Genomic DNA, 72,089 nt, shown 5'->3' on the forward strand with positions numbered 1-72,089 from the left:
CACAGAAGACATTTGATGTTTTTTTCTTATACAAATCAATCATAGTTAGGATACCCTTCAGTGATGCTCATCCTTGACCCACAGCATTAGTGCCACATATCTAACTCGGGTGGAGTCTTTGGATGTTCTGCTGAAATCTCCAAACTCCGGCAGTCAAATTTATTTATTGTAACCTGATTGTTTGGGTTTCGTGATTCTGTTGCTCCCGCTGTAAAAAGGAAATAGCTGTCTTGCCCAATGGTTCGGAAACGGAACATGGGTTTAAAAAAATGTAATAAAACAAAAGCTAAACAGTTCTGTCTCTGTTTGATCTCAGTTCCCTCTGCCCTCTCAGGGCCGGCTGGCTGAGACGAGGGGCTGTCAACAAGCGGTAGAAAGAAAATGGCATTCTAACAGCCGACTAGCTGATAGAGTGATGAGCTTATCAGTCAAGCGCAGATCTCTGGGCGTCTTGTTTTTGCTGTTTGTGCGCAAGCATGTTGACAAAAAAGTTAGCGGGTAGGGAAATTGCCGTTTCAGAGTGTGTTTGTCTTTGGATGAACCTTTGAGATCAGTCAGTAAAAGACAATAGCCCGATGATCTGGTGGGCTGGCTTTAACTCAAAGGGCTGCTCCTTTTGGGGCATGCACGTATCCCATGACCCTAATGTGTGGTGGATGGTGGATGTGTACAACAGCTCAGTGAGAGTTTTTTGAGATATAGCAGCACTGTTGCACTCTGGAAACAATTACCAGGCAATAATCTTCACATTCTTTCATCTCACCACCAGCTCAGCTGATTAGGATATCCACTGGTTTGCGAGGCAAACCTCAAACATGCACGTACACACTTGCTGTTTTTTTTCCCTACCCTTCCTGCTCATACAGCACAATACAGTACAGTACAGTAAATGGGCTTGCTCTTCTTTGGTTACTGACCAACTCTCTTTCCTTTCTCCCGCACACACTCACACACCTGACATCTGATTCCTGACTGATGATTAATGACCCCAGAAGTCTTTCAGCGGGGACCACCCAGGGTCAAAATAACCTGCCATAAATACAGAAGCAGTAAAATACCATTCAGTCGCCACTCTTCTATTTGCACATGCTGCAGCATCGTGTGTGTGTGTTTGTGTGTGTATACGTGTGCATGTGCACATAGGTGTGCCAAAGCTAGAAATCTGGACTTGTGACTGTGGAAACACTTAAAAATGTGCGCACACCTCTCTACCTCCAAACACCCCCTGCCTCTCCTCTTTCTGTCTCCAGTCATTTTAGTGCATGTGTGGCGCGTGTGAAGAAAGGGAGGGGAATTACTTCAACAACACCTTCCAAAATGCAGAACAATTCCTGCTATTCTCTCCTGAAACTCTTCTTGAATTTTTTTGTTCACTCTCTTCTCTTCTTTTCCCCCGGTCTTCCCTTTCCCCAGTCCAACAGACGGAAGAATTACCCCAGCTGTCCTCTAATCTCCATAGAGAGCTTTTTCCCAGGGTGGAAACACTGTCATCCTTTTTCTCTCCACTCTCTCCCCTTCCCCCTTTTTATCAGTGTCAAATGATTACCCCAGGGGGAAACTGAGCTCGGCAACAATATGCGTCAGGTGAGCCAAGAGGAGTCTAGCCACAAAAAAAAAAAAAAAATTCTCCTCCTCTACCCGCTCTATCCATCCACCTATCCATTCTTCTCGCTTCTCTACTCTCTTGTGCCCTCCCATAACCCCACCCACACTCTCCACCCTCATGCCAACTAAGGGCAGAGCCCCAAGCCCTTCTCAGAGGAATTTCCTTGTTGAAATTCACATAAATTTCAGAGGCTTCAAGTTTTATCCACAGTGTGTGAAACTACTGAACCTCCAATAACTCTAGCATTCACTTTCCATTCCTCCCTTGCTTCTGTATGGCACCTTCTTTAAAAGTTTCTGTCTTTTCCTTTTTGGTTATCCTCTTCGCATTAGCTTTTTAATGTTTTTTGCATCTCTGTTGTGCTGCTTTATTATTCCCTTCTTGAAATTTCCTTTTCTTATGCCTTATCCCTTCCCTTCCTCCCTCACCAGCTTTTTTCACTCATCTTAAACTGCCTTGTGCAGGCACAGCCTGGTGAATGCCAGGCATTCCTTTGTAAGGTTAGAACAGACAAAGGTGGACCACATCACCTGAGAGAAAACAGCCCTTTTGAATTGTCGCACAAGGGAAAGAGAGGCTGATAGTGAATAAAAGAGGGACTATAGAAGCACAGGAGAAAAGAGCAGGATGGAAGAGAGGAACACCTGTCCTCTGTTGTCCTTGTGTGAACCTTCAACTCTGACCTTCGCTAATGGATATCAATGGCTTGTTTGAATAAAAGGGGCTTAGCTGAAGGAAAGTGCATTAGGTGTAGGTGCTCCTAATCCTGCTATGAAAAGTGAATGAACGCTGTGAATCAGAATAATGTCTCCAAACACTCTTAACCGTTACCCATGTTAGCTTATGCTATCAACGCAGTCACTGCCATACAATACTTCACTCAGAGAGTGACCACTGAATCGAATAAACAAGGTCATATTACAACCCCAAACTTAATTTCAATCAAGCTCAAAAGCAACTCCACCCTATAACACACTCCAGCCATTCACAGGACCCACACAAGGAACACACATGCTCAGTGCACCCCCAGACAAACTCCCTCCACCCTTAACACACCACCTTTGAGAACAGACCCCCATACGTTAGTACATAGGGAGTCTATGTTTGGGCACACTAGGCGTGGTGTAGGGTGTAGTTTATCTGTGACGCCAACCTGTCCCTGATGTCTTATTTTGGGGGTTTCTGACCAACATCAAGAGCAAAGCGGGTCCGTGTGATGCAATGCAACGATTTTCCAGCCACTGTTTGTTTTTGTTCTTACTAATGGAATGGAGCGGAGGGGAAAAAGTGGAGTGAAAAAAGGCAAACTTATGACGACCAGGTGTTTTTTCCCTCTCCTCGGGAATGTTTCACCTTGTAAAAGCAAAGCGAGTGGGAGGGGGCTTTCGTACCATGCTATAGTGGTGAGTGGTGTGGGGACTTTTCAGGGGGTGAGTGTAGGCTGACCAAATGAGTGAACATAAGCGTTTGTTTTGTGTCTGTGTGAGAGTATTAGAAGGTTAGCTGAGATTTGTTGATGAGCCCGAGGTGGAATTCTTCAGTGCAACTGTACCATAACTGGAAGAGGCGGAGGCTTTCTTGTGGTTGTATGCGAGCCTCCGCCGACTGATTTTTTTTGCCCCATTGAGGTACAAACAGCGATCACTTGTGCGGCGGGGTGTGATCAACAAGCGGCACGCATGCACGCAGAAACACATACACCTGGGGAGGGGAATGAATGACAGGCCTAACTACTACACAGGGTTCCTATTGATGACATCATTACTGGGCATATGGTTACTCCACCCTTTATATGTTCAGAGGACCATTCAACTTGCACCATGGCTCTTTCAAAATAATGACGCCTGTTGCTTTTTTTTTTTTTAATTATTCAATTTGGTCGGCTCCAGTCGTGAACAGGATACTTATTTTAGCTGATCACGATGGCACTTATGGCAATTATCAGCAGTCACATTTATGACCATCCATCACTGCAGATGTCTCCTTTTTAGCCCTCTCATGCACGTCTAATCACTTTGCTATCTTGATATTTGCTCAAAAGAGTGCAAATAAAATGCATAAAACCCCATTTGCACTATAAATTTTGCCATAATGGCACCCTTCAAAAAGCAGATCCCCATTAAATATTATAATAATGATCCAAATATGCCCTTTTGAGACGCTCTCATGCAAGGAAAAGCTGACTTCAGCCCGACTTTGCTTCTAAAAGTTGGTCGATTACACAGTCTGGGGACGTTTATTACTCCTCATGTGCAAAACATGAATGAGAGAAAGTGCCGTGGGGCTGCCAACTTTTGACAACTCTCTGTTACTTGCAGAGTGACTGAAGCAATGAATCAGTGGATGCTGCCGAAATGACAGAGCCTTAAATAAACCAATAACTGGCACAACGTCATAATGAGGGGAAGAACTCGGGCAACTCTAAAATCCTCTTTATTGTTTCTCCCTCTCTCTCTCTCTTTCCTCTTGGTGCGGATCTGTTTGGAATCCCAGTCTCTATCTGATCTTTAAATCAGCCAGTGGCTCTGTCCCAGTAGGTCTTTCAGGAAAAGGCTAGGCCAGCTTTCCTCCCAGTGTATCCAATCAGAAGCGTGGAACAGCATGCTCGTCAAGGTCCACTACCATAGCAAAGAGCCAGCTAGCACGCTGCCAGTTAAACACTGAATGCTAAGTCTGTTTTGATCCTACTAAGTTGCTGCTGTGTGGGAAGTAACCTGTACTAAATGATAAGGGATGGCTGTGGCTCATCCAGGTTGTTAGCAAACATCCAAAACATTACCAGTTTTCATGAGAATTTGCTTATTTTCCCGGCAATCGCCTGGCACGCTTCAAAGATGAGGAATAGTTGATACTTGTAATACGTGCCACGAATAGATGAGGCGGACTAAAGAAATGTAAAAAGATGTGATTAACCGCACTATGGTGATCAAAATGAAGAAAGTGGCACCATGTGACAACTGCACACGACCTACAGCAGGTTTTAGGTGATGGTGCAATGCCGCTTTGAGCCTTACCGTTGTCCACTGTCATGTCATCCACAGACTTTATCAATAAAGCTGCAAAAGAAATAAAGCATAAGCTGGATCTCATTTGAAAGACTGATTTGTGATCATGTTTCAAAACAGTAAAGAGGCTAAAAAGGCAGCGTGATTTCCTGGAGGTGAGTTTGGGAAGGCGAGGAGAACAGTGAGAAACAGAACATGAGACGCCTTCGAATTCCCCTCTTCTCGTGTTTTTTTGTTCCCCTTCCCTCCTCTTCACCCTACCCCACCCCTCTCTGCGCGGCTGCTACCCCACCCCATCCTGCTCACTCCCCTCCTTCTTCACTGCAGCCAGCCACAGACACTTGCTTTTTGTATCAAGGGGGCTAACCCAATGAACAATCCTGTCCGTCTTTCCCAAAATAAGCTGGTGGGAGAGGGATCGTGTAGTAAGCCAGAGAGATTGGAGCAGCGAGGTGCACAGCCCCCCCCGCCCCACCTCGGGTTATAAGTCCTTGGAGTGGGAGCACAACCTGCTTGGACCCAGATACACTGCCTCGCTGCCTGCCTGCCTGACTGACCTGAGTGACTAACTGACTGAGTTCCACTTCACTGCTACTCACTCTCTCTCCCTCTGTGTCCTGCTCCCTTGCTCCTTCCCTCCTACTTTCCACCCTGGAGAGCAAGAGCGCACAGATTGGGAAGGTGTTCCTCAGACCTGCGTCTGGACAGCTCGAAGACGACACAGAGAGGACGTTTCCCCATTCTCACCCTTTCATCACCTCTGTCACTTTTGCCACCTCTGCCCCCCCAAAAAGTACATGGATAGAACTTTTTTTCTTTCTCCCTTTCTCCCTTCCTTTTTGTTTGTTTTTGTTTTTGCTGGAAGCAGAAAATTAAAAGTTTTGCAGACAGTTATCTCAACCTGCAGTTGAAGATTTTCAGTTTTTAACTTTTGCATTTTTTTTTTCTTTTCCTTTTTATTGTTTGCTTGTTATTCTTGCACCTGCGAGCAGCGCTGGACCAATTCCGAGTGCCAGATCTTTGCCCAGGAGGACCCTACTTGTTCGCTGAAAACCTGATGCCATCACATCCCATGGGAGACACGAGTGGCTGAAGGAGGGAGGTAGAAGAGACCCTGAACCACCTGACGCAAACACCTAACGCTGCCCTTGCCCAGCGATCCTCCCCCCCACCCCTGCTCTCCTCCACCGAGTCTCTGAGGAAAGAAAGGTAAGCAGGTTTCCTCTGAATCCATTAGCATCCTCGTGGCCTGTCATCTCTTTTCTTTTTTGTGCCTGAGGTGGCTAAAAGCAATTAAGAGAGAGAGCGGGAAAGGAGGAAAAACAGATTCCATTTGTTAGTCATGGGACTTGCATAATTCTCCTCAGTCCTAAGCCAGCGCACAGCGTAACAACTTGCAGACTAAAAAGAACTGAGCACACCAAAAGCACACTCAAGTGTTCCACTCACACTGTGTGGACGCTGATTTTTATATAAAATTTGTAGCTGCGCACCGTCTGTTGATCTTTGAGTGTCCCGTGAGATCGATGATCTGGACTGTTGCTTTGTGTATGCGAGTTTGAGATCTGGGCTAAGACACTGTTGATGCATCCATGCCCATACATCTGGGACTTTAGTTGATGATGTTGAAGGGGGCGTGGTGTGCATTGCAAGTGTGTATCGGGGGCTCGGCTGTGCAGCAGGATATGTTCAAGGTTACAAATGTAACAAGGGTGTCCTCCATCTGGATGGATCTGTGTTTTCTGTGTAATGCAATAGCTGCTCTTAATCATATAATGATTGGTATGTGCAAGTGCAAAGGAAGATTGCAAACGCACACAAAACGCACACATGCTCTTCTCTTCTCTGCTCTGTCCATCCACTGTGATACCTCTGGCAGGCGACACTGCATTCCTTTGTAACGGCATCCTTCCATCGCAAACAGAGAGAGGACAGACAGTTGTGACTCCGAGCCCTTGGGTGTACTGCACGACAAACTAGCAGGGATAGATAGAGAAAAAATGCAAGCTCTGTTGAGGAGATACATTTTTGATCACATGTGTTTTAGTGCACCAGCAGCAGCAGCGGCGGCGGCAGTGGCTTGTGGTGGCAGCAGTAGAGTTTCTTTGCAAAGGAAGGAGGGGAGGTAGAAAAATATACAGAGTAAGAGAGGTGTAGAGAGAGAGTAAGAGACAAAAAAGTGGAGGGGGGGAGTCTGGAAAAGACAGCGGTCAGGAAATCTGAAATCCAAAAACATTTGGCAGCATCCCTCTACTTTGCTGGCCTACGGCAAGAAAAGTCTACTAAACGTGTACCTGTGTGTATGTGTGAGTGTGTGTGCTGGTATGTGTGCACACATGCTTGCCCTAATGTGACTGGATCTCCACTAGAGTGTGTAAACAGTCGTATGGGACACACACTGGAGTGTGAGCGCTCTTCTTTGTCGGTGAGCAACAACAGGAGTGTGCAGAGCTGCTGGTGTGCAGCAGTGAGCCAGCTTCCAGTCAGCTTTCCACACGTGCATGGCTTTGTTTCGATTAAAGAATTGATAGATTAAAAGATTTACATTCCTCTCAACTTCTTCAAGAATTAACGGTCTGTTTTGTGTTCAGCGCTTGACAAAACCTGGGCTAAATGGCTTTCACCGATTTGCACCCTCCAGTGGGCGGCGACTGGTCAGTTAGTGGCTGACTTGTGGTTACAAGCAGCTCAAGTGTGTGTTTTGTGTGTAGTGCATTATATAACCACAGTTACCAGACTCCAACCAGCTGCCCATGCAGGCCTTTGATACAGAGTGCCAAAAGTGTGACCAAGCATACACAAGCAACAGTCACGCTGGATACACAGCGGCACACACGGCACACTTTATGCCCCGTGTAAAGCAAACACCTCCATGTGGATTTACACCTCACACACACACACACACGTTTCCAACAGATGAACATACTCGACTGTCAGCGCTGCTGCCAGACTGCCTGCTCATATACTGCTGAGCTTCTCATCCCCCACTGCATTCAGTTTATAGAGTGTGACGTTTTTACACTCCAAACTCAACACCAGCTCTTGAATTTTTTCCCCCTCAGTAGTTTAAAGGGAATGTATTTATTTTCTTCCTTAAATGTTGCAGTAAAAGGATAAAGGACATCTTTGTGGATCTGTAAACTCTTGGGCGAGCTTTCATAGCCATTACAGTGGCACAGACCAGAGACAGCCAGCAGAAAACCTGTACTCGGATGTCTCCCTCGTTACAAATACCCATCTGTTTTGCTAATGTCCTGTATTTGTGTGATCGAAGAGCAAAACAGAAGGATAATAAAAATAGAAATGTTGCTGTGCTGATGAACTGTGTCACCCTCTTGTAAAACAGTCCAAAGAGTGTGACCTCAAGGGGGCAGAATAGCAGGCAGTTTCAAAGACACCTGGCACTGTGTAGTTAAAAGCATACCTATTGTTCTCTCTGCTAATTTTCAAATGAATCTTTATTGAAACATGTTTAAGTAATCTTAAAAATATTATTCTTTTTATAAATTGCCTCACAACTCTGATAACATTCAAAGAGGTGTCCTAATTCACTGTTACAGTACAGCTGATCATGATTCATTTTCATTTTCGCTGACTTAGAGGAGGGGATATCCGCAGTCCATCACATCACTTACCAACTGTACTCAGTTTTCAGCCTCCCCTCTTGTGCTGTTAAATGATGCCAAACCACTTTTAGCAGACTGTATCAGTTTCATGTGCTAGATTGTGCTTCCTCGCAGTCCCTTTGTAGCCGTGGCTGTGTAAGCTTTTGCATGTGTGTTTGTGTTTGAGAGCGGGCAAGCACTTGTGGCTCTATTACTTTCAGTGCTAGCAGGAAATGAAGGAGAATGCCACTCATTTTCCAGCAAACGTAAACGCCCACCTTATTCCTACACACACACACATACACAAAATCACATGAATGGACACACATACAAGTTCTCCCTGAGCCTTTTGAGTCGTGGTCTTTTTGTTTGTCTGTGGTTTTATTATATAATCCTTATTTTTACTTTGTTCTTATGTTACTGGGGATTTTTCTTCTTTCATATCTGTTCCTTCTGTGTTCCTAGCTTTTTTGTTTGTTTGTTTGTTTTTTACAAGTACTTCCTATTTTATTTTGAAACTTCTTCTACGATTTTAGTTTGCTCTAGTGGTGTGGAATACTGCAAATTCTGGTACTGCAGATACCAATACCGATGCCGATACTTTTATCTTATATAGGCAGCTGATGCAGGGTAGAGCAATGTGTAATAACTTAAGAGATAATCATCAAGAGACCTGGAATGTAAGGTCTCTAAAGCACTTCGCGTCAGCTTCTGTTGTTTAAACGTGCTATAGGCTATAAATAAAACAGACGTGACAGTCAACACAAAAAGGTTCAGACATTTTTCATAGTTTGAGATATATTTTTTTCATTTCCAAAAGAAAAATAAATTATTTAACACAAATCAGCAGGCGGCATACTGATCTCAGAGGATATTAGGCTACTATCGACTCTGATATCAATACTTAGATATTTGGATCCATCTGCCCACCTCTACTCTCCTCCTATCTTCCTGTTTCTGCCCTTGTTACTGTGTTGTTTGGGTTCACCTACGCCATATTATGCTTTTCTACCAGATGTGTGTATTTGTTAGGTTTTCTGCTTCCTTGCTCCCCTTCTGTTATTTTGTCGTCTCGTAAAGGTTAAAGATTTCCCTGCCCCCTTGTGAGCCTGGTTTAAAGTTCTTTTGTTCGGTATGCCAGCTGTTAGGTCAGCCTTAAGAACTTTCCTCCATGATTTTCCTAACATGACTCTGTGGTACACAAACAGACACAAATACTGTGCAGCACCCATTATGTGGAATGCTAACTGGTGCTGCTGATATACTGAATGAAGAATTCTAGTGAAGGATGGGGGAAACACTATACAGGTCCTGTTCTTGATCAGAGCCTGGCCCATAACATTAAAGATTAATTGGCTGGATTTCTTTTTCAGCTAATAGGGGAATTAGAAAAAGACACAGTGAAAGGCATGAACTTGTTTCCCCGTGCCGACGCATGGAGATTTGCATCCTGCCTCCTTTTGCTTCCTTTGACCTCGTGTGTTTATACTGTCTAAGCTTATTTGAACATCAACAGTAGCCATCTTGGCCCGCACATGCGAGCTGATATATGTGGAAGTCAGTTAGCTGAATGGCAGATAGTGAATCTGCGCAAACATGCGGCCCTCCAGAGTGGATGGAACAGCATGTTATTAATCAGGCCCTTGTTTTGAAGGACATTGTTTTGGCTCTCAGCTCAGAGCTAGAGGACAGAAAGACGAGGAGAGGGGGAAAAAATGCAGTTTTCTCTCATTTGAGCTCTGTTTCATGTGGATTAGAATTTTGACAGCTTTGCTTATTTAGTTTTCTATTTGAATTATTCTCTGATTCATTTACCTGTTTCCCTTTATCTGTGTTTACCGATCTCCCACTCCTATTCCCTCATAACTGTGTCTGGACCAGAGGAAGTTTTTCCACTGTGCTGGCAGCAACAAGGGGATGGAGAAAGAGAGACGGGGGGAGAGCAAGCAGTGGGGAGGCTTGGCAAATGTGTTATTTTCCCTCCGCCTCCCATTGACTCTGTCAGCAGTGGTTCAATCTTTTAAAAAAAGAAAGCGTGCAAGCTCAAAGTAGCTTGACAACATACCCTTTTCGGCTATCAGAAGAAACTTATCAGTCATACAGCAGCAGGAGGAAACTGGCGGTGGCATTACTACCCCACCCCCCAACAGCCCCCTTTCTCCTTGACTTTTATCCAGTTGTTTTAGCATCTCTCCGTTTTCCCCATTTCTTTCCATCTTATTTTACTGGTTTAGTCTACAAATCCTTTTGGACTGAACCCCAACTCTTTACTGGGCTCAAACTAAAACCCCTGTGGTAAAGCAGTGCTCTTCCCCAATGCCAAACATTGCTTTTAGTCAGTGAGGCCTGAACAAAGCGCAGTGAGGAAACAAGCCGCGGACGGAATACGTATTGAGCAACAGCTTCCCGGAGTCACATCTATGCTTTTCCCGCCTGCCTCTGAGTGTTGTGGGATGACAGCTTGTGTTTCCAAAGGGAACCCAACAGGAACAAACAGGAATGAGAGCGTTGGTGCTCATCCAGCAACAGAGATGTTTCTAGTTAATGAGATGTGACATCTGCTGTTCTGCTGATGAGGCTGAGTTTTCCTTGGTTTTAACTCTGGATGCAAGGATGTAAAAGATTCCCAGCATCTCCAGGGGAGGTGTGGAGCGATGTCACTGCTCAAAAGTCTCATAACACCGAGAGAAGCCAAAAGAAGACTGTTTGATGTGTGGGCGGCCGCGTAGCCCACGTGTTTGTACGTTCAGATAGTTAGTGCAAATGAACATGTGCGCGGAGTGCATGTGGGCAAGTCTATTTGTCTTACCTCTCATTCATTGCCCCCCTCTTGCCCCCACTTAACGTCTGGCGAGGGTTTTGTTTGGGGCTTCCAAAAGCAGGACTTTTGGCCAACTCTTAACAGGGGTCAGCTCCTCAGTATAAAACTTACATTATCCCTCTTTTCATCTTGTTGCAGACGTACTTCCCAGGCCAGCAGTTTATTTTTTATTATTTCACTTCAGATGCGGGATGGATATATCTCTCTCTGACGGGTCAATAGTGAGTAAGGGTTTGGAAACAGCTCTTCTGAGACTATTTGAAAAGCTCCAGACTTTGTTTTTGTTCAGTCTGTGCTTGATTTAGATTTGCGCGTAGGTGTTTGTAAAAAAAAAAAAAAGGAGAAAAGAGACTAGGGTTATTGTGGTGTTATGATCCCCTTGGAGCCGGATAATAAAAAGTATTTCAGAAAGCCAGATTCTCTGGTGTAGAAAGGGGGATGCTTACTAAGTGACAAATGTATCACATGCTAACACAGAGTAGAGTTTTCCCAGTGACCACTTGTAGACAACAACAACGTCTGCTATCAACAAACAACCACACTGCTAAATTTGGAGCTTCTAATTTCTTTATACCACAGAAATGTGTATTAACCACACCCCCGGAGCAACAAAAGTGTCATCTATTTGACCTACGCCATCTAGTGGTCACAGGTATAGTGGCCTCAAACACACCGCAACTTAAGAAAAATGGTGCAACAACAGGAAAAAAAGCTCACCAAAACCCCTCACAAAACACAACAGAAGTATTTTTGGGAAGGCAATAACGTGACGGAACAGCAGCGGAAGAGACAAGCTAACAGTAAATGGCTAGCAGCAAACATGTATGTGCAGTATTATACGAGTCATGTGATTAAAACACACATTACCTGCATCTTTTCCTCCCTCACAACACGAAGAATCCTCCATGTCTTTTGTCTCAGAGCGACCCTTCACGTTTTGGTTTCTGTCACTTCCAGAACTGGTCGGTCACAGTAATGTCTCCGCATAAACACGTCCATTATGTTTTCTGAGATTTTGCTTTTCTGTACTTTCATTGTGTTCCATTCAAGTTCCAATATATTTCCATACTTGCACTTGCTAGTGTTTTCTTAAGTTGCAGTGCATTTAAACTATCAGGACCAACATACATAGAACTTACAGGTAATAAGGAAGAAAAGGAAGAACTCAAAATTATATGTTTGTCACTCTTCGTGTAGGTTTTTGTATATAAAGAGCCTACCTGTGCATGAACATGGAGTTCACTGGGAGAAGTGTGAAAAAATGTTTAAAAGAATAAAAAAAAAAAAAAATACACAAAAGCACAAGCTGTGGCTGCAAGAAACATGTTTCATTGTTCTTAACTCTCAGTTTATTTTAGCTCTTTGTATTGCTACATTAGCTTTGCTTACTTTTCTGCAGCACGCTAAGGACCAACAACAGCACAAGAAAGAGTACTTCACAGACTGGTTGTTTGTGACACTGCCCCCTGGTGCCATTAAACAGCTACAATATGTAGATGACAGTCTGCAAAGCTGTATGTGAGCAAATGCAGACAAGAATGCAATATCAAAAAAGTCACCTTTGTGCTACTGAGAGTCACTGCTGGCATGATTAAGCTGCAGTTGTCCACTATGAGGGAAGGGTTGCCGCAAGCCGGTATAAAGTTGTTATCAGATTTTTATCCTCATGTGAACGGGATCCTCCAGGATGACAATGCCCCAGTCCATATGGTTTGAGATGTCACTGAGTGGTGTGATGAGTATAAAAACCATGGACTTTCACATGGACCAGTTTTAAACTCAATTGAACTCGTGTTTGAAAGTGTTCTTCACAAAAACGTCAATACGTCTTAGAGGAATGGTGCTTTGTCTCTCCAGAAGATCTCAACAACCTTGGAAAATTAAAATCAGGGCATATTGGAAACATATTGGAGTCTCTGGTGACAAAACACCTCACTAAGACATTTATGTTGGTTTTTCATTTCATTTCTCACCTGTCTGTTAGGACTCAAGAGCTAAAGCTGAAATATTGCTGCTTTATTACTCTGTTCATACAAAGAAAGAAATCTGAAGAACTTTAAGTCAGTGTCTAGATGGCAGTGGTTGTGATACCTATATCACATGGGCCAATCGTACATTGGGTTCACAAGGGAAAACTTCTTTCCCTATTTCTAAATAACAATGGCTCCTTCTTGTATCCATACCAGATTTCTAATCTATATTATTACTACACTTTATAGTAATTTTATTCCAAACCACAATGTTTACCTAACCATAATGAGGTACTTGTTTTAAAATAAACCAAGATTTCTCTGGAACTTTTGTGTATCCAGATTTTAGCATTAAGTTCGTCAGTACCTCTAAAGCCAATCATTTCATCTGCAGCACTTGTTGGTCTTAAACGCTTTCAAAATATTATATGTTTTATGCTCATAAGATGGGGGAGATTTATTAACTTAAGTAACTATATTGCAATGATGATCTGCTGCTCAGCATGATATAAAATGAAAACACATTAGACTGTCAGTGTTCCTTATGTCCTTTCACTTGCAGGTGACCGCAGGTACTCACCACATGGCCACAAACATATGTAACCCATCTTTTATCCAACCTTAAAAAAACTAGCAGGGTTTGCCAGTTTCTGCCCAGATAAACACCTGAAATTTAACTTGGCTTGCAGTGTTTCTCGAGGAAGTGGGTTTAAAACAACTTATCCCTGCAGCGGACCACCCCCTCGCTTTTGAGCTGTGTCTTTTGAAAATGCTCTTATACCATACTATATTGGCATCTCAGTAGCACAAATTACACCTCTGATGGTTCATACTGTCTTTGTGTACACTTATTTATATTTACCATGGCTCCATTCCCATATGAAGCGAAAAAAATAGAAGAAAAGGAAGAAAAACTAAGCTCTTACATTATTCCCTGATTGTTCAGTGCAGGGTGCTTTTTCTCTCAGACTTTATGTTTAAATGGCTTTGGCTTAGAGACCTAATCCTTTCTGTAAAGACTTTGAGGCCATTGAGCAACATGTGTTTCATAATGCAAATGCTCAAAGGCTTTAGGCAGCATACAACACAACCAGTCCTTCAAGGCTTTTGTCTTGATCATTTCCTGTAATCAGCAGCAAAGTAGTGAAACGACAAAATGGAAAAAAAAAAGCTTTGTGCTCATTCCAGCTTGTCTGAGGTGCATGCAGTGCAAGCTTTGCTCTACTGTTCTTGTGTGTGTGTGTGTGTGTGTGTGTGTGTGTGTGTGTGTGTGTGTGTGTGTGTGTGTGTGTGTGTGCATGGTCCTAACTGCAGTTCTTTTGTGTTTATCCCAAAAATATATGTAATGCTTTCTGGAGTCAGACAGCAAAGGCGATGCTGTTTGGCAGCGCTTCTAAGTCCCTAAAGAAGCTGTTGTGGGAGAATTATTGTGTTTCATGCTCACAGGAAAGGTTCTGCCTATAGAAAACAATTTAGGACGGATACATGTGGAGTTGCATTTCATGGAAAACATTTGCGATGCTCCGCAGTGAAAACCAAGATAAACACCAGACTGACTGCACGACAGCCTTATCGCCTGCCTTTCCACTTTGCATACATTTACAATATGGAACTGCTGTTGGCTGTAAAGCAACGCAGACATGAAGTATTTTATTAAAAACTGAGGAAGGTCAAAGATTTACATGATCTGATTAAAATCTGGATATTTTGCAGGTGATATATTACAGAATAAGCGAACGGAAATAAAACATGCCTAACCAGACATTAACCATGCAAGTCTGTGACTGTTTGGACAGTGAACGCTACAGAAGTACAACCACTTCTGGGAAGATGTTCTTTGGCCAACCAACATAATACTTAATTAGGGAGGGCATTGAATCAATTACCACTCACCTTCATGTGGTTTACAGATGGCTGTGCACTCTCTCTCTACACTTTTCCATCTATTTCATCTGCAGGCCCTTAGTTAAAAAAAAAAGCACCCAAAAAAAAGAAAGAAAAAGAAAAAAAAAGACGTTGCCTCATTGCTAATTTGAACCAGAGGAGTGGTCATTTCCTAACAGTGGGCCCCGGCCGAACCGACAACCAGCCCAATGAGCCTCAGCTGGATTGCTCCCAAAACTGGGCAGAAACCACACAAACCCTAGTCTTCCTGACATGTGGTGAAAGTGTGATAGGGATATGGGAAACATCAGCACGAGTTAGGAAAGAGAGATGGAAACACATCTATTTGGAAGACTGAAGTTGGACAGAGTAAAACTGGGGAAGGAGAAAAGTTGAAGGGCCTGCTTTTGGAAGGAGGAGGTAGGAAGAGATGAAAGCACATGGACAGATGAAGGTAAAGAACATAATACTGAGAAAATAAGCTCAGTACGAGGGCACGTCACTTTGTAGCAACCGTGTGCCGTCTTTGATCTGGTTGAGGTTTGAATGAGGGTCAGCAGAAACATGCAGGGTCTCCTGTTTACTCCCAGATGTACATTATTTGCTTTGAATTACTAAATATGAAGTTACCTTTTTTCTATTCCAATATGTGTTCACCCACTATGCCCATTCTTCAAATTTACAATCAACATGTCATCAGTCTGAGTATTTCTTTTAAGATTTAAAAGCCACAATTGATGAATCACAGTGCTGCCTTTATATTGTATTAGTATTTAATTTAGCAACATGGTCTCATTGTGTCCTGTCATACAGGATTAATTTGTTCTACTCCAATCACTGTAACTGGATATTCTGTATCTGTCATTGTCTGGAAGGAAGAGGCAGGGATAACAAGGAGGCGGAGGAGGAAGACGAGAGGATGCAGACATGTCTGCCAGATCAATATAGTGAGACAACGTGTCCTGAATGCTGCGTCCCTGCCATATGACAGCCCGCTGATTCAAACCTTATGCTGGAAGAAGAGAGACAATGAGCAGACTCCAGTGTTAGGGGCTTGTTCACGGTTAAATTGCAAAGAAAAATTTGAGGAGGGCTTTCGCTTGTACTGAAGCCTTGTTTTTCTGAACTTTTCGATGTTACAGTCTGGAATTTGCAAAGGGCCACTTACATATAGGGACGGTGTTACAGTGAATTATTGCAGATACCCCTAGCATTGTGGACTTTTCTTTTAAGCATTGTTGGTTTTAATAATAATAATAGATTGGATTTATATAGCGCTTTTCAAGGCACCCAAAGCGCTTTACAATGCCACTATTCATTCACTCTCACATTCACACACTGGTGGAGGCAAGCTACGGTTGTAGCCACAGCTGCCCTGGGGCAGACTGACAGAAGCGAGGCTGCCATTTCGCACCATCGGCCCCTCTGGCCAACACCAGTAGGCGGTAGGGTAAAGTGTCTTGCCCAAGGACACAACGACCAGGACAGAGAGCCCAGGGATCGAACCGGCGACCTTCCAGTTACAGATACGCTTCCCAACCCCCTGAGCCACGGTCGCCAACAATGCTAACACTCATCAGTGGTGTTATTAGGTGCTGCAGAAGATTCAAGCAAAAAATCAGCTAAACTAATCACGCATATTTAGTCCAGCACCTTACAGTTGGCTCATAGAGTCAGGAGAAGACAACTGGTTTGAAAGAGAAGTGAACGAGTGAAAGAGCCAGCTCTTATTCCTAATGCCATAACCCAGTGCGTCACGCAGTACTGCTAAAGAACACTTTGTGGGTAACTGACACACATTAGCAGTTTTGACAAGAACTGCATTATCTGACACACCAGAAATATAAGTATAAAGTAGCATAGAAACCACACAAATCTAGAAGTGCATGGTTAATTTAACCTGGCAGAAAGCACCTTCCCCCCATTTCCTTTTATTAAAACCAGTTTCTAATTGGCGTTGCCTCTTGCTGGGGTTACCGAGCTGCCACAATGATGTAGGTTTGACGCAATATTTTTTGGTTTCTTTTGGTCTAGAGACTGAACAGCAATACCACCTGGCAACCTCTGGTTGTGAGGGAGAAATCTTTATTCCCAGACTGGTTGCAGACGGGTGAAACTGGTCACAAGGAGAAAGCAGATGCTGCACAAAAATTCTTCTTGTGATTGCTTTGTTCACTAGTTCACTAGCAGATTGCTGCAGTTGCTCATAGTTTGCATGGTGGACACAAACTACAGAAGACTTGTCTGTAGCCACTCATTATTTACTCTTTGAGATGTTGTGACACTTGAAAAATGTGACTCAAACAGGAAACAGAGGATGTTTGCTTTCAAAGTAAAAGTTTGACTTTTCATAAACCACAGCTTTTAATTTTAAATGAATTCAAATGAATGTTTCGTGTTTCCAGTTTGTGTTGCATTTTTCACAGTTTCACTACAGCTTGGTGAGTATTGTTCATGGATAAGTCGGTGCAAACCACTGGTGACTACATCAACAGGTGACCAAAGGTATCGCAAGGAGGTTCTTGGGGCAGCATCGTATACTTTTCTGCGACCAGTTACACGTAGCGACAACAGACGACTCGCAAACCAGTTAGGGAATGCACATTTTCCTTAGCAGTGACTGCTGACAACATCGAGCAACCACTTGCCAACCAATCCCTGAATACACAGTTTTCACTACTCACTGCTAGTGACCACTGACTGGTCTCTATTCCTGCATGAATGGATTTTTAGCAATGGAGTTCACACCAACTGCCAGCAATCTTCAGCAGCCACACGCAGCCTGCGTATTCTTTGCGTGGTAGTCAAGTAGTCACAGACAAGTCTCTAGGCTAGTGTGACCAAGGCCTTAATGGTATGTTACACATTTCCTTGCTCTGATTGCTAATTCATTCTTGATTTTCATACCTCTGCAGGTGCGTCTGAGACATTCTAGACTAATAGATTTGCTCTTACTCGTTTATCTTTCAATTCCAGGCTTCTACATGAGTGACAAAACTCAAGACCTTTTAAAAAAGTCTTTTAGACATTGCCACAGGATAACAATTTCGTTAATTTTGAATATAATATAAGAATATGAAATAATAGGGGAATGTACAGTCCACTATATTGGTTGGTTCCTTTATCATTAGTTCTTCATGCTGAAACCATACCCAGGCTGCAAACATTTTCACTAAATATACATATTTCTGCCAGAATCTGTGTTTTAGCTTTGTCTTTTTTGTTTGCAGTCTGATGTCTTGTCTTGAGGTATGCTTAGGAAGCTTAGCTATGCCAGACCAGGCCATTACCTCTCACGTGGAGACAATGATAAATCCAGACCATGTCAACACTTGTTGGAAATATGCAGATGCCCGGACAGTACACTCTTATAGTGCCCTAATGAATTGTAGGGGTTTCCTTGGGGGGTCTTTATATGGGTGCATGTGATCCAAAAAACAGCTTCTCTGACATTTCTCTCTGTCTTGTGTCTCGTTTCGTTTCTGTGTATAATTCTGTTGATTGCAAATGTCTTGCTGTTTTCCCCAGAGTTTTGGTTGTTGAAAGGCGATCTCCCAGTGTGCACAAAGTGATGATGAGATTCAAATTATTCCAGACTTCTTTCCTAAGGCAAATAATGCTTCTGTTGCAGAACACATTCTTGCTGCTATCCTCTTGCTGCTGTTAGTCACACTAATTTCACAGGTTTTTTCCACGATTCAGATGGGTTTTTTTGCTGGCATTTAAAGCTTTTGACTTGTGAAATTCAAAATGTATGAGTACATTGTGATAAGAACATGTAAAAAATGCATAAGCTATGATTTGCGCCAATACTAGGGTGTTACATCATGTTTTGTTATTGAGTCTATCACTTTGGAGCAGCACTCAAACCAAATACAAAGCAAAATTTCATCTCACATTACTTGTGTGAATGCAGTGGCATGAGTAAGGATGTTATCAGTGTCTTATCATCAGGAGCATCAGGTGAGAAGAGCTGATGTGTCTTTGCAATCCAGTGTAAAGCAACTTTCTGCATAAGTTTAAACATTTTTAGTTGTGCAAATGCAGATTCCCGTCTTCCCATCACTTGATGCATTGCATAGACTTTGTATGTAACTCCTAAGGAAGAGGTGTAGGTTCGATGTACTGAGGTGGAGGGTAACATCATGGAGGCTGAGGTGGAAGATGGGTGTGTAGCATTTAAATTTGAATTCAATTAAACTTATACTAATGAGTGCATTTGCAGGTTTCTATCTAACAATAACATTGTTACTGTACAGAATCTGACCTCTGTTAATATTCTTCTATTGTCAAAAAAATTCATTGGCTGTCGTCTGCCTGAAGGCCATCGCCAGATCCTCCTGTCTCAGGAAAACCCGTGCCATCACAGGTGTGCACCCCACCCACCACCAGTTTGAGCAGCTGCCCGACACCCCACCCCTGTCCACTCACCTCACCAATCTGAGCCATGGTCTGAGTAACCCTCATCACTCAGGCCACTCAAATACAGACTCTGTACTCATACTACATCTGTACTGTACTCAAACTCCTACACATACCACTACAGGCTAATTTTGCTTGTTTATTCACAAACTGGTGTGAAAGCTAAGGTAGTTAGAGCTCCACCAAGCAGAGGTTGGCATCAGTGGTTTTCTTACTGCTGCTTTACTTCTTGACCAGTGACAAATATCAAACAAATGGTAGAAGACTCCACTGAGTCTGCGTCTGTTAATCTGCTAATCTACTCCATGTGACAAAATTCTCCTGTCTTTATCCCTACACATTACACAGCTCGCAATACAGTTATTCAGAAGGGGGGGGGGGGGGGGGGGGGGCTGTAATGCTGCCAGTGTTCAAAATTGTCCAAATAGTTCTTAGGCCCGCCAGACACAACAGCATATTCACAGTGCTTGCCTGTATATTTTATTCAGTCTTGCACATTTTGATCCTGTATTTGTTGAGTCTTTTAGCAAAATTGGCATTTTGCTTTGCTTTGCATTTTTTGACACTTCCTACATATCTCGCTTGTCTATTGTCAAGAGACACCACGGTGGCACCGTTGTCCTTGTCCATTTTCTGCAAAGTGCATGTGAGCAAGTTTCGGGTGCTCCTCAACACGTTCAGGTAAACGTCAGAGACGATATATGCCTGATCTGTAACCTCTGCTGCATCCTATGTACTCCCTGCAGCTTCTCTGTGTTTTCCCACTGGTGCATCACTCACTCCATAGAGGGCGTCTGGAATGCGTCTGCAACCACTTTCGTTGCATTTTTCAGATTCAAGACGAGAATTCAGACAGTAACACAAAGCATCTCTGGTGGGTGGGAGCATAGATACAGAGGATACAAAGTAATGGATCGTGTTGTTTGTTAGCTGAGAAAATGGTCTGATCCCCAGATATTGAAATTGAGACTGTCTAGAGCTTAACTGTTTGAAAAGTGTGTTAGAACAAAGAAACATCTTTGCTTTGCTTTCTTATTATTCTTTGGGAAACTCAGTTTTAAATGCACATGTTAAGGTTTTGTCTCCACTATCAGTCTAGACTCCATTTATTTACACATCTGTGCTTGTACGATAAGCAAATTGTAGCCATTACCGTATGAGTGTGAGAAGGCAATTGCGTTTCTTTTTTTTCGCCTCACAGTGGGGATAAATAAGCAGAGGCAGACAGGGTGTGGGGTGGGGGATGTGGGTCAGAAAAAAGTAAAAGTAAAAAACGTGCACAAACAAAAATGAGTGTGACCACTGTGGGAGATGTGGTGAACATCAAGATGGGGGGAGTGGGGTTGAGATGGGAGGGTGGGTGGTTGGGTGAAAGAAATTTGGCATCTTGGATGGAAACGAAGGCCTGGAGCCGGCACGTACTCGCACATAAACACGTGCGCATATACGCACACCAAGACTGTCCAGACACCGGCACTCATCATTCAAACGGCTTTTTAAGAGCCATTTAAGTAATTCCAATAAAAACCGCAGCCGTTATAATACCTTGTCCATGGGAGACAGAAAGAGACTAAGTTATGGCATGGGCAGGGGTAGGGGGTGAGAGGTGGTAGAAAGAAAATGCAGGAAAAGTAAGTCAGACAATGTTTGTTTTCAAGTCTGCACTTTGAATCCTTTTTTTTCACGACATTCTTACTCTCTGCTTTTCTCTGCAAGCACGAGGAAAGTTTGGCAGTCTGGAAAATAATTTGGAGATAGCAATAAGGTGCAAAGTTTTGATATAACTGCCACGCGTATCAGCAATCATTTTAATACCTCCCTTAGACAACAGTGTGATTTTTCCCACCTGGTTTTCTTTGTGTTCTTGTAGGCAATTTCAAGTACTGATCCCGTGTTGGCAACTTGGTTGCTGGGAAACATTTGACCCTGTTGCGTTTTGCTTCCGTTTGCTACCTTTCTTATATCCCCTAATGTGTGACCCATGTGTCACCCGTGTGCTACTGTTTTTTTTCATGACTGAGTCATCCCCATCTCTCTCACTGAGACCCAAGAGGACTCTCTGACAACAACCGCCTCAAATGTGAGACCAGATCAGCATGTAACAGGAAAGTAGGGGGAGTTTATCTGTCTGCTTCATGACCTTAAATCTCCATCCAAGGCCAACAACCACATATGCATCATTGCATTCCGACGACTGTTATTTTGGCACTACGTCTATTTGCACTGTTCTCAACTGAGGAGCTGTGAAAAGCCGTCTAAACACAGCTCCCTCATACCATACAAGTCTGGCCAGCGTTAGGAAAGCCGCGTGAGTGCAAATATGGTCCAGGGAAATGGAGATGTTGGATAAGCAATGCTCTGCAACTTCATGCCCTTAGCTCTTGGGTGTCTTGAGCTTTTCTTTTTTTTTGCTCTACTTTTTCACTCTACTCCAGTCACATTCTGAGGCATGTATATCTCTGTGAAATCTGTAAAAGCTCGTTTAACCCAAATTACGAAACATATTTTCTCAGTTACCCTTTGCGTTGGATAACTAGGCAGATTTTTTTTTACTTGTCCATAATGCTTGTCTGGGTTTTCTGAATCAAAGTAAATGAAATTTCATAAATAGTGTTTAAAAAAGCAGATAAACAACTTCATTACAAAGGATGTGCAATTTGGACTCTAACCCTACTAAACTACAGACAGTTTTTAGTGCTTTGAAGTAATAATTTTAACTTACACAGTTAATTATGTTACTTTTTATAATACCCCAATACTTAAGAAGATTACCGCCACACCTGGAAAGCATCCTTCATTTTCTTATGATTATCCAATTCAGGGCTTTTGGCAGGTGCTGGAGCCTATCCTAGCTGTAATGGGGCAAGAGGTACACTTTGTACAATCAATTGCATGGCTAACATAGAAGGACAGACAACTATTCATGCTCATATTCCACCAATCACTACTGAACCCAACAACATGTCTTTGGACTGGAAGAGGCCAGGGTACATAGGGAATGCCATGTATCCTGGCATTCCCCAGGGTACATAGCTTTCATTGCATGTATTCATTGGTTGAAGTTATTTCAACCAATGAATGCTCATTGTTTTAAGTAACTTTGAGTTACCATTGATACGTTGATTATATTGTACAGAATGTATGTTTCCTGTTGTGTAGTTACCTCTAAACATACTGACTCAGGCTCATTTTAATGGCAATATTGCTAGCATGTCCTCCAACAAACAACAAGGTCATTAATTTCCTTCGTTTTGTCAAAATTAATAGCTAGCTGATATTCTTATTGCACCTGTATTATTGTCACGCTCCTCTGTGGGCCACCAGGTGTTACGGTGCATGTTTAGTTAGCACGTGCTTCTTAAAATTAGCATTAGCATGTCACTTTGACTATGTTTTTGTACCTTTCTACCACAAATTAAAAATAACATAAAGGCTTTCCCTGCTGCCATTTTGGTAGCTGAGCAAGACATGTGCACAGACACTCCTCAACCTCGACAGCGCCTTAGCTTCTTGACAGCAGAAGATAAAAATCAGAAACAAATCCACCTCAAATTTACAGGACATTACAAAAAGTACTGAGTATTCTGATGAGTGACTTTGTAATTGTAATGCAATCACTTCAACACTGTATAGTATACTATATAAAAAACCAATTATCAATGCAGGAAAACTCCTAGCATGCCTAGCCTTATGCTAACATGGTTGTGCTTTGCCTGCCCACTGCTACCAATTTGCTTAATTAATAACAGACACTTAAGCCACCTAATCAAACAGCTTTTCTGGATTGTCTGGATTATGACAACCACCTGACCCACAGTTGGTTGTCATGTTCAGAGTGCCCTCTGGTGGACAAACTATGCATTATCATGGTCATAACAAGGTTGAAGGGTACTTCTATCTCTCCTTTACACTCTTTACATTTTAATTTATCAACCATTATACCAATATATTGACAAATAGCTATAAATCTGCCCCTCGGATAGACTGATACATCATTCAGACTATCTGTATACTAAGTAAACACTGATTTTCAGCCAAGACTAGCCAACCAATATTAGGTAACACCTGTGATTGGCAGTTGGTTTGCACTAATAGAATCTGAGTGACACTGCTATCATAGAGTACAGGCATACATCATAGGAATCATCATGGTCCACTGTTTACCAAATTCTGGTTTCTATTGCTGAAAAATTCCAAGACAAAATAATTAAAATCTAATACACATAAAACCAAAGCCATCTAGCTATGTACAATCTAGTGATGGGTCGGTCGCGAACGAAATGGCTCTTTGATGTGAACGACGCTAGCCGGCTCCTTATCGCGAGCCGTGGGTTGTTTTTTTTTTTCTTTCTCTCACCCTCTCTCTCGCACTTTTTTTCCGCGTCACACTGCACGCGAGCCTTGTGCTTTACGCTGGGAAGAGGGGGGAGGGGCGGTAGTTACACTCAGTAGCACAGGAACAGAGCCAGAGGGAGAGAGAGAAAGAGAGCCAGGGACAACAACGTCATATTAGAAAGTTATAGCAATCTTCCACAACTATTTTCAGTAGTGGATGATAAAGGATTCAGAGAGTTTAATTAACCTAATTAACCTGCAGGTCCATATGACAGAGAATATGCATCTTCTTTTTGTTTTCATCAGTGTTGGGAAGGTTACTTTTAAAATGTATTCCATTACAGAATACAGAATACATGCCCCAAAATGTATTCTGTAACGTATTCCGTTACGTTACTCAATGACAGTAACGTATTCTGAATACTTTGGATTACTTAATATATTATCATGCTTTTTACAACAACATGAATGTACTATTGCTGTGTGATTTATTACTATTAATGAAAGGTCCGCGACTCCGAACTGTAGTAAAGGGACCTCTGACTAATACGGCGGGGTCCCTGTCGGCTCGTAGCCGAAAAATAGCTTTACTTTGTTGTGTGGGTCAACTTTTCTTGCGAGAGACAGAGAGAGGCGTTGAAAGACTGCTCCTTATTAAACTTATTGTTTTCGGAGGAAAACACGAACACGGTGTACAGTCAAGTCTTAATAGCTTACTTACAACTGGGCTCGTCAGGCTCTCTTCTTGGCTGCAGTGGTTATTATTATATTTACATGCTTCCAGCTCCCGTTTTTGCTCGATGACAACTCGTACCTTTCCACTCCCCCTTTTTCTCCCTCCTCGCGCTCACAGACCCATAACGTGTATGGCAGTCCATTCTCCCTGCAGCACGGACTACACTGCCCATGATGCTACATTCTTTAGAGCTACGCTTGTAGCATTCTGCCTGTTAGCTTAGCACAACAACAACAACAACGAAAAGGCGCTCTCTCACCCAGGAAACACGCAGTCGCAGAGAGAGCGTCGTCCTGTAACCATGGCAACCGTAACGCTGCCGCCTGGAACAACAGAACGTAGCTGTCAAACAAAACCCAAACAGTCCTGACCCGCGACAAAATGAAACAGTAAAGTACCGCAGTGTAATCCATTTATTTCAACAAAGTAACTGTATTCTGAATACCACCTTTTTAAACGGTAACTGTAACGGAATACAGTTACTCATATTTTGTATTTTAAATACGTAACGGCGGTACATGTATTCCGTTACTCCCCAACACTGGTTTTCATATTATAATTTATATCTAATTGTGTTGTGGTTTGCAGTGTTTTGTGTTGTTTCACTTTCAATTTGTAAAAGGAAAAAGCTGAAAATTTAAATAGTTAAAAGTTGAAATGTGAATAGTTGATTTTTGTATTATATAATTTATTTATTACATTTTATGTGGAGTGAATAAATAAAAGTATATTTACGGTGGCCCCTACAGACAAAGCACGTACAAACTTCAAATCACGTACGAACTCTGAAGCACGTACAAACTCGAAAACACGTAAAAACACGTACAAACTCAAAAACACGTAAAAACTCCAAAACACGTAAAAACTCAGAAGCACATAAAAACTTTTGTTACCTAGTGGCTAGTGATTTGGTGTGTGGTAATAACAGGTAAATGAACTTTTTAAAAATTTTTTATTTGACTATATATGAATACGGTGGCATGGTGGTTAGCACTGTTGCCGCACAGCAAGAAGGTCCTGAGTTCAATTCCAACACCAGGTCGGGGTCTTTCTGTGTGGAGTTTGCATGTTCTCCCCGTGTTTGCGTGGGTTCCCTCCGGGTACTCCGGCTTCCTCCCACCGTCCAAAGACATGCAGCTTGTGGGGATAGGTTAATTGGATAATCCAAATTGCCACTAGGTGTGAATGTTCGAATGAATGTGAGCACGAATGGTTGTCTGTCCCTGTGTGTTGGCCCTGCGACAGACTGGCGACCTGTCCAGGGTGTACCCTGCCTCTCGCCCTATGACAGCTGGGATAGGCTCCAGCGCCCCCCGCGACCCTGAAAAGGATAAGCGGAAGCGAATGGATGGATGGATATATGAATGCTTGTGTATAAATACACAAACAATACACATATGCTTTCATGGTTTCAATTGTGTAATTTAAGTGATCTAGGTAGCTCTGTTTTGGAAGTTCAGAGCTACCTAGATCACTTATGCTAGAAATGTGTTTTGGAGTTTGTATGTGCTTTTTGGAGTTTGTACGTGTTTTGTCTCTAGGGTCCATCGCATATATTTATATATAAACATATATAAATAAAACCACTTTATTATTGTTAATAATAAATTAATTAAAGCTACAAAACAACCATGAAGAGCCGGTTTGTAGCCGAGAGAGCCGGCTCTTTTTAGTGAGCCGAACCGAAAGAGCTGGTTCTCTAAAAAGAGCCGGAAAACCCATCAGTAGTACAAACCACTATATGTAATTGAGGAAATATGTTTGTGTGTAATTTTGCTAAACTGACACATTCCAGCCTTGCCCACTTCCTAATTCTGGTCTTCTCTCCCATTACTTCCATTACAATGTCACATCGACGTTATAATGGAAATAATGGCGTGTGGCATGTGTATCGCTATACATATACACATACACATAAAACTGCATCCATGCACACAAACATAAAACATTTTCTAAAGCTCATTCCTCATAAGATTTTTACAGACTGTTCAAAAACAATTACCAAGATCTACTGTACAGAGCTTGTTCTATCGACCAGGACAAACCGCACCCTGGAGATACATCACCTGTCACCTTCAGCCCACCTGATGTTTTCATAAACTTGAACATAGTCAGTGTCTCTTGTCCCTATCTCATGTTGTTATTGATAGAAATAAAAACACACACATGCACACACACAAAGTGTTGGGGTTTTCACTCCTAACACTCCAAACCTAAGTAAACATGCTGGTTTCCAAACCATACACAGTTGCGCTAAAGAGACGCGTCAGATGGGGTCTGGGGTTATGCTTTCTCAGCAACAGATGAGTGATTGAAAGGAAGAAAGGGGATTTGTGGGCAATTTACATATACGAGACTTTGAGTCACTTTGGGGTCGATTGCGAGGCGCAAGCAGCCATTTCTCTACCTCTGGATCGGCTATCATATCTCTGTTTGATCTCTTTTTTTTCACTACTTTGCTCCCAAAAAGCTCTCGTCATGATGGAGAGTGAGATGTGGGATGAAAGGGGGGTTACAGTAAATGGGCAGACAGGGGGAAGATTTTCAGATTTGGTTGATGATGCGCATATCCGCCTCCTTTTCCTCTTTGTTGCCTACTAGTACAATATTGCTTAACCGAAAAACAATAGCAGACGTTCTCCATCTGGTTGCAGTTTGGATCCTGTGCCAGTTTGAGTAGGAGTGATACAGAGACCTCCAAGAGGCTTAAAACAACAACAGCTCACAGTCAAGGGGACTGGTTGCATATTTCTAGCTACTGGAGTAATAAACATACTCTCTCTCAGATGCGCACAGACACATGTTCAAGCACAGAAATCCATGGATTCAACTCTTAAAATGATATTATGATAATTCGGAAGTCTGCTGAATTATTACATTCTGGAGAATCTCAAAATAAACAGCTATTCCGATGGCAATACAATTAAGAATTGTGTGATGTGACAGGATGAGTATGATTGATAGAAAGTATAATATGTACCAAGCCCATGGCAAGCTCAGTGGTAGAATGTCCCGAAGTGTTTAACAGAGTTTGCATCTCCACACCTGTGGAACCAATAGTGAGCTACTGAAGTCAGATGTCCTGTGAAAATATTTGGTGGAATAAGTGAGGGATGGGGGGTGGGGGATCTGTTTGGAGGTTCATACCTAAAGACAGGCGTGTACTTTGGCTAAGGCGTAGGATTTCCATTAAATGTCAGGTTTGAGGAACAAGATAATATCTTCTCCAGAGTCTCTAGAAGCCCATCTTCACTTCTGTCCCTGTTACTCATAGACACACTCTGAACCGTGTGCTGGCAAATCTATCAGAAGGAAAAAGAAAAAGCACACGGTCATTCTCACAGGATGTATGTTTGTGGAAACTGCGTCACTTGCTATTGAGAGCCGTGGCCATCTGCATATTTTAAACTAAATGAAAAGTATAAATCTCTTTGTGGATTGAGAAACACATGTCTTCATTGCTTACGAAACCTGTTTTTTGTGGCAAATTGAATTGCTTAAAAAATGCTTGGCTTTCTCGCTAAAAGCAACTTTTTCTACTTTTTGCTTTTACCCAACAACTTGTGATATGCTTAAAGGTTTTATAAGGTCAGAGAGGATAAGCAGCCAGAATGTGGTATGGAAATGGGCCTGGTAGCATTAGGGGATTGGTTGAGGCTTTCCACTGATGAAAACACTCTCTCAGTTGCTCCCCACTTCTTTCTTTGAAGTCAGTGATGGTAACAGTTAACACAAATGATGATGTCCCCTTTGTCTTTGCAAGTATGGAGTGAATTGTAATGTTAAGGCTGTGAAGGTCTTTTGCAGTGCTAAGTTTGCACGTAAGCCATTAAAGTCAAATATTTCAGCAACAGTTGGATGGGTTGCACTGACATTTGGTCGAAGTTTTCATTTATGCTTGAAAGATGCCCTCATCTACAGTTGCACAATAAAAGAAATGGAGCCGTTGAGATTTTCCTGTATATTTTTGCATACATATAAACATCATCAGATTTTTACACTAGTCCTGAAACTAGATAAAGATAACCAAAACAAACAACCAAAACAAAGGTACTTTGTCATCTATTTAAAGTCAAATTTGAAGTCATTTTACTATGAGAAAGATGATTCACAAGTGGAAAACACTGAAAGACTGAAAAAGTGTGGTTTGTTTGGAAAGATTGCCAAGAGAAAATGCTTCTCTCTAAAAGAACATGGCAGCACAGCTTAGGTTTCCAAAGCTACTTCTGAACAAAAAACAAGAACAATGTTCTTTGTGGACATGTTTGGCCATAATGCATAATGCATGACTCACAGCACCACAAGACAGAATATCAGCACAAACACCTTATGCCAACTGTGAAGCACGGTGGTGGAGGTGTGATGATTTTGGCTTGTTTTGAAGCCATTGAGTCCATCATAACATCCTCTGTATACCAAAGTATTCTAGTCAAATGTGAGGGCGTTTGTCTGACAGCTAAAGCTTGGCTGAAAGTGGCTTGTGAAACAGGACAAAAATCCCAAGCACAGTAGGGTGGCAGAAAAATAAAAGAATCAAGGTGTTGCGATGGCCCAGTCAAAGTTCAGACTAGGGATGGGTATCGTTTAGGTTTTATCCGATACCGGTGCTAAACCGGTACTTTTGAAACGGTGCCGGTGCTTAAATGGTGCTCAAACCAGTGCTTAAAGAATGGAGAACAATAAATTGGTCCAAAAACCTCTCATGTTCAGCTGTTTTTTTGTAAAAAAAAGATAGCAATGTTAGCTTTTTCTGTAGCTATAGGGGATTTATGGCATCACTCTTGGCTGGAAGCAGTGCTTAAGACCTGTCAAGGAACAGATCATTTCTTGTTATACCTTGAAAGCCTCAGAGCCCAGTAGGGGTGAACTTTCTTTTTGCCAAGACTTTATTTCTGTCAGAGATAAAAGTATTTGAACCTTAAGTATTAACATGTAATTTAAAGGTAAAATTAGAATCCAGTGCTTTTCATCAATGAGATGACAGATGTGAGTGTGCAGCCTTTGTTATTTAAAGCACTTGCAGTTTATCAGTGTTTTGTTTGCAACACACTAAGGAATTTCATCATGCCATAAGAAAAATTCTGACTGACTTCAGGAAAAGGGTTGTTGACGCTCATCAGACTGGAAAAGGTTACAAAACAATCTCTAAAGTGTTTGTTCTGCACTAATCCACTGTGAGACTGTACTGTACATATAAAGAAGAAAATCCAAGACCAGTGTTACCCTCCCCAGGAGTGGTCAACCAACAAAGAGGCTAGCCTGGATTCCTGGTCACAAAGGAATCCAGGGTAACTTCTAAGCAGTGAAATTCCTCTCTCAAGTTGGCTAATTTTAAGGGTCATGAATCCGTCATCAGCAGTAAAACAAAAATGGGTGTGCATGGCAGGACAACAGCTACTGCTCTCCAGAATCAACACTGTTGACGGGCGTTTACAGTTTGCTCAAGGTCCTGTAAACAAGCCTTTTTCTTGCAACTGTATGCAGACACTCATGTTTCCCAGACAGCGTGTCCTGAAATGTTTGATCCTCACACTTTCTGTTGATCATCCACCTGAGGTTGATGTTTTTGTTCGTGACAAATGGCTCACCTTTGGTGATATCATTTGTTTACTGTGCTTTTTTTTTTGTGATCAACATTTTATTGATTTAAAACAGGGTTGTGGGAAGGGGGTTGGTTCTGTGCTTTATGGCTAAATGCTACTAATAGATAATATTATTCACACAAAGCTAATTAGAGTAACACTGTGCCTAAGAAAGTGTAAAATGCCAGCCAGAGGTGTGAGGCATATCTATTTGTCTTGTGGCTTGCAACTCGTCATTTCACACTGCATTCATTCAGCCTACCTGGGGCTTTTATTTCTTCTGAAAACTTGTATGTGGATCCACAAAGACTGATTATTTTTTCTGTCTTAGCTGGAATGAGTCATACTTTTTGGACTGCTATAAAAACTGAAGATTTATTCAGTGTATCAGTAAATAAGACAGAAATATAACAGTCAAACACTAATGTTTAAGGCGATTTTAAGGAGTGATGTTATGCCTTCAAAAATACATTGAAAGCACAACATACATGAACATGGGAATTTTATCCACATTTACATTACATCGGTCACTTACATGTGTGTGCAAAGAGAAGTACCATTCTGCCTAAAGGGGGGTGTCTACAAAGTTTAGCTAAGTGACAAGGGTAACAAATGTGATCTGTAAAAGTTGCTGGCAGTGGGATGAGATTTGACCTTCTGAAGTGCTTCATAATTTCCCAGGTCATGGTGGGTCACAGGGTATGCACAGTTGGAAGTGAGGAGGCAGTGATGGTCTGGTGGCTTTTGACTGACAGGTGCTGGGCAGATGGCGGCTGATAAATGTCAAGATGGAGAATGGTCTGAAGGTTCAAAGAGAAGCTTCAACTTTGCCTCCTTTTAGAATGGTAAAGCATGACATACTCCTCCCTGACGTAGACTTTTAAAGTCTTCCAGAGAAGTTAGAGCAGAAGGTATGAACAGAAAACGGCTACATCTCGACTACAACGCTAATGCTGAGCTGTCAATTCATGTTTAATGTGTCAGGCTCGGATTAGAGGTAACAAAAGCCCCTCTTTATTTTCCTCCCGTCTTCAGTCACTAGCACGGAGCCACCAGTGGGCAGAAAGAGGGCGAATAACTCAGTGGATCAAACCCCCGTCTAAAATTGTGGCAAAGTGCCGGGCTGCCCCATACCACATAACTCTTCCCCTCACCCAGACTTTAATCTTTATTTCACTTTGATACCAAAGACAGAATCGCTAATGTGGGAGGAATGGAAGAGGAAAGGGAAGGAGGTGGAAAGAGAGGGGGAAGGGGCAGTAATGGGGGAATAATTGAGTAATATGGTTTCCAAAGCTGTATTATTTTTTCATGAAGCAGAGAAACGTATTCAAGTCTGCAGATCAAAGGAAGTGAAGCTTTTTATGTTCTCAGACCACAGTGAACGAAGGAGCTGAGGTTTCCCGCAGCGGCCTGCTCTCTGTCATCCAAAGAACTAGAGCAGCTTTCCCCCGTCTGCCTCTCTTCTTTCTCCACTGTCTGTTCAGTCCTCGCGTTTAAGCCGCTGTGTCAGTTGCTGGAAGTGGTTTCTTGGCGTGGCAGAAAGCAGTTAAAGTCCTCTAATCAGCATGTAGATGATATCTTGTGTTCTGACAGTTAAAAAGGCACACTGTTAAACCTGTCAGCCCTGCAGACCTGCACTACTATCTTTTATTTCCACATGAGAAAGAATAACAAGACCGTCTTGAGAAAAGCTCCAAATAAATCACGGAAGAACTGACTCGCTCTCTTTCTGTGGCTGTTTAAGTGTCAGGTGTTTAACAGAACATAACTTCTGCTGTGTGTAAAATTTGACAGATCATTAACACGGGTGTATCCCAGAGGAAATGACACATTTTCTCATCTATGATCTCACTCACACACTTGCGCACATGAGATTGGAGGCATCTGCCCAGGCAGGGCAGGTTCACCCTAATCTGACTCACAGGACAACGCTTGGCCACTTGGACCCTACTTCACTTTGAGTGTGTTTGCAAACCGACAACTTGTAAACAAACAGGGTTTAAGAGGGTTTTCAACATCCACTTCTTCCCTCAAATCCTCTTCTTGTCCTGCCGGTTCCTTATTTTGGCAGGTCGGTCATTTAGGTTTGTTTGGAGTAAAAACATTGCATCGAGAGGTTTGGTCCACTGGAAGCACTGAACATGACTTCATGAAGGTATACCTTTCACTCTCCTTGCTTTATTAATGTTCCACATTGCGTAGAATGTGTCATACTGAACAGAAGACTCTTTGTGTTGGAATGAATGTGTGGTAATGAACCTTTCTGGAACTTCTTTAACTATTTTCATCCACTTGAGGTCAGCAATCAAAGTTGTAAACACAATGCTGTCACACCATTGCCTCTTTTGTATAGCTTATAGTTTAGAAAATTCCTTTTTTTTTAGCCTTTATAGTAGCAAAATGATGAAGTCTGAACAGGAAGTCTAGGAAAAATTGTAGCGGAAGACATGCAGTACCAGAGTCAGATTCGAACATCAGCATCTGCTTAGCAAAATTCCTGCCTATTCATGCATTATTTGAACCTTTCTTCCCCAAAGGAAGTCTCTGATTTTTCAGTTTAGTCGATAACTTTATGTGACTGCTGTTCGGCGCTGGCATGACATTATGCAGGTAGCATTTTTAGAGCTATTTTCTGCAATGATCTGCTGACAGAACAACATGTGCATCATCCAAATACTTCAAAGGTATTTTCTCAAGACGTGCACCTTGCGCTGCCTGTAAAGCCCACAGCCCCAATCTCTGTCTGTTTTGATTTATTCGGTCTGGACAGGGTCTGTTTTAGGAGCCTGGCCTCCGCCGCTTCGCTGCATCGGGCTGTCCTCCCCCGCTGCTACTCTAGTATCCAAGGATGTGTCTCATTCTCATGTCTGTGGTGTAAGTTTTATTCCTCTCTAATTCTCATATTCCTCCCACCAATCCTCCCGTCCCCTCCAGCTGCCAAGTGCAGACAAAGAAGCTGCTTCAGCCCTCTTTTGGTCTGGTGATTATCTAACTGAGGGCCCATCAATCTAAACTAACTCCAGACTCGAAAGAATGTCCCCTTCTTCTTGCTGCCAGGTCTGAGATAAACACATATCTGATCTTTAGAATCAGCCCTTAATGAACCATTAATGCATGCGGACTGATGTAGCCTTCGCCTGCCTTATCATAACCTTCCAAAACGGAGCTCCATTATTGCTCGATGCACTGATACAATCTGATTAAAAGCAGCAAGCACAGATCCTACTATTCAAAACCAGAGAAAACGTGCCGAGTGTTGCTTTATTTCCTCCTAATTTCCAACCATTTGCTACACAATGCAAAACGAGACGGTTATTATTGCGTCTAGCCTCACGGTGGTTGAATGTGCTGTTTTATTGAGTCTTGGCAGCGCTGCAGGAATTCTATGAGGCAGGTGAACAAGGAAATGGAGCTCATTCAACACCACGCAATTATCTGAATGTTTGTTGTCAAATGCTTTCCCCCCCTTTCTTCCTGATGGGCAGTGCTCGAGCTTGATTCTTGGGCTCAGACCAGGCACTTTATAGTCCATGTAACCATACATTTTTTGTGCTTGCAGCAGTAACAGATTCCTAAATTAAATCAAAGTTTGCACATACAGGCCTCACATAGCATGCAAACATGATAAAAATGCTTTAACAGAGATATATAAAAGTTTGCAGATTTTTTTATCCATTCCCCTGAACTGGCCCTGACTGACAACGCCGTCTTTGATCTGCTCATTATATCTTGTCTCATCTGGAACATTCCTCTCTCCATGTGTCTGATCACCTCCTGATGATTAAGACTATGAGATAAGAGAGAAAGAATGAGGAAGGCTTGGTTTTAATATAAAAAGAAGCCCCGATGTAATCAATTGCAGGAAAGAGAACTAAACAGGGAGTCACCCTCATTGAGTTATTTGCCAAGAGAGTGGAGGGTTGTTGACAGAGCAAGGAGAAGCAGAGTACCAGAGTGAGGCTGAGTGATAAAGAGAGAGCCCACCATCTTTTTCTCTTTTTAGGTAGGAAATATTGAGTTAACCCCTGTATACTTGAGACATGTTTTCCCCTGTCCTCCTTCAAGCTTGAGTTGATTTATTTCACCTCATCCCCTCGGTCTCACACTCCATCGTCCAGCATCTCCACGTTTTATTCTGTCCCTTGTTCACCTCAGTTCAGCTCAACAGACAGGAAAATGCACAAGACATGACAGATGTTAGAGAGCACGCCAGGAGAGTTTAACTGCAACTTTTGTTGAATGCAATCGGAGTAATCTGGTGCAGTAAAGGCAAGCGAGCAAGCTGCCATTTTCAGAGGAAGTTCATTTTCCCCCAAATGTTTGCCAGGGTGAGCTGAAATGCTGCCTTGTATCTTTTTTGTTTTTTGTCTTGGCCTTATTGAAGCAAGATGCGGTTCCGCTGCCAAACTGGCGTATCTCCGTCTGTTCTCAGGTCCTTGATATTTAACAAACGCATCTGCAGAGCTGCACTTGATCACGAGGAAATTAGCAAGCTGCTCGTCTGAGCTATCTTCAGTGTGAAATCTACTATATGTCAGCTATATATAATCCAAAATGATTTGAGGTAAATAAAGGCGTTGGCTTTTTCTTTTCTTTTGGAAGTTTGTTGCCACAACATTGCCAGGTTTACATGTCGGGATATTTTGGATTGACTGAACTGGAGAGCAGTGCACATGTTCTCAGGGAAACGTCTTTAGTGTTCAAGTATGATTGAATCCGAGCCACACATCTCAAAATGCTGTATTATTTCTCTATTTAAATAAATGTATTACTGACTTTTAAAAGGTGGCACACGGATATTAAAGGCTATTTTCCCAAATAAATTACATAAAACAGGAGAGAAAAGATCAAGGATGTAACATTTACTTTACATTGTGGGATACATATAGCCCACTTTGGTCTTAGGTGGGCTGGATCAGTGGAACTCCCCTTTCTTTTCCCATTCTCCTTCTTATTTCTTTTATACATGATAAAGAAATGCCAGTATGGTAAATGAAAAAAAATGTGTTAGTATGACTTAAAGTCTAAGAAATAAATGTGTAAAAGTATAGAAAAAGAAAAAGAGAAAGTTTCAGTTAACTGACAGAAATTTTTTTTTTTTTTTTACTTTATACCCATCATAAAAAATCTAAATAAAACAGAAATTTCTGTAGGAGATTGTAAAAAACCAGGATTTTTTCTGTCCTTTAATTGTTTATATATTACTTGATTACTTTGGTGTCACATGAACGGCCATGGGGGAAAAGTTGCAAAACATATTAAAACACAATTTAAAGTCCAAAATGTATTGCCTTCCTTTTTTCCCCCCAAAGGCATCCAGTGGGACTGATCGGACTCTTTGCTGGGCCAATTCTGACCCCCAGGCCTTATGTTTGAAACCCCTGGAATAGATGATAATAAAAGCTGATCTATAGTAAAGTATGTATTGCATAGTATGTGTTTTCCCGTGCGTTAAACGTGGCTTTCACTGTAAATTCACCAGAATGCCAGAACGTATTTGACGCTTTTTGTGGGACGACCAACACAGACTTGGTTTAATGTGGACCCCCATTGTTCAAGCTAAACACAGCTTTATGTATGTGTCGAGTACACAATGTACAGTTTGTAGGCACCTTGAGGCTTTATCTCAGTGTGAAATCACAAACTAAATCAGACATCTAGTAATACGCAGTGGTGTGAAATAGGACTGGGCACAAACCCAGCTCTGCACTCTACTTGTCATCGTCTGACACTTCCCAGAGCTCCTAAAGCCGTCTAGTCTGACCCGGGCTTCTCCTGTGGCTCTTATAGCCTTCATAGGAGCTGGTGTGGGCCCACTGTACAATTACTCAAACGGGACATATCACTTGGTTTTCTTACAACTTTTACACGGCCCAGTGTGTGAGTTTCAGCCGCCAAATAACTCATTTTATGTCTTTCATACTCAAGAAGCAGACTGATTATGACTGCACAGATGTAGCCACACTAAAAATCCCACTTATCACATGCTTGCTCCGCTGACACTGATCACTCGAGTTAGACACTGGCTGGAAAGTCTAAATTCTAGAGTGAAATGGGAATTATGGCAGGATTCTAAAGTCCTTCTTGCATCCCACCCTTTTAAATTTCTTTCAATTGAACTTTAATGTCATCTTTACAACGACATACATACTCCACCCACACAAACACAGATGCTTGCGCACACAAAGCTTTGTTTATACAATCCACCAGTAGATTCGGGGAGGTGTGAGGCCAGAACTGGCAGGATCTTCTTACATAGCCAACAGTTATAGCCAGCAGCTAATAAAGACTTGCATTGATCCTGATGGGTGGGGTGGGCTTCAGCAAGGACCACAGTCAGAGGGGGCTGTATGCTGGTGGTCTGGTTCATATGCATGTGTGTGTCTGGTGTGCTTTGTGGGCTCTTTTTAGCTGGTTATGTCTGAAGCCTGAAAGAACCAGCTGGAGTCAGCGGTGTTTAAAGTGAGTGATCAATCAAACGAGGGCCAGTGAATTGTTAATGGTCCTCAACTGGGATTCAAACCGTCTAATGAATATCGATTTAAAACATGTGGGTGGCTGAACGAACAAGTGATCCTGCACAGAGGGGGATTTAACAGATTCCTCTCTGCCCTTAAATGTTTAGAGAAAAAAATGGAGGAAAAAAAGAACCAATTTGGTTCCAGGCAGCAAAACTTTCATCTTTCGCATCTATCCATCCATTTCTACTTATCTATTTAGTGCCGTAGTTGAGCTGGAGCCTATTCCAGCTGGCAAAGTACATGCTGGACAAGTCTCTAACACAGACAGCCAGAGAGCCATTCATACTCACATTCACACCTACAACCAATTTACCAGTTAACCTAATGTGTTTAGATGTGTTTAGATCTCTGGACTGTGGGAGGAAACTGGAGTACCAAGAGAAAACTCACTCAGGGGTGGGGAGAACATCCAAATTCATCCATCGATCCATTTTCTTCTGCTTATCTGCCGCTTGTTCGTGGGGGCAGCAGTCTAGGCAAGGATCTCCAGACCTCCCTCTCCCTAGCTACCTCCTCCAACTTAGGGGAAGGATGAGGGGAAAACCAAGGTGTTTCAGATGAGATGCAATCTCTCCAGCGTGTCCACACCCACTGGGAATGAGTCCGACTTATTGCTGGCTATGCTTACCAGGCTCCTGCAATGGTTATACAGGGATTAAATGACTTGTAGCAACAGGTCAGATTGTTGTCACATGTAGATTTGTTGGGCAAACTTCCAGACACCCTCAAAATTCAATTCAATTCAATTCATTTAAATTGATATCGCCAAATCACGAAACCTTTGCGACACCAGGAAGCAAAAACTCCCTTTTAGCAGGAAGAAACTTCCGGCAGAACTAAGTTCACAGGAGAGACAGGAGGAAGAGTTTAATAATGCAAAGTGGTGTATAAACAGCCTGAGTGTGAAAACAGGTAAAGAAAGATAAAAAGTCACAAGAGAAACTGTCAGTCAGGGATCTAAACCCAGTTTGGGTTACACGTATATTCTGTCATATTATAGACAAGAATTTACAATGTACTTTGTGTTGTATCGTGATAGTTTCACTTATAATAAGTTACTTCAAGATTCTCACCTCTAAATAAAAGTGTTAACACCACTATCATGCTAACAGCAGCAATGCTACAGTGAACAAGAATTACTTTTAGAGTTTACCGAGATATCACATATTCCCATCACCTAACACCTCCACACAGTGTGTTAGACCTTTAGGAAAATGCAACAGTTTACTTTAAAGGTTATTTCCTGTTTTTCTGTTGACTATCAAGAGGAGTTTATGTCATTGTAATCTAGGCTTCAGTCTTCAGTTTAGTCCAGGAACGTCCAGGGAGCCTGCAGTTACTCAAATGCATGTAGTCGTTTTCTTGTTTCATTTAATTTAGGGTCCCGGGCTGCATTTATTTATTTATTTAGTTTATGGCGCTATGTAGTATCGGCTTAGATTAGCAGAAAGGAAAAAGTTAAACTTGAGTACCAACCAACACTGAAAAATTCCAGTAGTTACAATCAACTACTTTAGTCTTGTTTACATGCATTTACATATACTTTACATATATTCAGGCCCTAAATAAATAAGAAATGATGAAGCTCATGCGGGCATGTGTATTTACAAACTGCAGATTCATTCTTCTATTTCTGTGTGACGCCAAACAGCAGAATTTATTTCTCCCTGTCTATTGTCTGCTTTTCGGCTGTCTGTCCGCCTGCCTGCAGAGAAGCCCATTCAGATGGAGCTCAGTCAGTCTGTAGAGCAGTAGCCTCCAGCTTAGAGGCATTTCAACTCCTTCAGGGGGATTTGACCAAGATTTCCTGCCCCTTATTAAATTATAATCTCCCTTCTGCCTCCGCTTCTCTCTCGCCCTTGCTCCATTTTCCTCCATTTTGGACAGAAAAATAGGTCTCCCTCTTTGTTTCGCTGCCAACTGATTTGTGTATTTGTGTGCGCTTGACACATGCGCGTACGTGTGAATCTGTTTCAGATGCAAGAAGAAGCAGTGTGCATCTGAAGTCGCTCAACAGGGAGCTCAAGAGCCAAACCTCTTCTTTTTTATTTCTCTTCTGCAGCTCCCTGTTTTTCAATCCGCCCCTCGTTTCTTAATGACTTCACATCTCCTTCACAGCTTCTTGTTTTCTTCTCCCCGTCTGTTGCTTCTATCTTGTTTACAGTCGAAAGACATATTATTCTTTTTCCTCGTCCCTCGATACAACCACAAGTGTAATCTTTGACAGTGTGATCTGTTGTTGCTCTCCGTTTTCGTGGAGTGTCAAACTGTGGAATCCTTTGATAGAGACAGACTACCAGAGGATTTTTCTGGGCTTTTCCTTCCTGGAAATTAGCCCCAGCTACGTGCAGCTTGGGACTTTTTCCAGTCTTGGCAAAAAAGAATGGAACAATTGATGGTTTGTGATTGTTACGGGTTTAGGCCCCTTATTTCAGGGCCCCAGAACATTTCTCACCTTCAGAGCCCCGAGTCTTAAATAGACCCATGTGCTTCTTCTCCACATGGGCTTTGAGCCCTTGCCACAGCCAGCTTTGACTCTGGATGAACTGCCACCGTGAATATTTTCTCACATAGCAATAACAAAGCTGTATAGCAAAAACCTCACTGAGAAACTCATTAAAGGGAAATTATGAATCATCTGCAATTATAAATCATTTGAAAGGTGGCTTATTTTGAGTTCTTTTATTGGTCCCGGCTTTGTCAGTTTTCTGTGCCTTCCCTGACCTCTGTCTGCTGAACATTTCAAAGGCGCCATTATGGCAGAAGCAAAGCCACCCACCCAGTGAAGGGAACAAGGTAACAGCTACTTGGAGACACTGGCACAGAAGCAGGAGACATAACACAGACCAAACCCAGCCCATTACATTAAAGACATACAGATTACTGTGTCCAATCCTTGATCCTGAACTACACCATCCTGTCTGAACAAATACGTGTTCACTAAGCCCTTCCCCATCAGAGTGATTATACTATCCGAGTTATTCACCTTTTAAAATGTACTGTATGGGCCTATAATGAGACTAAGAATAAACCATTTTGCAGGATGCTTTTTACAGCATTTTTACAGCTTCTAGAAAACCAAAACCACACATGTACATGTACACATGTACATTTCAATTCCTTTAATTTTAAATATGTTTATATTGTCTATCCTGTAAAATAGTCAGATGTCTATTCATATTAATGTACAGAATTCACCTGCTTGCTGCTACTACTGCACATTCACCCAATGTATATTCTACATATATATATATATATATATATATATATATATATATATATATATATATATATATATATATATATATATATATATAATGTTTTTCCTCTACACCCCCCCCCCCCAATTTTTTTTGCACATGTCGAGGAGCATGTCAGGCTACATTTCACTGTGTGTTATACTTGTATAACTATGCATGTGACAAATAAAGAACCTTGACCTTGACCTTGACATCGTGTAAGAGATCCTAAAACATGGATTAAACATATCTTTATCTGCTGTACTGTAAGAAATTGCCTTGTTTTGATTATTTATTTATTATTTTGTCAAGTTAGGTCATGTTAGGTTGGAGGGGAAAAAAATCAACCTAGGACTAGATAATCCACTTCACTAAAGCCAGTACATGCAAAAGTATATCAGTCATTTTACTTTATACAACCCTGTGACAGAACTCTCACTTTCAACAGGTCAGATGGAATATGAGTTTTCCTCCTGCAGGAGAAAAAAAATAGTTTGTTTGTAAATGCTGTCATTAAAGCCTCAGTGACACAGTCCTAGAGGTCTGTTGGTGACTATATGGAAACCACCGGTTGCTAGGGAAGAATGAGTATTCCCTAACCAGCTGTAAATGATTATTCACAACTCTTGACTCTTGGTAAACTCTGCATTGGTGGACTTCCCTTTCTTTGCATAGAACGAGCAATGCAAGTGGGCGCTGTTGCAAAACCACAAACCTGCCTTAGATGGGGTGGAAAATTGAGCCTTGTAGCACAACTCTTACCCCCTTAGATGGCTACTTGGGGTAACCCTTGTTTTTCTTTTCTGAACTGAGTTTTTGTCATATTTCAGGCCCGTTTCCAGAACAAAATGACTGGCTGTGCATCAGAAGTTGGTGAATACGATCTCTCCTTATACACTTTGCCAGGGCTACCCTTGGAAAAACCCAGAACCTATTGAAATGGTCCGGAAACCACCCCTTTACTGCTATATACTGGGCTGACAGAATTCATTGAAGGTATGGGGGAGGCCATTTAAATGTTTCTTACCTTGTAAAAAAGTTTTTTGTTACCTAAGTTGTGTAAAAATAAAAATAAAATCATCTCTTAAAACCATAATTACTACTAACCAAAGTACTTCCTGTGATAAACAGGAAGTGAAAATTTAAATAAAGACAAATAAAAGTAAAGGTAAACTGCAGTCTCAGATGAGACTCAAACATCAACCTTTTAGTTGAATGTTATACATGAAAATAACACATGATCAGTCTCCAGCCTTCTCATATTGCCTTCTTTCAGCCTTTAAAGTGGAATCACTTTTATAGCAACAATTAGTTTGGGTGTTTGTGGTAAGACCGTTCAACCGATCCAATTGTTTTGTTGGAGAAGTTCTTGCACTAACTTTGAAATTACTCATTTCTCCAAAGCCACAGCTAGTCTGTGTGTTCAGCCAACACACACCATGGTCCTCGACTAAAAAGGGAGAAACTGCTGTTTAAGTTTGGTTTATATTTAAAAGACATTGTAAAAAAAAAAAAATCACAATAACACTTAATTGATAAAATTGCTGCTCTTTCATTGTGGACTCCCTCTGCTTTTTACTTTTACGTTCAAATAAACAGCAGGAAAAGTTCCGCCGTGCTTGCTTCTGGCAGCAAACAATATTCACACTAGCAATGAGCAGCACAGACGAGCGGCCGGAGGAAGCCGAGTTTATTCAATTCAGAGCTGCATGGCAGGGAGAGCCAGAATCATCATTTTAGTTTAAAGATTAGCTACATTACTGAGCATCCTCAATGTTTTACTTTTGAGATGAGGTCACCTGCACAGTGCTCTTATAACACCAAACCCTTTACAGTTGTTGCATTCCAAATGTGCAAATCTCTTACTTTATATCAACGTCAAATTTTTTTTCACATGATGAGAGGATTATAATGTAATGTCAGTTTTGGAGAGTTTTGAGGTGCAATTTCATTGAGCATTTACTGGTCTGGAGAGAGGGAAGCAGATTGCTTTTTATAAGATTATTATTTTTACTATTTCCTTTTGATAACCTAATCAGGTACTCATATTGAGTTGAGGTGCATTGGGCAGACGGAAAGGTGTAGCTGTCGGTGTCTGCCCCCCACCAATTCCTCCGCATACTGTAATCCGCTTCTTGGCAGGTCTGGGGTAACTCTGGGTGTTTTGCAGACTTTCAAAATCCCTCTCTCTCTCTGCTTCATCCTGATTCCAAATACTACATATAAGATGAGGTGATAGAGCATGAATTGCTAAAGCAGCATGGGGGTTAGTCTGGCTAATATGCTGGAATGGATTACTTTTCATGGGCCTGAAGCTGTTCCTACTAGGAACTGAAGAGCATATAATGGTCCCTTGTAAAACTCCCATGCAATTGGACATGTGTGAGGTCCTGGAGCTTTATAATTCTGAAACTAATTAGCCTCACTTTCACTGCTTTAACCCTTTGTCCCTCACACAGAGACCTGTTCATGAGTACAATACATCGACTTGCAGTTTTATGATTAGCGTGTCTGCTTCTGCACTCAGATTAAGTGCCCTAGGATATTAGACGTGTTCCTCTGAGTGAAGTCATCAAGAAAAGAAAACCCTCTTTGTGACCTCTTCACTCTCCCCACAGCTCCCCACAATTTACTCGGCCTTCATTTCCTTTTATTCTCACATGTTCTCCCTCTTTAACAGTGGCGTCAACATAAACTCGTTCCCCTTTGGACATCTCACGGCTCTTGTAAATGTAAAGGGATATAAAGAGTATTTCATCCTGTAAGGTGTATATCATTGGATGATGTCTGTGAGTGAGCGCCTTTCTGAGAGCTGTTTGATTTGGTGTGCCTGGGTATTTGTAAATGTGTGGTCATGTACATATCATGTGGATCAGTATAAATAGTCTACCTCATGTCTCGACATTAGAAAGAATTATTTACTGTGTTTCCTATGGCTGCTTTATACTTAACTTATGATTCAGTGGAAACACAAATAAGAGGACATTGGGGCTTTTATTGTGGCGGGTCAAAGGGGACTTTTTTTTCCTTTTCTTTTTTCTCCTGAGAAACAACCAAACAAAACTTTTCATACATTTTTCCAGCTGCTGGTAACTAAAATAACAGATGTTAATGTCTCATTATATATGCATTAGCTTACTGGCCACCTTTATGCACACGCAGCCATGTTATGTGAACAGCCGTGCTGTTTCCCTGCTGCTTATTTGCACAATATTGAGTTATTCAAAGCCAGCAAAAATTGTGACCGCAGCTCAAATATTACGCTCGGAGCTGACACCTTAACGTGCCACCGAGGCTGTTGGAGGGATTACCTCATACTAAAGAAGGTGATTCTCGAAGAAAAACATGCTCACTTTTCTCGCCCCTTCATACACAAGCCCTTAGACTCACTACAAACTGTGTTTCGTAACTGCTGTGCAGACCTTCTCTTCTGTCTTTCAATAGACTTTGTGCATTTGTTTTTCTTGACATCTCCAGGTGCATGTATTTCAACTACAAATCCGCTAAGGGCATTAACACTCACTTGTCTAGACTGCAGATTGATTAATAAACCACAAATGTATAAACTGAATTTGAAAAATCTTCTCCCTTTTCTCTCTATTCCAGGGTTGCAATGGCTGTTGTGCCCATTTTCAGCTCCTTTCTCACTCTAAGGGAGCCAATCTTTCATCTCATTGACTTCCCCTCACAAGCAGAGGACTTGAACAGGATTTGGGCTCTAGCTGTGTGCCTGAGATGACTATTTTAAGGATATCCACTCTTAACTGACATCACACAGAGCCAAAAGTGTAAAGAAGCGCCCTTGATAGTATCAGAATGTCTCCTCTTTCCAACCTTTGCTTGTTAAATTCACAAAAAAACTGGGCTGATAATGGAAGAGATCCTGGGAATAGGACCTGGGTAAGACTTGTGGGTTCATGGTTGGAGTTAGGAACGGTTATGGTAATGGCTGTGGCTACGGTTTTTCAGAATGGGATGAATCAGCTAAAATATTTGGTCAGGTTTTAAGTGCCGTTCTCCCTGTGAGGCTTGTGGTTTTAACCAAACTATTTAACCGCTATAGGCCTTGGTTGTTCTTGAACCATTTGGTGTTTTTTCTTTCTTTCTTTCTCTCTTTTTTATGAAAGCCGGCATAATGCCCTACATGATGTTAAGGTGATGAGTTCTCCACTCAGGGAGCGGCTCAAATGTTCACCACAAAAACAATCACCTCCTCTTCCCCCCATGACACAGAACCCTCACACTCAGTGTACCTACTGTAATCTGTCTGTGCCACATGGTTTAGGAAATGTCTGGCGGTCTGGTCCTGCATATGCACAGCTTAGGGGAAATGGAAGCAGAGTACCTTGGAGCTCACCTCCTCAGCGCTGATTATATTAGAAGGTAGATGCAGCAGTAAGGGAATTGTGTCTCCTCGTCTGTCTGAGCAAGCCACTTGAGATGCTTCTGAATTTGGGTTTGGAAGATGCCGAGTCTGCTTTGGCGGCTCAGAGCCTGCGTGGATTAAGGTTTTTGGCTCGTTTTAAGTGATGTCCAATGCATGTTCAAGAAAGGTGATTACCTAAGGGAAATCTATGCTCCATTTGCAAAGCTGCGGTGAAAGAGATGCAAACAAAATGATCTTGTAATTATGACTCCATATGCTATCATCATAATCATCTGATAATATTAACACAGCTAATAATCCTCTCGTTCATACAGTTATGTGGAGAATGCGAGTACGCCCCACAGGTACTCTTGGCTTTTCTCAGAAATGATATGATGATGAGAGATGAAGTGCCCTTCCATAGAAAACCATCAGAGCATGGCTTAAAACGGCCACAGGGAGGTGCAAAGCTGCAAAAGATAGATATAAAGCAGAAGTGATGATCACTTCTGTAACAAAATGAATGAGTGGTGCCCTTTCACCGTTCATTGCGACACTCTCTTTTATTTCTTCGTTAATGTTCCTTTTGTGCTCTGTCCTTGTGTGTTTTTGGCTCTGTTGCTGTATTCTGTCTTTTTTCGGTCAGATCTGTTTTGTATAATGCGTCACCCGTCCTGCCAGACGAAGCTTTCGCGCTGTAACTTTGGATCCTGCTCGTTGTTTAATGGTTGAAAGAGGCTTTCATTCATCATGAGCCCCCTCCACTCCACGTTCAGACTTGGGGTTTGTTATGATGTGTTTTGAATGGAATGATTTCATGTGAAAGTGGGTGAAACTTAACAGGTTTTCAAGTATTTTTAAGCCACCCTGTATAACTGCTTTCTAGAAGTCTTCTGCTTTCTCATGCGTACCAAGAGTGTGTGTTCTGTTACGTGGGTGTTCTTGTGTGAGAGAGAGCTCGTATGAGTCCAGCGGTGACCAGACAGACGGGATTGCATTTTTAACATCCACTGCAGACCTTTTCTACAAATTAAATACTTGATAAACAGATTGCAAAGGTCTCCCAAGTGCCTGTCTGTGACTTGTCCCTGTTCGTGCACAGTTTCTGTGATGCCTTGCAGAATGGTGGGCATCCAGAGCTGCCTGTTAAATTGCATCTGCACCAAAAACCGCAGACCCCCATACCAGACGAGCTCCCCTGCCAGCCAGCCAGAAAGTCGGCCAGCGACCAAACGGCGTCTTACCAACGCGGCTCTCTTTTTCTCCTGTTTATTTCTCTTAACATCTTTTTCTGCGCTTTCGTGATTTCCCATAGATTACATTTTGATTTGAACACTTATCGAGAGGTCGTTGATTCTTCCTTACAGCATAAGCAAGCATAAACCACAGACTAATCATAATTTGTAAAAGGAACCCCAAAAATTCCCCAAACACTTTGATAAATTGCTCTAAAACAGGAATTGAACAATCTAGCTATGCAATTATTAAACAGTCACAAAAAAAAAAAAAAAAACACACAGCAGGAGAAAAGCTGTAAAGGAGACCTGGAGTCAGCACATATGGTGGCAATAAACACACCTTTTTTTTCTGAGCATCTGTGATTTAAAAACCACTGTGAATACCCCCAATTACTCCTAATGATGCTGCCAATTAACAGCAATGTGCAATTTTCAGATTAGCAAATGTCAGTTAGTGTTGGCGTGTGCTTTCAGAGTGATCGCTCTTCTTGCTGTTGAATGCAGAGACTAACAAGCTTCAAACTCACAAAATGAACACGACAAGACAGGCATTCATAATAAAAGAAGAGATTTGTGGATGCCATTATTTATTTTTTCATGTAACTACACAGGATGCTGCTATAACACACTGACCGGGAGCCTTATATGATTCATAGTGACTGAGACCTGCTATAGCATGGCTACAGTGGTTCTGAATTCTACTTGTGCTTAAAATAATGACCCAAAGTTATCAAAGTAACTGTCAGAAATCAAACCAGCCTCCAGTGCTGCCACTAAGCCCTATTATTATTCTGTTCCCTAAATGGATGATGAGCCAGTTTAAAGAAAGCAATTCAAGGCACATAGTTTTTCATGGCTGTGCGGTGCATTGTCTTGTTCTTTCTGAGTTTTTAAGCACGACATGGTTGGCATTTAAAAACAAGCAGCGTGAGCCTGAAATGACATTTTGCATGTCACACCATCACAAAATAACTCCTGACAGTCATCTGTTCAAAGACAGCTGATTAAAAGAGTTCACGGGAGAGTTGCAGTGGAAACAGGAGTCTTTAACATGCTGCTTGAAGCCAGCACACCTACAGTCGCTGCTGGTCAGCAGTCTGATTGTGGTTGTGAAAATGAAGAAATGAAAGTTACGCAGTTGCCAAGTGCCATCTAAACCAAACACAGCCTTAGACTATGCTGAACAAATACTATACTGTAATAACTGTATGTTATTTTTGTGCCTAAATAATGTGTTTGCTCATGCTTCAGAAACCTGAAGTAAATTCATTTAACAGCCATTACCAATAAATGTACACTCACGGAGCTAAATTCTCGCATCACTTAAGTGATTTTCTGAATGTCTGGCATTGTAAAATGTTCAGTAAGATGGACCAAAGAGTGAAAGTGGGTTTTATTTTTCTGTGTCCTCTCTCTGTTCCCTTCAGTTCTTTGCGTGTGACACCTAAAGCCTGGGATGCTGTTGACCATGCTGCTGGCTCCTGTCTCTGTGCTACTGATGCTTGTGGTGCCTGCTTTTGCCGGAGGGTACGCCCCCATACCCCACATGAAGTACATTCAGCCCATGATGAAGGGGCCTATTGGACCTCCGTTTCGCGAGGGCAAAGGACATTATGTTGGTGAGTAGTTCCTGTGAGTATGTCATATGTAGCCCTTTTATGTCTCATTTGGTCCTCTAAAAGCAGTCTAATAGGTCCCCTCACACTTTACTGATTGGTCATTTAGGTCATTGGAAAACGCTGATAACTGCCATTTTACAACCTCCGTTCCAAAAAAGTTGCAACACTGTATAAAATGTAAATCAAAAAAACAGATTGTACAGATTTGTAAAACTCATAAAGTTGTAAAGAAAAGCATCTGGACTTCTTTAAGTTGCTTGAAGACGTTTCACCTCTCATCCGAGAAGCTTCTTCAGTTCTAAGGTCAAATGGTGGAGAGTCCCAGATATAAACCTAGTGGGAGTGTCCCCCCACAGAGGGACAAAGGACCCCCTGATGATCCTCTAATCGCCTGAGACAAGGTGTGAAACTGGGCGTGGGTTCCAATCAGCCAGAGTTTTGGGTGAGCTCATTGTGAAACCTGGCCCCAACTTATCATGCGAATTCCTGAGGTCAGCTAGCCCAGGATGTGAGTGGGCGTTAAGGCGTCTGGGAAGGGATCTCAAAACTGGATTATAGATGGCAGAGAGTTGGTGTCGTAAACCCCCGCCTCTGTTCAAAGATGGTCGCTCACAGTGGACATAAATGGCTTCTTTCACTCCTCTTTCAAACCATCTGTCCTCTCTGTCCAAAATGTGAACATTGGCATCCTCGAAAGAGTGTCCTTTATCCTTAAGATGCAGATGGACAGCTGAGCCTTGTCCTGTGGAGGTGGCTCTTCTGTGTTGTGCCATGCGCTTGTGAAGTGGCTGTTTGGTCTCTCCAATGTAGAGGTCTGGACATTCCTCGCTGCACTGTACAGCATACACCACATTGTTAAGTCTGTGTTTTGGAGTTTTGTCTTTCGGGTGAACCAGTTTTTGACACAACAACATTGTCATCCCCTATGTAGCCGGTGTATCAGAAAAACTCAGATTAATGCTCATCGTGCAAAGAACTCAACATGGTCCAGAAATGCTGCCGACTTCTCTGGACCAAAGCTCATTTAAAAGGGACTGAGGCAAAGTGGGAAACTGTTTTTTGTTAAAACAAATCAGAAAAATTAATGTGTTTTTAGAAAACATGCATCCTCTGCACTAAAGAGGAGAGGGACTATCCTGCTTGTTATCAGTGATCAGTTTAATGGCCTGCATCTCTGTTGGTATGGGGGTGCATTAACACCTATGGAACTAGCAGCTTGCACGATGCTCGATGCTGAAAGTAAAATACAGGTTTTAGAGAAACACACAGTATGCGCCCGTCTTGATGACGTCTTTTTCAGGGAAGGCCTTGAATATTTGAGAAAGACAATGTTGAACTGCATACTGCATCTGTTACAACAGCGCAGCTTTGTAGTAGAAGAGTGCGGATTCTAAACTGGCCTGCCGTCTGTCCAGACCACCTTAACAAAAAACACAACAAAAACCCAGGACTGTTAAACAGCTAGAATCCTCTATCAGGCAAGAATGGGACAACATTCCTTTCCCAAAAGTCCAGCGGTTGGTCTCCTCAGTTCTAACTCATTTATAGACGGTTGTTTAAAGAAGAGAGGATGCTATACAATGAGAAACACTGCGCTGTCCCAACATTTATGAAACGTTTACCTGACATCAAATTCAAAATATGACCTTAGTATTTTCTTAAGATGGTACATTTTCTCGGTTTATACATTTGATGTTTTCTAAAAGTTTTTTTTTAAATTTAAATAAAATATGGGGTTTTGAGATTTGCATATGATTGCATTCAGTGTTTTATAAAACACACATTTTACATTTTACACAGCATCCCACCCGTTTTTGAAACTGGGGTTATGAACTACCTCCATAAAATGTAGCCTTATGTCTAAAGCACCAAATCACATGAAGCTCTGACTGCACATTGTGTGCTAAAATCGCTCGTCTTACCAACTGGATATCACCATTTATTACATATCCCCCAGGAGAGAATGTAAAAAAAAAAAATCTAGAAAAGATTAAATCAGTTCTAATCTAACTCGAACTACACCATTCGCAAGGCCAGTGGCACCATAATTAAAAGATATAGGGCATAATAGAGCATCAAATTGGAATATGTCATTGGTCTTTGCTGGAATTCACCTTTCAGTAGGTGTCACCAGAACCACGTTTTTGCACTTGGTCTGACAGACAGGCTAATAAGATGACAACTGTCCCAGTCATGGCAGACAAAAAAAATCAAAGACCTATACAAGGAGTGTATCTCAGCTAAAGGCATGCTTTGTATAAATAGAATTGAAAAGAATGTGGCAGAAGTTGGATTTCTGATATATGTGGTACATTGAATATGAGCTTGCTGCCACTGTGTGGTAATGTGTCCACACTGCATTACTAATGAAATTATTCAGTCCTCTAATGGAGCAGCTGACTGCCTCTTTTCCACAGTCGGCTAAGACAGCCTGACTTTTTGGGTTGGCTTAATATCTCAAAAAATAATGCCATATCATTATCTCTGGTTTGAGGCACCTAATTTTTCTTCTGTGTGTGCTATATTAACGGTGCTGTAAAATGTTATATGTTCAAGTTTTTCCTAACAACCTAATCTTCTGACTGCTTGTGCTCCCCATCCTATCAGAGGGACTGCATTTATTTAAATGTAAACATTCATAAATGTACAATACTACAGTGTGCACAGTGCATAGCATGCTTTTACTACTTTGTTTTAGATTTTATAGCTTTTCTCAGTTTTGTTGGCTCACTTCTCAAACAAACAACAGTTGAAGTTAGCAAAAAATAATTAGAGAAAGTCTTGAATGAATGAAATGAAAGAGAAACAGTGAGAGCATTTAGCATTCTCAGCACAGCTCCCTACAGTGTGAACAGGTTTTGGCTGTTTAACACTTTTTGAAGTAGGTTGTGTCTCAGTTGAACAGCTTTATTCTCCAGAATTATTTCTGTGAGTCATCTGATGCTGTGTAATAAATTTAGTTGTTTTTTTTTAACTCTGCGATCCCACAGTTGATTAGTGAGAAGTGACTTGAGCACATCAGAGTTATGAAAATGTGTCAACATGAAGGACCAGGTACTCAGGTAAACATTTTACAGAGGAAAGAGGATGCCCATAGATAAGACATATGGAGGGATAAGCCCCTGTGTGAGGTTACTGAGAAGCTGTGGCACTGTGGACTAGTTCTGTTCTGTGCACTGCTCTATAAATTGTCTGTGTTTTTTTTCTCTTTACTTTGTTGTGTGACCACTGCAGGAAAAATAAAATCGCTCTCTAAAAGTACATGCAAATGTAAGTGCTCTTTTGCATTACAAAGCAGCATGTAAAGCCTCTTGTGCTGTTTATATCAGCGTAGTATAGCATTCACTTTGATACACAACAGAAGTCAGTTACCCCAGAAAATAATAGTCTGGTACGGTGCAGTTCTTCTGAATTATTTTGGCATATTTGTCTTAACATTTTTGAAATTTCTTTTTTTTTTTTTCATTTCACATAACAGCTCATACATGTAGCAAAACAACCCACAAACAGCTGCATCTCATCCCAAACATTAAATTATGTGTCAAAATTAGGGAGCTGTCAGTAAGTAAGTTTTAGCCACTATGTAAATTATAGTGGTCAAAATGTTTACACACTTTGTCAGATTCTGAAATGCTGAAATCCTCATCTTCTAATTTCCTAAAAGTCTTTTCATGCAAGCTGTCACAGCAAATTCTTACTGTACCAAACCATTTCCTCCTATGGTCACACAATACACTAAACTACAGTAAAAAAAAAAAACAAACAAACAAAAAAACCTTAATATACACAACACTATATAGAACAAAATATGTAGCATAACAATAGCAAAAAAGAAAATATTATCCTGCTATGTGCAGGAAGAAAACAGCTCTGTGGATCACTATGCAGCCTGTCAGTCCTTTTTCTTTGGCCTCATATTTTCACAGACCTCACACATTATGCTATCCCTTGCAGTAAAACAGCAATTGTGCTAAGTCATTTGCAAACACTAGCAATGATCTTTCTGGTGTGCTCAATAGCAAACTGCTTGAAAATTTTAGCTGTCTGTAGGGGGCAATATTGGTCCATGGTTCCATTAGGAATGCCATGAACTATTTCTGGAAAGTGTTCAAAGGCCTGGCAAGGGTGACATTCTAGGGATGAACAGGATGCAGCAAACAGGAAACCACATCAACCTTAAACCAAGGTTTAAGAATAACAATTCATATGACTAAAGGACTAAATGGATCAGATAGGGCAAGCTCATCAAGTAATAGACATTTTGCAATCAACCTCAGTTCTATTTGACAAAGATCTCCTTGTTATTAGCTAACATTCACCATTTAATCAGACTTGGAGTGCAATAGACAGGAACTGTGTTGCTAAGTAACTGTGTTATTTGTTTTTTTTTCCTGTTTAAGCCTGGCTGTGTTGCACTCCACTGTTATAGGAAAGATTAATGACAGAGTTTACAACCTGTGGCACACTTTTAATGCTGTTTTCCTCTATGGTTCAAAATCAAAAGTAAACTCCAATAACCTTAACAGGAACTCCAACTGAGTCAGTTAGGACAACATCAAAGGTAACTCAGTGACAAGTGTTTGTCACTTGTGATTACATAACAAGTGGTGGACTGGTGACCTTTCCAGAATTTAGTCTAATAGAGTACCTTCAGACTGGGTAATATTCAGCCACTCACAGCACTGATAAAGTAAAAGAAAATGAAATGGAAATGAATTATGCCACTGATTAAGATATGACTTTTCAGTCTCTAAACTCATACTGAAGTATGCAAAGTATTAATTTCTTAGATAATAATCATGTAATATATTTTGTGTATTTCTCGAATTTTCAGTGTTTCTTGTATGTAGATAATTAATTCTTTGATTTCACAACAGAAGAACACAACCAGCCTGGTTTTATGCCTTCTCTTTGTAGTACTAGTTAAACTCTTATTTAAAAAATTACCCAGTATTTTTACAAATGAAAAATTTCTTCAATAAAAAATATCTTTTGATTCAAACAGTTCTTTAATGATAAACTCACAGACACTTGTTGATTGAAAAGATGGATAGTCTGTCAGTTTCCATAACAGCTAAGTACAAAGTAGTATAAAGTAGTCTAGAGAATCTTATCTATTCTTCTCAAAGAATTCAACTAATTGTATTACAGATAGTTATTAAAGTCCAGTCACCATAGTAGTGTGGATTGAGATGACATCTTTTCTCTCGGACATCAGCAATTTAAAAAAATACTTACTTAAAGTACTTAATAATAATGATGATGATGATGATGATGATGATGATGATGATGATGATGATAATAATAATAATACCTGTAACAGTAGTCCTAACAACCTGTACATATTTTTTCTAGATATGCCACCCATGATGGAAGTGAAGGGGGAACCCGGCCCCCAAGGGAAACCAGGACCAAGAGGTCCCCCTGGACCACCAGGCGTTCCAGGGAAACCTGGACTGGGAAAGCCTGGTTCCCAAGGCCCACCAGGTCCTCAGGGACCTTCAGGCTTTACGGGAATTGGTAAGCCTGGACTTCCGGGACTCCCAGGAAAGATTGGGCCAAAGGGGATGCCTGGGGTTAATGGTGAGGTAGGCCCTCGTGGTGAACCAGGTCTCCGTGGTCCTCCCGGGCATCCTGGGCTTCCTGGCCCAGCTGGACTGTCCTTGAATGGGAAACCTGGGCTTCCAGGTATGAGAGGCCCCCCTGGGGTCCATGGCGAGCCAGGAATAAAGGGTATAGCTGGCCCACCAGGTGATCGTGGGCCTAAGGGCGAGAATGGAAATGGGAATCCAGGGCTTCCAGGTCTAAGGGGTTCTCCTGGCCCAAAAGGGAGTATTGGACCACCTGGTCCTTCAGGTATTGGCACACCAGGACTAAAAGGTTTGCCTGGAGTACCTGGTCCTAAAGGTGATAATGGACTCCCAGGTGATCAAGGACTCCCAGGAGAGGCAGGGCCCCCGGGACTACAAGGTTTGCCAGGGCCAGTTGGGTTGGGGAAGCCTGGGCTAGATGGACTTCCTGGAGCACCAGGTCCACAAGGTCCAAAAGGTGAATCTGGGGCCAGGGGTACTCCTGGAATGCCTGGAACTAATGGCTATGGAAAACCTGGTCCAAATGGACTAAAAGGAGAAAAGGGACATGGTGGATTTCCAGGTCTCCCGGGGGATAAAGGAGAACAAGGACCAACTGGACCAGTTGGGAAGCCAGGACTTGATGGACAACCAGGACCATCAGGACTTCAAGGTCCAATGGGATTGCCAGGAAAACATGGAATACCAGGACAGAAGGGAGAGCTCGGGCCCCGGGGTCCTCCTGGACTGCCTGGCCTTCGAGGTGACCAAGGCCCCAATGGACACTCTGGAAAACCTGGTATGCCTGGGGAAAAGGGCATCCCTGGGCCCAATGGTCCTATCGGAAAACCTGGACCTAAAGGTGAGGCTGGGCATATTGGCCCCCCTGGGAATCCTGGTATAACAGGTGCCCCGGGGCCTAAAGGGGAGTCAGGGTTTATGGGAATTCCAGGCCCCAGGGGCCAGTCGGGCATTCCTGGTCTTCAGGGGCCCATGGGTCCCATGGGTCCACAGGGTCCCCCTGGCCTAAAGGGTGAACAAGGACTTCCAGGGCCTCCAGGGCTGGGCAAGTTGGGTGAGAAAGGTCCTATAGGTCCCCAGGGTCCTCCAGGGAAACAAGGCTCCCCTGGACTTAATGGCATACCTGGGCCTCCTGGCCCTCCAGGACCCCCTGGGCCTCCAGGAAATGGCCATACAGTTGTTGCAGGGCCAGAGAGTTCAAAGTTAGATGGGGGAGAAATTCCAGATGACAGAAAAGGCCCTGCATATAGTCAAGTTCCATTGTCTGCCTCTGTGGCACCAGCCTTCACAGCTGTCCTTACCACACCATTCCCTCCTTCAGGCATGCCAATCAAATTTGACAGGACCCTCTACAATGGGCAAAATGCCTACAGCTCTTCTACTGGCATATTCACTGCTCCTTTATCTGGTATATACTACTTTGCATACCACATGCATGTAAAGGGAACTAGCCTGTGGGTAGCATTGTATAAGAACAATGTACCAGCCACTTACACATATGATGAATACAAGAAAGGCTACATGGACCAGGCATCTGGTAGTGCAGTCTTAGAGCTGAAGGAGGGTGACCAGGTATGGGTCCAGATGCCTTCAGATCAGGCAAATGGCCTATATTCTACAGAGTACATCCATTCTTCCTTCTCAGGATTCTTGCTCTGTCCCACATAACCCTATCTTTTCCTTAAAAGATGTTGCTAGATTGGCACCTCAGTGCAGCCCTTAACCTAAAATACCTGCAGCCATTATAGAAACACAAAACCCATAAAATACTCAATATTATTGCCATAGTCTTTATCTGTCTCGCCCTCAACAGCACAAGCGAAACAAAAACTTTGTGAATGAAGTGAGTTTTTAAAGGCAGGGGAAGGAATTTCATACTGTGTTCTTTATTTCAGTGTCCTTCAAATGTGTGTTTTAATTGTGTTTTATGTTTGTGTTTTTTTAAGCTTTTAGCTTATTTTAATTATTATATTGTCATAATTTTATTGTTATTATTTGGTCCATGTCATCATTGTTGTTGTTGTTGTTTATTGGATTCAGACTATTTAGTGCCTTACTTTTTAATGTGCTAGAAACCTTCCCGTGTGACTGCACAACCTGCCCACATGCTCTGACACAAGGACGACATCACCAAACTCTGATGGGGGGAGGGGGAGGTCATCGCTGCAGTCATGTTGCCCTGGTGTGTTATTTAAATCATGAATTGCTAGAATTATATTGAAAAGCCAAAATACAACACAATAAATATAGGCATACATTACAATACCAAAACGAAGTATTTGGTGTGGTGTGTTACTATTAAGTTTTACTGAAATTTTTAGGATTTTAAATTGTTGCTACATAAAAAAAAGTTGTGATTGAACTCAGCAACAGTTGGTTTTAGGGTGAGATATATTTAATGATAGTGAACATATGCACCTGTTCAGGGAGTTTCTCTGCTTCACTATGCATTTAGTAACCTACAAATTTCAAATAATAGGTCTTCCTCTTTCTTGTAATTTAGTTTACATGCAGTTCAGAACAATTAATTCTACAAATAAACATGACCTCACATTTAACGAGGTAGACACCATTAAATTGCCCTTTAAATAGATCAGCACCACCAAGCAAGACCCCTGCATCACCCCCCACCATCATTCTTTAGGACATTGTTAAAAATGTACACAGTCAGTGTTCACAGGCCAGAAAATAGATAGTGTCTATGGACAAATGGACAGTAAGGACACACATACTGCTGATTCAATGGCCTGTTTCCTTCTGTTTTCCTTCTGTTGATCTGGTTTCATCACTATCCCAGGCATCCTGTTCACACATTCTAACCATCACATCACTGATTTCTAATGTCATTAAAAACCCTTTCCCTGATTCCAAGGGAACCGTCTGCACTGCCACATTAGAAAAAAAATATAATCCTTTAACAACATGATGCAAAATCCACAAAGATTTTGAAAACCTGAGTCTGCTGAGAAAACAAGGAGGCAAAAGGATAAGTAAACAACAACAACAATTCAATTACGTCCTTCACTGCCAGTTTCTGTGTTGTTTGTGATAGATGTCAGGCAAATAAGAGCAATTTTTAATCATTTGTAGCTCTGAATGACAGGATTTTCTAGTTATTTCTAAATCAAATGTGTCAAAAATTGCTTAACTGCTGAGCTTAGTGTAACATCTGTGGCCAGGATGTTTCAGAACCGGATAATGTCAAAGTGCACAGCTGGAAATGAGAATCAATTTGCCTTTAGTCCATAAATAAGTGAAAGGGTCTGACTGGGGCCTGAAGATTGTGAAATGCAGGTTGTGTAACATTTTAACAAAACCACGCCAGATTTCTGGGAGAGGTGGTAGGTCAGAGGTGTGTTTATTCATTTCTGTTGGATGAAGTATTAAAGATCCACTCTATGCATGCGTGCACTTGTATGCTTAGTAGGTATACCCTTCAGCCCGTCACTGTGTCACTGCGTGCGTTTGTGTGTGCGGATTTGTCACAATGTTCCCTTGGCGTTCAGGTCCCGAAAACGTTAGCGAGGATAATAATAAACTAAAATTAAGTTACAAAACTGTAGGAACGGCTTACAGTCCCATCAATGTTCCACCAGAAGATTTTGAGTTGTGTTTTTTGTTTTAAAGAGAATCTTGTAGAAGATTTACTTTACAACACTCTAAAGATGAAAGGTGTAAAGGCGTGCAATAACTACTTTGTGCCAAGTCACGAACCAGCAAATTTTTTTTTAAAAAGACATAAAAAAAGACATACTATGAAATGTACAAAATGTTTATTCACCAGTTGTAGTTACGAATCACAAAAGATAATAAAATCTAGGCAAAACAAAACAAAGGTTGGTGCTTCTATCTAACTTGTGCTGCCCTGACGCTCGTAAACACTGAATTATGACTACCTTACATCATGATGGAAGAATGTCAATGTACACGAGCATGGTGCCAAACATTTAGCCTTCCCATTAGAATGAATGTATAATGTTTGACTGTTTTATGGTGGGTCACAGTGCATAAACAGTAACTCTTCACGTCGCTTTGGAAAATTAGTGTGAGGATAAGGCTTAATCAGTATTTCTATTTCTATGTAATGCACTTACTCTTAGCCCTTTCTGTCTCATAACATGAACACATCGACAACTGCTATGTATCATTGTTGCTATGTGAGTCTACAAAGCAGTCTCGTTATGTACTGTATGTTGCCTTTTATTTTTTTTGAATCACCTCCTCTTTTTCGACACACGGTGAAACGGTGATGAGAGTTACATGCGGCTGTTACGCTCTGTCCTCATGTTTTCTTAGACAATGTCACTTGCTTGCTGAGTTTGCTCTGTGTGCAAATCATTTAACAAGTGTCACTGAGATCCATGTACCGCAAATGTTTTGTTTTTCTTTATTAGGAAAAAAAAGAAAAAAAAATCACAAAAGCCTTGCTTCGGTTCTTAAGGGATATATGTTTGTTTTAGTTTCAGTATACAAACGGCCATTCCCATTTGCACATGAAATTAATGAAGATGTATTTATACATTTATGATAATTTAATAGGGATGCCAAAACTGACCACCGAAGCCTGGGACATATAAATGGTATTTAACAGCATCGATGAGTTAAGAGCATTTACAACTTGTAGTTAGCATTCTAGAGTTGTTTGTGAAGGATTATTTGTATTATTTTCTATTTGTGTAATGTACAATGTATCAACGTATAGTTTTTTTTGTCTTACAAGGCTATTGTGTGCACTATGCAATAGAATTTGGGTATAAAATGCACTCCTTTTTGATTGAAAATGTTTGTCTGCTTATACAAAATCTACAGTACTTGATTGTATTGATACCACGTCAATAAAAACAAAGAAAAAAATGCCTTGGATGCTGGCGTGAAACTTCATTGACTTTCTGTTGTATGGTTATGTAACAAAGAAAATATATATTAACTGGAATACAGAGGCTACTACTACATCTTAAAAAAAATCAGTAACACTTAGTAAAAATTCAGTAGCTCGTGTGCGGAGCAATCTGTTGCACGTAAAAGAACTGACACTAGAGGGAGATATACAATTATAAACAGCGTTTCAGGCCTCAGAGAGATGGGTGATTGCATAGTAAGTTTAGGACTGAAAAGAGGAACAGGTAGACTTTTCCTTTTCAGGTCAGCTCGCTGGATGTAGATGGAAGCAACACATATCTTTGCATAAATATTTTGCATGTTGAATATATGGGTTATCACGTAAGCAGAAGAGTATAAATGGATGGATAGATAACTACATTAAATGTGGATAAACAAACATATGAATGAGCTGGCTTTTAATTAAAACAACTAAACTAACTCTGATGCGTGACTGGAGGCGATTCAACAGTCTGTACTTTTCGAAACAAAACGGTTCTTGTAGCCAATCCAAAATGTGCTTAGATAAGAATAAAATCTATTTTTAAAAAACAGCCCATGAGTTCAGGGATAATATGGTGCTATTACTTGCTGGAACTGTCGTCACCATGGTGAGCTGTCATCAGTCAACCGGATTCTTCTTACGTCGTACTGACGTCAGACCATCCATGCTGCATTCGAGAGATCCCGGTAATTCTGGCGCAGTGACCGCAGATACAACCTGATGCACATACATGTGCTGTTATAGAGAGAAGTGATAGAAGATATGAAAAGTTAGTGAGGAACGACCTTGAAGCTAATCCCTTCAGACGTTGCCATGCATGTCACTTAAACTTTATTCCAGTTTCCGCTTCCTGATAGTTAAATTGGTGACGAGGAAACACTCAAACAAACAAGAAAAAAATGCTAGGATGATCTGGGATACACGCGTCTGTCGTTTAAAGTTTTCCGAGGTTTGCAGATTTCTCAGGTGGCCCTCATTTTGTTGACTATTAATTCGCACTGCCTGGTCGACATTTTTCCGACGGTCCCTGAAGGTCTTGTACAAACTGAGGAGGAGGCTCCTCCCCGACAACAGTTCCCGACCTCCGACGAGATCTCAGGCTGCCACACTAAAGAGGAACAAAAAGGCGATCTGACAGCGCTTTCTGCACTCCCTCCACTTTCTCCGGGGTAGTCACGGGATTTCAATGTTCAGCTTGCTCTTTGTAAGTACTCAATGACTAAAAGATCTCAGCAAACCTCTGGGAACTTCTTTCTGCGTTGATTGAATGTAATTCTAGTGCTATAGATCCGCTAGAGCCCACTGAAAAGTTGAGTTCCATATGTTAGGTGATCGCCACACTGCCGGGCAGCCAAAGTAAGTTGCATGAGGAGTCGTCCGAGAATAGTGTCCAGTATGTAGCCACGTTAATGGTAGCTCGCAGAGCAAAGCTTAAGACGGTTTAATCGTGTGCTACAATCGGTGTTGAAAATCCCGTTAAAGGTATGAATGTTCATTCTCACTGCCTCAGACATCCGTGATATCCACACTTGAGTCAATTACCTTTGTCTTGATTGTTGCAGTGCTGCTGGTCTAAAAGATTGCTGCTAAAAGCAAAGTGCGTTAGCTAGCCCGCTAGCTAACATAGCTGCGCTAGCTTGCTATCGCGGCTATGGCTTTTTCCCTAAAGAAAAAAAATCGCTGACTAGCATTAGGACTACTAACACGACTATGTCATAGCTTGTGTTTTTCTTTTAGAACAGGATACGTTTAGTTGTATTCATAACGTGGTGTTTTCTAAACTGACCGTCGTTCGGAATACCACAAGTGCTAGCGCTACCTTAGCGCTACACGGTGCAAGGGTGTACAGGTTACCGTAGAATTTCTTCTGAACAACGTGTATCATATTGGCAATGAATACTTGTGTTAACGTTAACAATTGTGCTGGCTAGTAGTGCTACTGTTATGTGTATAAGATGCTTGAGTTATTTGTAGTTGTGGAAAGCTGCGTGGTAACTATATGGCGACTAAGCTAGCCAGCTGCCTTCCGCCCTTTGTGACAAAATCTTGACCTGCAGTATAGTTCACCCATATGCTAAAGGCCAATTGCCAGGCTGACGGGTTGATTTATTTTTTTTTCTTAAACCGACAAACGATTTGTCATGTCTGTTTGTTTGTCGTCGCGGCTACTGGACTGGACTGTCGTGCTCCTTGTCTTTATTGCTTGCTGTCTGGTTGGAGTCGGAAAATTTGCTCGGTTTCGACGAAAAAAGGAGAGAAAAAAATGGCCAACACTGGAGTTAGGTGGGTCTATAATTTAGCCTCGTCTGGTTTCCTAAAACAGCAAGCGCCCAACCATTTAGCCATGTGGGTTGAAGTGAAATGAGGAAATGCATTTCGGGAGGAAGTTGACTAGAGCAGCTGTGACACTAAAGGCCGCGGCACATTCCCATGCCTCTCAGTTTTCAATTTATGACCTTCCACTGATTTGAGGCTCCCCTCTGGTAGTAAATTCTAGTGGGCGGCTAATACAAGTGAATAGCCATCCTACCAACAGGGCGGATGAGTCAATCAGTAACTGGTGTAACAGGTAAGCTAATTATATACTCCCGATTATGAGTCACTGCAAGGTGACCTGGTTTGCCTGTTGATAGGATGAGATGAGTGATTGCATTCAGGAAAAAAAGCTAAGGGAATGTTGGGACACTACAACAGAAATAATAGAAAGTTGCAGTGAGTAATGTAATCAATAAGGTCTATACTCTTGCTTCATAAAAGGTTAGACTTTCACAACTTCAGTATTGTAATGCTTTGCAGTCTTCAGACTCCACTGGCATTTTATTCTTTGTGGAAGTAGGTCGTTTGAACAGATGACCCGCTTTATTTTGTAGCTAATTGACACATGATGCTCTGGCCAATCTAGAAATAGCAACTCTCACTCAATCTGCTTATATAGCACATCCCTCAGCTAAAGTCAGCCCTATACTGCTTGGGTGGGCACTCATTTTTGTGATCCGACTCTGCAAGGCAAACTTCTATTACCTGTAACTTTTGTAAGCCAAACTTGAATTATCCTTATTTGAGTTTTGCTATTTTCTCAGCTAAATCAAACTTGTTGTTTAAAGACTTAATATGCTGGTTGGTTGCTAATTTATGCCTACTAGGAGCAAAGAAAATGCCCTGTGACAAGATGGGAAGTTCTCAGCCTTGGTTACTGTAACTGTGAAAGGTGAACCCAGTGTGCAGTAACTTGATATCAGCCTACAAAGGAGTGTTACTGGGGGAGAAGAACACCTATGTTGTAGCCTGCTGGCTTTCAGCCCATCAAGCCACAGGGGGGTGACTGAGTGTTGAAAGGTAGAGCAGAGGAGGCCATTCCATACTGACTGCTTAAACACATTTTAAAATTGAGCTACTCTCCCTATCTGTGGTGGGAATGGAACATGAAGTTTTTGGTTTTACAATGGGCTCACTCCTATCTTTGGCTGCAGTAGAAGTTGTTTTGAAATTGGTATAAAGTGGCAAGCTAAGATTAGTTGGCCACTGTTTGTGCTACCTCTTTTCAAAGCGATTAAGTGAAGCCCATATGTAGTTACGCATTAGTGGGCACCTTTTTGTGAGTAGCTCGTTTATTGCAAAGTGTGTGGATTAATGAATCATGCAGTGATCGGCACAGTGTTTACTGTTGTTGCCACAGTGTTGGGGTAAAGCAAAGGCGCAGGCTCAGTGGCACTGGCAGTGTTTCACAGATTGACACCTCTCCTAGATTGCTGTTGCAGGGGTTCCCGCTGAAACTATAGCAACAGGTAGGAATAGGATCCTCCTTTGTTTTTTGTGTTTACACCTGCCTTGTTTAGCTACAGCTGTCAGAGCTGCAGTTAACAGGGGAACACGGAGTTCTGTGCCAGAACATGCAATAGTAATATGTGTTATTGTTGTTTGAGCAGCTGTGTGTAGGTGCTTGCTTTCTCAGATTTTAAAAACGGTGCTATTTTTGAAGCAGACAACAAACCCTCTGTTTGCCCATTGCCTAGGTGTTTTTTTTTTGTTTGTTTTTTTTGTTTTTTTTTTTGTTTTTTGGTGTGTGTGTTACTGGCACCCCCACCCCGTGAGTGCCTCTCGCAAACTAGTGTGTTCATTGTGGCTATAATCTCAAAAAAGATGGATTTGCTACCATGAGCTAAATTGAGATCATAAGGTGATTTATGGTTCTGTTAGGGGCTGTTGGTTTTTAGTTGAGAAAAAAAAGTTCCTTGATGACAGCATATAAACAAGCGTTAATTCTCATTATTGCTGCACTCTTAGGTCTTCTTTAGCTTTACTTTGTGAGCATTTACTAAGCACCATTGCTCCTTTTTGATTTCTTATCAAGAGACACCATATTCCCCGCAGGAGCACTTGTTGCTACCACAGGGATAATTGTTGATATGGCAACAGGCATCCCCCGATGCTGCTGTCAGAAGGCAGTTGGTTTCCAAATGTCAGAAGAATTGATGTTGTGGTGGGATCAGCACCTCCCGGCAAAAATGCGAGCAGACATTCTCTTTACTGGCTCGGTCTGTTGCTGAGCGTTGGTCTCGGCACAGAAATGGACTTCTAGACAGTCCTGGAAGTTTACTTTTCTTAATGTTGGGTTATTTTCTATTTTTTTTTTAAATTGTAAATCTGTCATGAATTGACTCTTGCACATATCAATTATAGCTAAATGAACCCATAAGCCTGGCACATTTGTAAACAAGAACCATTGTGCCTTTAAACAACAAGGCAGTTAACTTCTACAGGAGCAGCTGTCAGTTATTTGCTAGAGTGGAAGTAATTGTTAGCTGGAATGTTGAAGGAACACCTTGTATTTTAACTTGCCTGTTCTTAAGGATGCACCAATTGTGAACGTCTGTTATTTGTTTACCCATATATGCTAGAGGGGGAAAAAAATCATCACAATCAAAATGAAATGAAGATTTTTTTTTATCTGTATTTTTCCAAGTCTGTATTAGCTCTTATTTTGGAACTCTGTATAATGAATTGACTGGAACTAGAAGCTTTCACTGTTCTTGGCAGTCTTAGAGTTCTACTTACTGTTGGTTATTCTAGCAAATGTTTTTAATCGGTCTTTGGTTACTGTCACATTAAGCAATAAAATTAATAAGAAATGCATTATTGTGAATATTTATGGCCTTCCAAATTTCCAGAAAAGGAAGTAAAAAGTGTGTGTGTGTGTGTAGATAGATAGATAGATTGATTGATTTGTAGATTTAGAAATGGTCAGCACAAAACAGCCTCACTATTTGTGGACCAACAATTAGGGAGGCCAGTGGCAGCTTATACTTATTAATAGCTACATGTTCTGCATACTAGCTGTGTGGCCAGTATGCAGAAGATGTGACCACAGCAAATGTTCAGAACTTTGTCCAGCAAGAAGGGGTAGATGTTTTTAATCATTAAAAAAGTCACTATAGAAATAATTTGGTATTGATTGTTGTAATTGCTGTGCTGTGATTTTTTTTTTTTTTAATTTTATTTATTTAATTTTTTGGCACCCTCCGGTGATCCCTCAGAGAAAATGAGTCAACATTTTGCTTCTGATACACGGCAAAAATTTGCCAAATTGAGTGACAGTGTTGCTCAATTAGGAACAGTGAGGTAAATGAGACTGTTTACTGCATCACGATTCTAAATTAAAGGAAGTAGTGATGAGATTAGGTTTCTGTGTGTTTAAAAGAGAGAGGAAAAAAAAAGGTGAACAATTGAATTCCAGAATTGAAAACCGAACAAATACTTAAAAAATAATTCCATGAATAGTTGACTCTTTGGCTACAGCACTTTAGATTTCTTGTTAAAATGCGTCTTTATGCTGACTTTCAGTGCGTAATTCACATGTTAGCATGCAGGTCAAGGTGTGTCTCGTTGCTGCTTTGTGTTCTGTCTGTGTTGAGAAATGTCATCCTGGAGCAGATTTAGGATTGTGAGATGAGATTATAACTTATCAAAGGCGCTCAGATGGCTCAATATAGTCCAGCGACCCATATTCCAGATCAAGCCAGAAAACTACTGCCTTGTCTTTGGAGTCATATTTGGTAATGGCAACTATTACACACATTATTATTATATACTATGTAAATAGAACCGTAAAGGTACTGAAGGTTTAGAGTTTTCTTGTAAACAAATGTGATTTTTGTATTTGGAATTGGTTATTGCTCCTCAAGTTTTCTGCAACCAAGACTCCACAATTTAACTTTAAAATGCAGGAGTCAAAGTGCAGATGGTGACGTCAGCCTGATGAATGCTGAACTTTGTAATCAGCATCTGAGTTGTTATGAATGGATGAGTTTTAAAAGTCTTCCAGTGGTCATTTAAAACTTCGGGAAAATGTGTAACGAATTTGGGTACAAACGGTTTAAAGTTTTCTGATCTGTAACTGGAACTCCCCACTAACGTTTTTTGCTAGTTCATCTCTGTATGCACACCATAAAAATTTGCTGTATTTTTTTAGATCCGCAGCATCCAAGCATTGGAGATTTTGTAAGTAGAAATCTCTGCGGTACCTCATTGTTGTTATTTACTATTTTTCAAACCATGGATTTTTCAGTTGGTGAGCTGGTCCACAATCTCAGAAGTAGATTTGGTGCTCCTGCCATTTGTATCTCAATCTTGTATCATTTGGTAACTTGCCCAGCCTTTGTTGACGCACACAATTGGCACAAACACTTTATATTACCACCTTTTGTCTCTTTTATTAGTTTCCTTTGTGTATTTGCACTTTTGATTCTCACTGAAATCGCAGGGAAAAAGTGTTTTTTGTTTAACATATAATTGGGCAGTCTTTTTTTTTTTTTTTTTTTTTTTTTTTCCTATTTTGTGAAAACTGATTAAAAGTGGACGTAGGCCAATTATGTGAGGGTAGAACAGACCTTTGTTTAAATGTTTTCAACCTTTTCATTCCCATTTCTAAGGTGCTGAGCCCTGGTCTCTTTCAGTGTATTCCAGAGATGGATCAGTCTTTGCCCTCCCCCTCTAAGCTCTATCAGAAGCCTTTGATCGTTACACTGTTTATCTGTGCTCACTCAGAGGCAGCAAAACAGTGTGATAAGTGGGCTTTGCCATGTGCAAGTGCATGTGTTGTGGGTGTTCGTCTGTTCATGGACATAGAGGGTGGGGGTTACATGTTCCCATACCTCCCTCTCTCAAACCCAGTTTACACAGACAAAAAAAAGGCAGTACAGCAAGTTCCCTGCAGGAAGATTACCTCTTGTGCTTTAGGGCTACAGAGAGCTAACCTGCTGTTCTGAATAGGGATTGGAAAGAGACTGCCCATTTATGACAATGTCAGCAAAATAAGCTTGGCATTTAAAAGCAACACTGACAATTACACTTATATTTTTATTCAAATATCTTAAAACTCTTATACTTTCAGAAATATAAATGAGGAAATGTTCTTGTAAAAATAATTCATATAGACTTGTACACCACAAGCTCTAAGGGCTATTGCACAGCAGTTATAATAAGCTCTGTCAAAAGTTACACCCGCTCACAACATAACATACTTGGCTGCCAGTAAGTAGATCTAATCAAGATGCAAAATAAGTAGACATGGCAGCTGCATTTGACATCCTCTTTTTTTCTTCTTCTAACTTTTGCTGTCACTGTTCTGAAAAATCACGAGTGTATTCTTTGTGTGATTTGCAAGTTTTAAGAAGTAAAAATGCTTCCCCTTTTTATAAAGGTCAGCAGTATTAGCGCTATTCTATACTAGAGTACCAAGGTTTACCAAGGTCCATGGTTTGTCAAGAGACACTTAATAAATGTGCCTAAGTTACTCCCAGCCATTAAAAATGTTTTAGTCAGTATTTATGAGGATTAGATCAGAGTTGCTTTGGAAACCAGTCCATTTGACCAGTTAAGCAAATTTGTCGCTTGCCAGTTTAATCTGTTATAGCTTATCAGTAGTGATTTTTGTGATGTAATTACAAAGAGGAATTAGCTGTCTTGGTACCGTGAGTAAACAATGCAGCTTCTGTTCTACAGTATGTACGTCTAACCAGGTGTTTCTGAAGAAGACTGCTCTACGATTGGAAAATATTCCAGGATCACGGATTGTTTATGGTTCAGACAGACCAGCAGAATCGTGAGTTGTGCTTATGGAAATGATCTAGCTGTTAACCTGCAACCAGTCATCTTTCAGTTAACCAGTTCAGGGTTGCAGGGGGTGGGGGCATGGATTAAAGCCTGAAAATGGTTGGACAGCATCAGTGTCTGACTGGTCTACTTTCAGTGGTTATTGTTGGGATAAATAGAAAAGTGCTGCCACAGTTTGAATGAGGTTAGATGGGCAGTTCTTGGAAAATGTGTAGTGACAGGTGATTATGATGTGAAGTCCCATGACTTACCTACATCAGTGTTGTTGTTCTTGTTGTTTTCTATAATTATTAAGTCCTAACAATGCATTTGTCTTTAAACATTACTTACTCGAAAATGCCTTGCCTAACCAGTATATCACCTTTCCCTAAAGGCTTAAATAAGAGACATACCAAAGCGCTTTTAACCACTCCAACTGTAACAGGAAAACACCATCCTGTTTACCACCTTAGCATGATAATTATTTACAAACAAAGCAAATGCACTCTTTTAAAATGTATTTTCTAGATGTTTGTCACAATCATTTAAAAACGTACTGCTGCACTACTGCTATTATGCTAATGTTGCATCATGTCACCCAATTATGGTGTATGATTTTTTTTTTTTCTGTTTTTATTTTACTGTAAGGACTGTGTGTGAATGAGGAAACTATCCCAATCCTGAGTCATTTTCATCTCCCCAGAGTATTTGTCAGCGTTTATATTAACTACGCATTAGTCCAGTGATGAAATGAATCCATGCCATAACCATTTTATATGGATGCTTGAATAAAACTACTGATTCTACAGTTAAGAAGCATTGCTATAGAGTGATTAAATGAATGCATGTCACAGTCATCTTTTTTTAATTTGAGGTCCAGTATGAGCAGCTTTTGATGAATAGAATCTATTAATATTATAACAGTGCCTTAGCAATTGCATGATGATTAGCTACAGTACTAAAATATTAAGACAGATCTCTGATATTTATTTTTTGTCTAAATGGGTTTTATTGAGTAATTTAAAAATATAATTAAGCAATCGATCCTAGACTTGAGTTATACAAGATATACGTGGAGCCATATCAACCGCTATACAATTTAAAGGCCTAGTTAGCACGTGCTAATGGGGCGAAAGCTGTAATATTTGAAGCATGCTCAGATAAGGAAATGCAAATGTATCAGAGTAACTGAGCTTCAAATATTTATGGCGATCAAGTGGCCTCTGATTTTAAAAAAGAGGGGTTGGGGGGAGAAACTCAAGTATGAACCTAACCATGGTTTTGGAGTCTTGTTACACCCCTTATGATGATTGATGAAAGCAGCCATATCAAAGGCGAACCAGTTAGAATGGGTGCATCCTGAATGGGCACAGAACTAGTTTTTATATAATGATCATCTATACCGGAGAGGTGCATTTTATTTTTATTTTTTTAATTTATTTATTTATTTATTTTTTCTGGGACAGTTGCTACACAGGTGCTAGACCTTTTGGCAGTTCATGTATTTTCAATACTGTTTGAAAATTAAAAGCATGTAAGCAAGTTTAGTGAGTTTCAGTGAGTCTATAAACCCTTTAAAGAGGGTCTGCTGTGGATTGAGGAGTCCAGCTGCTGGGCAGTCCTGAGTATATATGCGTATCGGCTGGCTGACAGATTCATAGAGGGCCATTCTTTAACCCAACCTATTTGTAGCCTGATGAAACCGTGGCAATCCACACACAGGTTTTAACAACAGGAATGTTTTCCTTTCCACTTGCTGTTAGCACTTTTACTTTTTGATGGAGAGAGGGAGAGCAGGTGCCTTTCCCTGAGGTTTAGTCTGGTTTTTAAAATACCCATCTTTGCTTTTTTTATTTTATTTTATTTTTTCAAACTAAACACACCACAGGTCTTTGTCACAATGTCTGTGCAGTGCCACCTTGACACAGGTAAACACAGACATGACCGGCTGTGATTCACATCCTGATTATAAGGATTCAAGGGCCGGCGATGTCTCAATCAGCCTGAAAACAACAAATGTTTTGTCCTGTTATTCTATCAATTCTCATGACGTATAATACCTCAGTGTTTTATTTACATCATTGTATTGTTTGTGTTATTACTTCTCAGTTGGTCAATTCAATTGATTAGATTTCTAATTCACTTTCCCATTGATTTCACCAAGTTGGTTAACTTTAACACCAGCATATCCTTAAGTGTTTTTCAACTAATGACACGTATTGTCCTATCAATATTTTGCTCTGCACTTGTGCTGGTAGTACTAGGAAAAATGGCTTACGCATTGCTGTATAATCCAGCTTTGATACTCCAACCTAAACCCGCATGGCAGGTGAAGAAATGTTTTTCCTGTTCTCAGAAACGTTTTGAATGGGCGCACACCAGTTCTTCCCACCTCCAGCCTGAGCCTCTTCTTTCTAAAATCCCCAGGAGTGTGCAGCTCATGGGAGGCACAACAACAGTTTGGAATCACTATTGGAGTTCCCAGTGGAGTTTTTGCATACGGGCCACCCTCCCTTATTACAGTCTTGTTCAAGCATGTCTGGGGATTTTGGTTTGTTTGTTACACTATGAAGGGGGGGGAAGGGACTGGTGAGGCAAAAAGGGGGGTAGAAGCTGAACTAGAGTAGGGTTTTGTGGGGGGGGGGGTTGTTTTTTGTTTTTTTGTAGTTTTGTGCACATGTTTACTTGCATGCTTGCTTGCCTGTATGTCTTTGCTTTTTCAAGCGTGACTGATGACAAGGGCGTGTTGTGCTGCCCATTTCTTTTTAATGTTTGTACTGTTTGTTGAATACTTTGGTGACCTGTCACCATAACCTGTACTGACATGGGTATTGCGTTGTCCTTGGAATTATTAGAAAATGGGGTTGTTTTTTTTTTGTTTGTTTGTTCGTTTGTTCCTCCTCCCCCATTGTAGCACAAATTCTCAATCCACTGAATTAGTTTGATAGACACCATCATAAAATGCCAATGAAGCGTTTTTTTTTGTTTTTGTTTTTTTTGAAACACGTATATACATATGGAACAATTTCGGCATATCATTTGGGTCCTGCATGCTGGGGCTTCTTGTGTAATGGGCTTTATCTGGCACCTGCTGTGGTCCTTCAATTGAATTGGGATTTGAGGAGTTGGGGGAACCTGAGAAATTTTTGCAGCGTGGTGGAGGACATTGTTCTGCTAGAGGAAAAGGACCTGAGGTTTTCTGGTAGAATGTTTCATTGTAACAAGATGAACAAGCTTTAGTCTCGTGTAAATGGGGGGGGGGGGAACCCTTTAACTACTACTTCTTTTTTTTTTTTTTTTTTTTTTTTTCTCCTCTCCCGGTCCAGCTGGCAGGGTTATTTAAAAAAACAACAACAAAATAACAGGAAAAAACAGTCGTCATGCAGCTGCACCTGAAGGCTAGACCCTTGTTTTTCATGATTGGTTTTTACCCAGCATGTGACATGTAAAATAAATGGAAGGGTGATTGTGATATAATATAATATTGGGGGAGCATATTTTGTTACAGTGTTAAATAAGTGGTCCATACAGTAAACATTTTCATCTTGGAAAACGGACAATCATCAAAGCTCGCTATGAATAACCATAACCTACTCTTGCTCCACATATGAGTTTGACACCCACCCACAAGTAAACCAAAGGTCTGCAGGTAATTTGTAATTGGCTTAAGTGTATTTTTTTTTTATTTTTATTTTTTTATTATTATTATTATTATTATTTTTTTTTTTAAGTTCTAAAGGTTGGGGTGTGTGTGCTAGTACGGCTGTTTGTATCAACTCTTTTCTCTCCCACTAAAGCATTAAGTTCTTGCTTTTTCATTCTTTATCTCTTTTTTTTTTTTTTTTTTTTTTTTTTTTTCTCCCCCCTTCTTAGCACTGTCTTACAGTAACAGTAGTGCTGTAGTGAGTGTAGTGCTTTCTTCTTCATCTTGGGTTTTTGGTATGAACACTGTTAGGGCTGCTCCAGTTTGAGGTGACATACACCCACCCAGCCTATCGGTTGTATTGATGTCACTACTAGGAACCAGCTGGACCATTGGGTGATCCTCTGATTTATCTCAGCTAGTTTTTACCCATTGCCTTTTTGTTTCTCTTCTGTACTCTTTTTGCTCTTTTCCCCTCTTGTTCTAATCTTGCTAATCTCTTGTTATGTCCTTACAGGATGTCTCTTCAAATGACATCTTGCTGGCTTTCTTCGTGGTACTATTTCTTTGTCTCTGTCCTCTTTGACATTTCCAAGTATATTAGTTATCTTTTATTTGGCTCTCATGAAGGCCACAGGAATGAAGGCAGGTCTCTATGATACTTGGCTCGGGTTGTGCTCCTCCTGGTTCGTGGTTTCTCTACGTTTGTTTGCAGCTGTCAGCGCTTCTCAATCTTCTCGAGTTTCACATCAGTGCCCGTCATATCAGAGAGGTAAAGGGAGAATTTAGTACTTTGCTGTCAATACAAAGTGTCGTATTATTTGTGAAGGCATTCTAAGAATGAGGTGGGTGCAGCAAGCATGTAGGTGAGTGTATCAGAGCTTTTTTTTTCATTATCATTGCATGTTGCTGTCATGTCAGTGAACATGGTTTCCTCCAGCTTGCCCTCTCACCCTTTCCTCCTCACATGACAGGTGTGCTCCTGTACTTTTCGACTTGGCTCTCATGGCAAAAATTAGGCCTCAAGCTGCTTCAAGGCAGTACAGTCTGGTCATGCCCAGTCTGGCTCCAGACAAAGCGTCAGTAAAAGACGGAGAGCCTAAGCTAACCTCAAACCACCAGACTGGGATGCATGTAAAACTAATATTTTTCACCATGGGGGGAGGATGTACTCAGACATTTTGTATAAAAAGTCTGTTTCGTCATTTGGTATTCCATGTCTCACTTCTGTGTGTTGATGTATTTGTCTTTCTAATTTTAGAGCAGCCTGCCTCACCCACTCCTAAGCTTGTGGCTAGCTACACTATGTGAACAGCGTGCGTGTGCGTGCGTGCGTGCGTGTGTGTGTATAGTAGTCCTGGTGGGAGAGTCATGGAGACGGCCCACCTGATAGCTATCAAGTGCCAACAAGAGCTTCTCACAGCTTTAGCTTTGCAGTTATGGAGTCTTGTTGCAGTAAAATCCTTAACATGGCGAAAGCCTTTTAATTAGCACTCCCACTGTAGCACTTTACTCTTCATGCACTTAAGCTGTGATAACTTCACAGCTGCCACCTGCAGCGTTTTATTGTTGATATTCTGAGCTTAGTTACCACTTATCTTGCACTACAGGATAATGCCATATTCATTTAGTTTGTTTTATGTCTGACTTGACTTCGTATTTCACCAGACAGTTTGATGAATCAAGCAGAAAAAAAGAAAATGAGTTAGCAGCTGCAGGATACCCACACCCTGGTTCCCATTCTTTTGCCATTTTTATCACCTGTTTAGGTTTGCGTGTCCTTTTCTGTTCTGAGATACTGCAGTCCTTATCAGCTAATACTTGAACTCCTCGCTCTCTCGTCCTCACAGTCTTACTCGCTGTCTACCGTTGCTTTGCCTTAGTTACTCTTAAGAGGGTTCTGGTGAGGACCAATCAATTTGGGAAGTTCTTCCCATCCAGCCTCAGTCCTTTTCCCCTGTTTCTTGCTCCAACAGCCCTGTTCCAACAGTGAACACGTGATGTTGAACAGGGCACCAAGGGAGCTTTCTCTGAGCCATTGTGTGGGCCTCTGCCTTTACTCAGTGACCTTTCTCCCAATTTAGAATATATGTTTATACATGGACACGCATGTGCAAAATGCCAGCTGTAAGCCCAAGTTCTTTATAATACTGTTTCTAGTATTCATAAAATAATCTCACATTTAGATAATTTAGTAATTTTTGCAATCTTAGTTAAATACAATTTTTAAAAAGTAATGTTCGTTGATGATTTTGAATGTGGTTCTCACATGTAGTAGGTGTTTTGGTCTGGTTTAAAAATGGCAATGAAATTTTATTTGCTTCATTTGCTGCCAATTTATACAAACAAAATGGTATTGGTTAAGTTTGTATTTGTAAATAAAATTGGGGTTAACCAGACAGGAAAAGCTTAGCATCATGAGCTCTGATGATTTCAGGCTGTCTTCACCTTCTAGAACTTTCTTTTTCTATTTGTATTACATATATCTATTTTGTGAAATTGTGTATGCTGCACTGTTTTGTGGCAGAGCAGCTGCAGAAAATGTTTAGCCTGTATTTAGCAAAATACAGGCTAAACATTTTTAGCCTGTTTTTTAATTAGTAGTTTGTCCTAGCATTCTTACAACATTTCCACTAAGTTATACCAGCCATTCATGTCGAAGTGACAAGAGAGATCGTTAACACGCTTTCGGTCTACAGTTTGAAGGTTTTTCTGTCGACGGCTGCTCGTTTCCTGTGTGGTTAAACATACTTGGCTTGTACAAACACATTTGGTGTGTATCTCTGTGCATTTTTTTTCTTCCGTCTTCCCTGATCTAAGCAGTGCATAGCTGCAGAACCAGTTTGCAAATTTCAACAGTAATTTGCATGCATTCCCGACAATGTTGTGATGGCAGACTGGGCAGCAGCTGGGCAGGCCCAGTGTTACCA

At 41.3% G+C, this 72,089-nt stretch overlaps 2 protein-coding genes across 3 annotated transcripts in view; both read left to right on the top strand.

The window, feature by feature from the left end:
* Positions 1–4,949: 4,949 nt before the first annotated feature.
* On the top strand, positions 4,950–54,468 carry col8a2 (collagen, type VIII, alpha 2). Of its 2 annotated transcripts, XM_026156040.1 has the most exons (4): positions 4,950–5,404; positions 5,604–5,820; positions 46,761–46,952; positions 52,308–54,468. In XM_026156040.1, exons 3-4 carry the CDS (start codon positions 46,790–46,792, stop codon positions 54,209–54,211), a joined length of 2,067 nt encoding a protein of 688 aa, XP_026011825.1. In that variant the 5' UTR covers positions 4,950–5,404; positions 5,604–5,820; positions 46,761–46,789; the 3' UTR covers positions 54,212–54,468. The 2 variants fall into 2 exon arrangements, with proteins under 2 accessions (XP_026011825.1, XP_026011824.1); XM_026156039.1 differs by lacking the exon at positions 4,950–5,404 and having other exon boundaries at positions 5,444–5,820.
* Positions 54,469–58,326: 3,858 nt separating this feature from the next.
* Positions 58,327–72,089, top strand: part of ptp4a2b (protein tyrosine phosphatase 4A2b) — a 21,322-nt gene continuing 7,559 nt past the window's right edge. Inside the window, exon 1 of the mRNA XM_026156044.1 lies at positions 58,327–58,629. The gene's annotated coding sequence lies outside the window, so the exon portion shown is untranslated. The remainder of the gene's footprint in view (positions 58,630–72,089) is intronic.

Source organism: Astatotilapia calliptera, chromosome 22 (genome assembly GCF_900246225.1).
Source record: "Astatotilapia calliptera chromosome 22, fAstCal1.2, whole genome shotgun sequence".
Taxonomy (NCBI): Eukaryota; Metazoa; Chordata; class Actinopteri; order Cichliformes; family Cichlidae; genus Astatotilapia; species Astatotilapia calliptera.

Coding starts and splice junctions, on each gene's coding strand:
- col8a2 (XM_026156040.1), top strand. CDS start 46,790: ATGCTGTTGACCATGCTGCTGGCTCCTGTCTCTGTGCTACTGATGCTT. Junction 46,953..52,307: donor GGGCAAAGGACATTATGTTG/GTGAGTAGTTCC, acceptor TATTTTTTCTAG/ATATGCCACCCATGATGGAA.